The sequence below is a fragment of the Octopus bimaculoides genome, chromosome 2 (genome assembly GCF_046866305.1).
Source record: "Octopus bimaculoides isolate indiv1 chromosome 2, ASM4686630v1, whole genome shotgun sequence".
In the NCBI taxonomy this organism is placed as follows: domain Eukaryota; kingdom Metazoa; phylum Mollusca; class Cephalopoda; order Octopoda; family Octopodidae; genus Octopus; species Octopus bimaculoides.
Window position 1 is genome coordinate 139,340,818 of NC_142929.1, and position 72,089 is coordinate 139,412,906.

Genomic DNA, 72,089 nt, shown 5'->3' on the forward strand with positions numbered 1-72,089 from the left:
AACACAGAGAAAGGACCCTTCATCAATTGTCGGCTGTCTATCTATTCCTCATTGTGAGCATTCAGCGACAATATGAGTCTTCAAAGACAGTTGCTCCCATAAATTCTAAAATAAAGTTTAAGATTTTTGTCTGTTACATACATTCGTCCTTTAATGGCTAGTGGCTGTGTGGTAAGTAGCTTGCTTACCAACCACATGGTTCTGGGTTCAGTCCCACTTCGTGGCACCTTGGGCAAGTGTCTTCTACTATAGCCTCGGGCCGACCAAAGCCTTGTGAGTGGATTTGGTAGACGGAAACTGAAAGAAGCCCGTCGTATATATATATATACATATATATATATTCAGTCAAATGACTGAAACAAGTAAGAGTAAAAGAGTATATCACCATCACCATCATCATCATTGTCCTTTAATGGCTGTTTCCCATACAAAAATGTATACTTATATCATCATCACCATCACTTGTCTATGCTGGCATGGGCTGGACAGTTTGACCAACGCTGGCAATGATGATGATGATGATGACCAGCACTGGCATCAGTGGTGGTGGTGGTGGTGGTGGTGGTGATGGTGGTGGTGGTGGTGGTTGTCGTCGTCGTCGTCGTGGCAGTTCATTTTTGTCTTTGAGACTGTCAACTCAGACATTTGTCTGCCAATATTAAATAAAAAAAAGTGGAAAGGAAAGAAACAATGAAAAAAAGCACAGAGAAATAAATAAATTTCCTTTGTTAACAGAGTTTGTCATGCGACATAAAGTTGACAACTTCTCTCACCTTATCACTAACAGCTCACACACACACACACAGTGGCACACAAAAGCATGTATTCTTGTGTGCATATATGTGTGTGTGTGTGTGTGTGTGTGTGTATTCATAATATATATATTCATAATTAGTTTTCGATTTCCAATAATTTCCTCTTCAAATGTAACTTTTATGTGTGTGCATGTGTGTGTGTGTGTCTGCATGTGCACACGTGTGTCTGCGTGTGCACACGTGTGTGTGTATTTGTGTGTACACATATATATACACACCTAAACATATATATACATATATATATATATATATATATGTATATACATACATGCATACATACATATATATACATGTGTGTATATATATATATATATATATATATACGCGCACACATCGATGAATACATACATGCATCTAACCTTAAGCGTAATACATACATATATATATAACTCTTTCTGATTTACTTGAAAGCCAGCCACATATTCACAACAATGATGGTTTGCTTCAATGCCCACACTTTCCTGTTTATAGTCATCATCGTTGCCCTCCAAAAGAAATGTTCTTGTTATTTTGAAGCATTAGGTAAGTCCAAGATTCTTTTAGCTTTTTTCAACCAATTTTCTACAGATTTTCATGAAAGAATAAATGGAAGAATACATCTAGTTCTAATATGATTTCAAATTTTTGCATTAGGACAACAATTTTAATGTGATGGGTAAACTGATTGTATTGGCCATAGTAGTCATCTGGTGCTTATTTTATCAATCTTGAAATACATATATATATAAATACACACATATACATATATACACACACACACACACACACATACACACATATATATATATGTACATACATATATACAGGGTGTGAAGGGTAAATTGTCGCCAGTTTTTTTTGTTTTTTTTTTCGCACATGCGCTTTGTTTGTTTTTGATTTTGTCGATAGGCTTGGAGTTGGCCTTCCTCTATTTTCTCAAATAGATGTTTTCTATTTGATTCAAACAGTCCATTCTGTTCGAAACCTTTGCATCTTGCATCATATCTTTTTAATTTGGCCTTTAATGTTGTCACCTTTTGTGTAGTTTGTTTTCTCCTTTCTTCTAAACCTGTACTGTCCATTCAATTTTCTGATTACTACCTTATTCTTGAGCACTCATCTCATTATCCTATTCAATCGCCCCCAGTCCTCTCCATGTCGTTTCTAGCTTCATTCATATTCTCTTCCTCGAATCTGGTTCTTTCTTTTCATTCAATTTTACATCTTCAGTTTTTCACTTGTAACCTACCATTAGCTACAACATTAGCAGCAGCTATGATTAGCTGGTTGTTTCATTTGTTGTTTCACTGATGTTTCCTGTCTTAATGAAGCTTAAAACATAATTAACTTTGCCTGTGGCTCTCCTCACCTGTTTTCTGTCCATAAATCTTACATTTGGCGGAACTTCATTGTTCCTATCAGTCATTTTACCTTGCAACATTTCTAAAACCTCCTTCTCATCATTCAAGCCTTGTGCAATATTTACTGTCACTTGTCCATCTAGATCATCTTCATTAATTACTTAATCAGTATTCTCTGGTACTCTGCGGTTTCCCTCTCTCTCATGTTCCTCATCTCTTACTCCTTCATTATCGCTTTCTGCTTCTGCTGTTTCGCTCTCCTTCTGCTGTTTTATGTTTCTCTGAATTTCTTCAATCTCTACTTCCGTAATCCAATCATTCCTATTGTCAGACATAGGGTCTTCTAATAACCACCCTCTTGACCTAGGGCAGCACTACCTCCTCCAGGCACTTGATATAGGCCTCCGTATTGAGTTTGAAGCCATGTTGAGTGTGAAGCCTTGTGGGAAGATGAATGAAGGCATAATGTCGCCATCATTAGTGATCACTCCAAACACCATGATGTTGACTGAATGCTTGATTTTTATCACTCTCGGTACATGTCCTCAGATTGGACTGTCCTCAGACTGACACCTAAACACTCAGAAATGTTCATATTGGAGCTTCCGGCATAAATGCCAAGTGGAGCAGCATGTCATTTCCAAATTTCTGGCAGAGTGAATTGCATCATGGTGCTGTTTTTCTCACAGACGATGCCCAACTGACCCTACTATACTGTGTAGTGGGCAAAATCAAAAACAGTGTACACACATGAAATAAAAAATATAAAACGGCAACAATTTACCAAGGACCCTGTATATGAGTGTGTGTGTGTGTGTGTGTGTGTGTGTGTGTGTGTGTAAGTATATATATGTATATGTATATATATTCACAATCAAGGTCAATAAATTAAGTACCAGTTGGGTACTGGGGTCGATATAATCGACTTAACCCCTCCCCCAAAATTTCAGACCTTGTATCTATAGTAGGAAGGATATATGTAAGAACGACCGTGCGAACTCAAAAGGAGAAATGGTGACGAATGGAAAAACAGGACTCCTTTTATTTAAAATGCGTCACACGGTCGAACACAAAATATTATATCAAAGATGATATATAAATATGTTATACTACGATAACATAAATGGCCAGTAAAGGAAGACGATAAACACAACCGTATGAGATGAATAACAGAATTATTTATTGTGACATTAAAATGTATGTCTGTGTGTAAGTGTGAATGCGACATATAAAAACATAATAAAAGACAGGCCGTCGTATAAAGAAAAGAGTGTGTGTGAGTGATACATGTATGTGCATGCGTTATATACAGCAGATAGAAAGAGTCAGTGACACGTGTGAGCATTTATACCAGTTCTTAGAGTACACGATAGGAAGAGTCTGTATATGAAAGAAGTTGAGGCTGTGTGTGTGGCAGAGCGATCACTAGTTGTGATGTTGTGGCTTCCATGCCGGGCCGGGTTCTTGTTATACAGATGTTCGTCGCTGGCTGAACTCTTGTCTGTTTATTTATCGTGGTGAAGCTGAAACACCTAACAGAATCGAAGAGAGAGAGATGTGCCGCGATTACTGTTTGGTTAATGGTGTACGTAGAAATCATGTTGATGATATTGGCGAATCTTGTAGTTCATAGTTAAAGTCGCGTTGACTATGTTGGCGAATGCTGGTGGCGATGATGCTGGTGGCGATGATGCTGGTTAATAGTCGTAGACTTGTGTTGCTGATGGCGACGTCAGTGGTAGTCGTAGCTGGACGAAGCTGTTGATGTAGTCGCTGGAACTGCTGCTGCTGTGTGGTACACGGAACAGTCTCTAAGAGAAACTGAACCGAGACCAATTTGCCAGGTATCTAGCAGGCTATTTAAAGCAAAATAGGGGCTCCAAGAAAGGTTAGAAAAACACTATCACATGACCTTATTAAGGGCTGCGATTGGTCAGTTTGCGTTCTGGCGGGAACGGTATGAAGCAGTTGCCGCTTCAAATAATAATCAGTCACGTGATGACAGGGAAAGATGTTTTCCACTTCGCCCGCGCTTGTTTATATTTAACAGCGGGGAAGATGGCTTCTTTGTGTATAATGGCGATAGGTAGTTTCACTACATATATATATATATACATTCGCAATGCATTGGTTGACCCAGGGCTATTGTAGAAGGCACTTACCCAAGGTACCATGCAATGGAATTGAACCCAGAACCACATGATTACAATGTGTGCTTCTTAATCTCATAGCCATGCCTACACCAACCACAAGGTATTTTGCTACTCTTATACTATTGGGTTGGTGCATAATTATTGCGACTTTTTTTCAACAAGACATCTTTAAATGATGGTCTGGCAATCTGCCAAGCAAATGGGAAGCAGTAATTGAAGTAGATGGTGAATATGCTCCAGAATAATCATTAAAAGATGTCACTAAGCACAGGATGGATGTGTGGTAAGAAGCTTGCTTCCCAACTGCATGGTTCCAGGTTCAGTCCCACTGCATGGCACCTTCGGCAAGTGTCTTCTACTATAGCCTCGGGCCAACCAAAGCTTTGTGAGTGGATTTGGTAGACGGAAACTGAAAGGAGCCTGTTAGCCACTACACATTCTTTTTTTTTTTCTTTCTGTGTTCCTTTCTGTGGAAGAGCGTAGGCTTGAAACGTTAAAGACTTTTTCACTTCCTGAGCGTTAAACTAATACAGCTGTCTTCGTCTTTTGTTCTTTTATGAATTCTGTGTGTGTGTGTGTATGTTTCTGTGTCTGTGTTTGTTCCCCCACCATCGCTTGATGACAGATGTTGATGTGCTTACATCCCTGTAACTTAGTGGTTTGGCAAAAGAGACCGATAGAATAAGTACTAGGTTTATAAAGAATAAGTCCTTGGATTGATTTGCTCAACTGAAGGCAGTGCTCCAGCATGGCCGCAGCCAAATGACTGCAACAAGTAAGAGAATAAAAGCATCAAAGCATTTCACCTGTCACTCTAAGAATTCTTCTAGCTCTCTGCCTCTTTTACAAAATCTAATATCAACTTTAATTTCTCGTTGTTCTAGGTTGTCCTTCAACTGTGCCTGAGGGTCAATTTTGGCAAGAAGCAAACTGCCATTACTGCTTATGTATCTTCAACAAAAATGTGAATAAAACCACACGTTTTTGCTCAGAGTAAGAATACTTTTTGTTTAATGACCACTCTTTGACCTTTTCCTTACTGTATTTATTTTGAGATGCTCTGTCTTTCTTTCAATTGATTTTAAATATAACAAAGAATTTAGTAAAATAACTCAGTTATCATTCAGCTAGTGTTAGGAACATACATTGTGACTAAGGTTTGGTGAAAGATTTTAATTCAAAACTTTTCAAAACAAGACATTTGTACTCAGAGCCAGATCCGGTTCCAACCAAGTTAGTAACAAAAGGGTTAATGTCCACTCTTTAACCTTTCTGTTATTGCATTTATTTTGAGATGCTCTGTCTTTCTTTCAATTACTTTAAATATAACAAAGAATTTAGTAAAATAACTCAGTTATCATTCAGCTAGCGTTAGGAACATAAATTGTGACTAAGGTTTGGTGGAAGATTTTAGTTCTAAACTTATGAAAACAAGACATTTGTACTCAGAGACAGAGCCGGTTTCAGCTGGATTGGTATTGAAAGGGTTAAGATTGTTTCTCTGTTATATATTTTAACCCTTTTGTTACCATATTTCTTTTGAGATGTTCTGTGTTTCTTTCAATTAATTTTAAATATAACAAAGAATTTAGTAAAATAACTCAGTTATCATTCAGCTAGTGTTAGGAACATAAATTGTGACTAAGGTTTGGTGGAAGATTTTAATTCAAAACTTATGAAAACAAGCCATTTGAACTACAGAGCTAGAGCTGGTTTCAGCCGGGTTGGTAACGAAAGGGTTAATTATAATCTGTTCATTTCCCTATTTACCTGCTGGTAAATGTATCCATGTCTCTCTATTTATCTACCTATCCCTGTGACATTTTACTCGTCTCTTTCTCAATGTATGCCTGTCCATTACTTTGTTTACCTCTCTACCAGTTTAAATTTAGTCTCACCACTACAACCTTTTATTTACGTGGTCTTTTCTTTCTCTTTCTTCTACTTTCTTCCCTTTGTTGTTTGACAGCTGTGGTGACCTCAAAGTAAAGAGGATACGCGATTGTTATCCAGCCAGAGTAAAGCCAAAAGCTGCTTATCCAGGTTGCTGTAAATATAAATATATTTGCAAAGGAGATCCGGAGTTTGACGCAAAGAAACTTATCACGAATAAAATTGTTTTTTAAAACATTTTGATTCAGGCACCATTTGTCTAGGAGAGAGGGGGGGGAGGGGAGACAGAGGGAGATATACAGACAAAGACAGAGAAAAGGGAGAGAGAGCGAGAGGGAGAGAGAGCGAGAGGGAGAGATAGCGAGAGGGAGAGAGAGCGAGAGGGAGAGAGAGCGAGAGGGAGAGAGAGCGAGAGAAGTGAGGAAGAAAGACAGAGGTGAAGAAGAGAGAAAGAGAGAAGTGAGAAAGAGAGAGAGAGGTGAAGAAGTGAGAGAAAGGTAAGGAAGAGAGAGAGAAATAGAGAGAGAGAGAGAAAGAGAGAGAGAAAGAGAGAGAGAGAGAAAGAGAGAGAGAGAGAGAAAGAGAGAGAGAGAGAGAGAGAGTTTGCTTGGAAGTATGCCTCTTTCCTGATTTTACTTTTCTGATGAATTCTGTCACAATCTTTCAAGGGAGAGCAATCTTCAAAGAGGATTTCTTTCTTCTCTCCAAAGAAACTATAAAGTTGATTATATCATTATTATTCTGACTCCTGTCAAGCACCTTTATGAAAACAAAATAAATAATTATTAATATTATTCAGTTGTCTTATTATTATTATTATTATTATTATTATTATCATTATCATTATTATTATTATTTATTGTCTTTGCACAGCTTCTAACGCTGCAGATGTACTACGGTGCTAGCTGTTCACTACAAGTGAACTAAGGTAACACCCCTTATTTTTCGAGCACATTCCGGAGTATTCGAGCGGTTCGAAGCAGTGCTGTTTTCTGCAAGTGCTCCGCCATTATTGCAGCCCCTATTTGTTCCCCGTACTTCTCGAGATTTTTTGCTCACTGTTCCCAGGGCTCCAGCAATTATTGGTACTACTGCTACCTTTTTCATCAACCACAACTGCTTTCCTTCCCAAGCTAACCTACCATATCTCTCGACTTTTCTTTCTTCTTTATTGCATACCTTGTTGTCAACTGGGCATGCTATATAAATGATCCAGTATAGTTTGTTTTCTTTCTCAATTAAGACTATGTCTGCCTTCCTATTCTCTCTCTATATATATATATATCATTGTCATCAACATCATTTAGTGTCTGCTTTCCATGCTGGAATGGGTCAGGCAGTTTGACTGAAACTGGTAAGTTGGAGAGATGTACCGGCTTCCAATCTGAATTGGCATGGTTTCTACAACTGGATGTCCTTTCTAATGCCAACCACTCCACAATATTAAAGAGATTAGTCAGTGCTAACTTATATCATACTTCAATGTTGATGGGAAGGTTTATAGTGTGTTTAAAAAGCACAATTCACATAATATGTAAACTACTTTCTAAAAGGTTTGTGGAATTCTGTTATGGGAAATTGAGCCCTAGACATTAGCTAACTCTAACCAGATGACATCAATGTATCCCTTGTTCTTTTTATACCACTGAATGGATTGCCAAACCCTCAGTATAAGCTCAATGCTTCCTAAAAATTCAAGAACCCCAATTTTGTATACAGATGTATCAACAAACCTGTTCTTCACAATAATATCCTTCATCCTTCATTCTAATTCAAAACCTTCCCACCAATGTTGAAGTGTTGCATTAGTCGGTACTGACGAATCTCTTTAACATCCTTCTCAGGAATCCTTGTCATCATTGTCATCATCATCATCATCATCACCATTATTTAAAATTCATGTTGCATGCTGGTTCAATGGTTTGACAGGCTCTGATGGATCCAAGGACTACACTATGCTCTACTATCTACTTTAGCATGGTTTCAATGGCTAGATACCCTTCTTAACAAAAACAACTTGTATTGGGTTACATAAGGTGGTGAGCTGGCAGAAACGTTATCCCGCTGGGCGAAATGCTTAGAAGTATTTCGTCTGCCGTTACGTTCTAAATTCAAATTCCGCCGAAGTCAACTTTGCCTTTCATCCTTTCGGGGTCGATAAATTAAGTACCAGTTACATACTGGGGTCGATGTAATTGACTTAATCCCTTTGTCCGTCCTTGTTTGTCCCCTCTATGTTTAGCCCCTTGTGGGCAATAAAGAAATAAGAAACAACTTGTATTGGGTACTTTGTTTTTCCATGCCAACAGCACTAGTGAGGTTGCCAGGCAGCTTTCACCACTAAGAAACCTGTGAGTGGTAGCTTTATGCATGGATAGGAGAGAAGAGCCCAGGGTAGAAAAGCTTTCTTGCTGTGGAAGAGCTGCATGGCATGATCTGAGAAGAGATAAAAATAGTGGTGAGGCTGGTAGACTGAAACTTGTGAGTGGATTTGGTAGACGGAAACTGAAAGAAGCCCATCGTATATATGTATATATATATCATCATCATCATCATTATCATTTAACGTCCGCTTTCCATGTTAGCATGGGTTGGATGATTTGACTGGGGACTGGCAAACCAGATGGCTACACCAGGCTCCAATCTGATCTGGCAGAGTTTCTGCTGCTGGATGCCCTTCCTAATGCCAACCACTCTGAGAGTGTAGTGGGTGCTTTTTATGTGTCACTGGCACAAGGGCCAGTCCGGTGGTACTGGCAACGGCCACGCTCAGATGGTGTTTTTTACGTGCCACCTGCACAGGAGTCAGTCCAATGTTTTGTTCATATGCCACCGGCACAAGTGCCAGTAAGGTGACACTGGAAATGACCACACTCAAATGGTGCTTTTTACGTGCCACAGGCATGGAAGTGAGACTGCTGCTCTGGCAGTGATCCCGATATAATAAGTACTAGGCTTACAAAGAATAAGTCCTGGGGTCGATTTGCTCGACTAAAGGCGGTGCTCCAGCATGGCCGCAGTCAAATGACTGAAACAAGTAAAAAAAGAAGGTGTTTGGGTAGACCATTTAAAAAGAAATTAAAAAAAACAATGAAGAAGAAATATAAAAAAAATTACTTTATCGAAATAATATTTTCTGTTACAAATATTTAATTTCAACTGTATTTTTTTCACAGTAAGAGAGTTGGTTTTTCTTTTTTGTTTAAATTTTTCAAATTGGTTTTGTAGACGTAATAAAATGAAAATGCTTTCCTTTCATTTGTGATTCCTCCACCATTTTCTTACATTTCCTACAAATGGAAAAACAAAATTTCATAAATTTTAATATAACGAATATGTGTCTATGTTTGTGACTGTCAAAATAAACGAACTTAAAAGGTAAGGTGCATTTAAGACAGCAAAAACAGGTATCAAAATCACACAGTCATTAGTGAAAGGCCAAGGAATTATTATTATTATTATCAATATTCTTTTATTCTTTTATTATTATTATCAATATTCTTTTAATTCTGTATCTGTCTTGGCATTCACATCCTTTGCAAACTGACCATACATTTTCTTTTCTTTCCATGCTTTTTCTTTTTTTTATTCATTTCTTGTTTAAATTTTTCTTTTATTATTACTATTATTATTATTATTATTATTATTATTCATCGTTTAACTTCCGCTTTCCATGCTAGCATGGGTTGGACAATTTGACTGAGCACTGGTGTAGGACTGAACCCAAAGCTATGTGGTTAGCAAGTGAATTGCTTAACCACCCAGCCATACTTGTACCCCTAGTGACTCAGCCTTATTATTACAAATGGTGGTAAGTGTACTTACTTTCAAATACTCCAGGGTTTCTGAAATTTGGTCTTCTTTCTGTAACACAAAACAAAGAATCATGTTGGCTTTTTTTAACTTTCATTAGATACATATAAATCCCTGTACAAATAAACAGCACTCCTACACTTGAATATCACCCTTACACTTAAACAGCACCCCTACACTTAAATAGCACTCCTATACTTGAATAGCACCCCTACACTTGAATGGTACCCTTACACTTGAATATCATCCTTACACTTAAATAGCACTCTTACACTTAAATAGCATCCCTACACTTAAATAGCACCTCTACACTTAAATAGCACTGCTACACTTAAATAGCACTGCTACATTTAAATGGCACTCCTACTCTTAAATAGCACCCTTACACTTAAATAGCACTGCTACACTTAAATGGCACACCTACACTTAAATAGCACTCCTACACTTAAATAGAACTACTACAGTTAAAAGCATTGTTACACTTAAATGGCACTGAAAGCAAGGATTATGGCAGCATTCACCAACTTAAACAAGGACACCATCCAGAAGAGTTGCAGGATATTCCAAAATTGTCTGGAGGCCATGGTTGAAGACAATAGCAATTTTATTGAATAAATTTACTTTTTAGTATTTCCAGATATTTTTATGTAATTTTGGTAAATATATTTGTTAAAATGAGATGTCAGTGTTATTTTCATTTTTTGCACAATTTAAATGACAATTTATTCAGTGCACCCTGTATGTCTATATCTATATATATATATATATATATATATATATATATATATATATATATATATATATATATATATATATATATATATACACAGACACACACATACATAAGTGTATGAGTGTGCGTGTGTGTCTGTCAGTTGGGTGACAGTGTGACATATGAACTGCATTTAAACTTAGGAGGACATTCTATGTGTAGCAATGAAGACAAGAAGGTTATTATTTATATTTTGTCACTGAAATAAAGATAGAAAGAAAGAAGAAAGAGGAATAACTGTAGACAGGATATCCATGAATAGATATGCCCATCTAGGATTACAGACATACATATATAATCATTAGTGTTTTATTGTTTACATTCCACATTTGTTTCGGTTGGATGAAATTGAGTCAGATTTTCTACGAATGGATGGTCTTCCTGTTGCTAACCCCCACCTGTTTTGAAGAAAGATAAAATTTTCCCTACTCCTCTGAACACATCAAACTGTCTTGTTCTTCCTTGATGTAGCAGCCTGCCTGGGACCCCAAAGGGAAATTAAAATCCGTATCAAGATCCATATGTTCAAGACACTGAACCACTTTATTCTACTGTATAACAGTAAAATTTTATTGCTATAGACTGAAGATCTGTTACTTAATAACTGGCGAACAAGGTTACAGGAATATTGCATATAAATAGTGCAGTTGTGTGTGATCTCCAAGTATTGGATCATTCCATAAATAATATGGTTTTTCTCAATTGCATGAACTAAAAGTCGGATGGGCATGGGATAAAGTACCTGCGTCAACTTGCAATAAAAACAGGTATTAATTTTACCTTGTACTTATTCTTAGTGCAAGTTTTGAAGAGTACAGTTCGATTTTAACAGTTATTTTTTCAAAGCTATAATAGAAGTGACAAATGAGCATATTCGGCAAATTTTGCTTTATGAGTTCAATAAAGGCAACAATGCAATGGAAAGTGTGAGGAATATTAATTCAGTATATGGCGATTGGGTAGTAAGCATAAGTGAATGTCAACAATCACTCCAGAAATTCCAAGCTGGAAACTACAGCCTAGAAGACGAGCCTCATCCTAGAAGATCTGTAGAGCTTCGTAAGGATATCCTGCAAACCCTGGTGGAACAAAATCCCATCATAACTGCTGAAGAACTAGCAAAGAATCTTGGATTTGGTCGTTCAACAATTTGTCGATACCTGCATACCATCAGAAAAGTCAGTAAATTGGGTCAATGGGTTCCTCACAATCTTTTCGAGTCTAATCACATGCAAAGAGTGAACGTGTGCTCTTCTTTGCTGTTCCATCTAATGAATAAACCTTTTTGGGATTTAATAGTGACTGATGACAAGAAATAGGTTCTCTATAAAAATGTCAAGTGCCGAAGACAGTGGGTAGGCAAAGGAGAAACACTTGGCACCCCAGGCTAAAGAAGGTCTTCACCCACATAAGGTGTTGTTATCTGTTTGGTGGGAAATGAAAGGTTTAGTCCACTTTGAACTTTTAAACCCAAACCAAACGATAACAAAGGAGATCTACTGCAAGCAGTTTGAGGGGCTTAAGCCAAAGCTAGAAGAAAAATAACCATCTTCGGTTTTAAGACGAAAGGTGTTCTTCCATCAGGATAATGCTCGGCCACATACAGTGAGGATGACATTCCAAAGGCTGGAGCAGTTTGAATGGGAAAACATGCTCCACCCACCATGTTTGCCAGACATTGCCCCATCTGATTATCGTTTATTCTGCAGTCTTCAAAATTATTTGGACAGAAAAAATATGAATTCTATAGACAAGGTCAGAACAATACTGGAGGAGTATTTTTTGTCATGGACAAGTGAATTCTGGAAGAGGGCTCTTGCAAGTTTACCAGATAGATGGAAGAGCATTGTAGAAAATGAAGGAGAGTATATTTTAGATCTAGAAAAAAAGAACATTTTTTATCTTAATTTTGAAAAATAAAAGAAGTATAAAAAAGCTGCATTATTTATGGGATGACTGTATATATTGCTGTGTCAGAACACTTCAGTCTCCACTCAGGTTCATTAATCTTCATCAGTTTGGCTCTGTGTGTCACCTTTGTGTTCTATTATAATTCCATTCATATCTAGGATGCTTCATATGAATATTACATCAATGTAAATGCTTAACTAGTTCTTAAATTTTGCTGACTCTGGAATGAGGAAATGTGAAGCTGAACTTGGCATGATTTGAACTCAGAATGAAAAGCAGAAGGTTGGCTTGCATGACTATACAGCAATTCCAAATAACGCCAATGTCCAATGAGTGATCTGTGCATGTGTGTGCGTGCGTGTGTGTGTGTGTGTGTTTGTGTGTATGTACACGCATGTATGTGTGTGTGCGTGCAAGTATACGTACGTGTGCGTGTCTGCTGAAAATTCAACTGAATATATGTGTCTTGTATTGAAAGACCAGCTAAAGAGTGAAGAATTCGGGGTGAGAGTGAGTTACTACAAATAATGGGGACATTAAAGAAATGCTAACTGTTCAATCGGTTCAGAAATAAAATCAACTTCATTTTATGTCCATAACGCCATGTTTGTATAGGTTTGATGGGTCATCTCCATGTTTTTTTTAATGGAATATTGCATATGAACATCAATGCATATATGGCTGTAGCATTTTGTTTATGACCATCATACAGTGTCAAGACAAAAAGACATTAACACACAGAGCCATACTCACACATATACATAAAAACATGGTACCCAAAATGCCATTCAAACACTTTCTTCTACAAACATGCTAACTCCTCCAGCTTCAATCAGAAACTGGTTTATTTCTTTCAGTTACAAATAAGAGAAACACCTTTTACTTACCAACTTAGCTTTATTCAGACTGGATTACAAAATATATCTTACGCCATGTAGAATTTCACTTTTATGACCACAGCTGATATTAGTATGAACACCAACACCGATACCACTGCAATCAGTACTATAACACCTGTAAGTTATTTAAGACGACGTAAGTACTCTTCTCACTTCACTTGGTCTTTACATTTAAATCAAGATCTACTTCGGTGCTATGTAAAAAAGCCTTCAATGACCCTTCTATCAGTTAATATGAAGTAGCTAAAATGAGACTAGGACAAAGCTCAACAAAACTTAAGCTATCTGATGGCAAAACAGCTTTGGTGACAAGCATTTTGCTTGTATATATTTATACACACACACACACACACTTATATATATACATTATGCATCATTGTTTAACGTCTGCCTTCCATGCTAGCATGGGTGGGATGGTTTCACAAGAGCTGACCAAGCAGCAGCCTGCATCAGATTTCTGTGACTGTTTTGGCCTGATTTTTACAGCTGGATGCCCTTCCTAACACCAACCACTTAGTGGACTGGGTGCTTTTTACGTGGGACAAGCAGAAGCAAGGTCATTAGTGCTCTTTATATGGCATACACACACGCACACACACATTAATTGCTGCATTAATTCTTGTGGTGCTAATCAATCTTCGCAAAGCACTGAGAACTGACCAAAAATGTGCCACAGAAGAGATTGAAAATAATGTAAACAAACCATGGCTGCAATCACTAAATTCTGATATATTTCCACATCTAACTGACTCAATAGAAATTACTATGGAATATATTCAGCCTAAGAACAGTTTGAGGTAAAAAAAACTTTCTAGTTTTTCCAAGTTGTCATTTAACAACAAGCCGTTCTTTACGAGATTAAAGAAAAAGCCAACTGACCTCATGATAAAAGTTAACGATGATGTTGTTGGGGAGTTCAAGAAATTAGGTGCTGTTAATTACTGGACAATGGATACTTTCCTATACACAGCCCCTGGGTATGACTTTAAACAGCATCTGATTGTGAGGCTTTGGTCCATGAATTCCAGGGTTTTGAGGAATGTGGGACCACTTCTTGACCCCTATTATTCTCAAGTATACTTTGATCCAGAGTAGTAATACCTCCAAGCTCAGATCCTCACAGCCTTGTGAATGCCTTGGGAAAGGAAAAGACTAGGGGAACCAGCCTTGATAGTAACTCAAGGAGTGTGGTCCTTTGGGTGCCCTGTTTGACATACATCTGGCAACAGCAGGACAGATGGAGCTCTTCAGCCTTGTAAGGCAATTCATCTATGTAAAAACCAACAGCTTGCTGATCACTACATTGGTTTTAGCTCATTGTGGTCAGATTTCCAAGTCTAAAGAGTAGGATCAGAGTGTACAGATTGACTCTCACTTTAAAACTACAAAGCACAGGCAAGAAGAAAAGCTAAATGCAGTATCAAGGATCTTATTCATAATCTTCAGACATGAAGAAACTGCCATTATACACAGCTTCTACCATTCTTAAAGAATCCTGAGAAGAAGCTTGCAGAGCATGTGCAAATGAAATTACTAAACACAAGCAAACCAGGTGGTAAACAAAACTTGGAAGAAACATCAGCTATATTGGATGGCGAATGGCAATAATGAAATATAAGAGCAATAACAAGTTCACACCTCCCCAATTAAATCTTATGCAAAAAATAACAAAACTTTGCACACCAAGACTTGAGAAAAAGCTGATTACATTCAAGTGTAAACTCAAGAAGCTGATTATGCTAAAGTTTAAACTCAGGAAGCTGAATGAAAAACTTTGTTATCATAGGAAAATACCTGAACAAGCTACTATAATTCATTTCAGTTAAGAACCGTCAGTCTCAAGAAGATCCTGAATCATTCTGGTCTAAGATCTGGCATGAAATGAGAGATTTCAATCAGAAATCACTGTGGCTTGATACAGTTAGGAAAGAATATTATATTTCATGTTTACTTCCAATCCACAGGTGTTATACCAGGAGAGGAAGAAGAAAAATATTACCATTAGCACTAAAGCCCCGTGTTCTCAGCATATCAGGAACAGCCTAAATGTAATGTCAACCAGATTCTCATTAAAGCAATTATGAACAACACATGTAGAAGAAGAAGATAAATAAGTAAAAATAGACAACCAATCATATTGCAGCTTTATAGTGAAGTGTGTTTATAACTCATTGTTAATGGCATCCACCCTAGTTGTTGTTTATTTTTGTTTTTAATCAAAAAAAAAAAAAGGGAGATTTCTTTTGTAATGAAATGAGCATGTGGTGATCCCAGCACTTTGTCTGGTAAATGAGTAAAGCCTACACTCTTTATAGTTGAGGAAATCATCGATGGTATTTATTCTTGGGACAAAGTATTTATTCTTACACAAACAACAAGAGGGATTCAGACACACAAACTAGTGAAAGTGGTGAGGAAAATAGCAATTCAGGGGAACAAACATAGTTGTTGAGAGAGATAGGTCTATTATTGTTATTCCCCTGAATTTTGGGGGGATTCTGTCCATTAGTTTGCTTGCAATCATTACTCTTGAGCTGTGTATGCAACTTTTTCTTTTCTTTTTTTCTTCTTTTTTTTGGCTCAGGATCTCGGGTGGATGGTAAAGTAAGACACAGGGGCCCAGGCCTGAGAGAGAGAGAGAGAGAGAAAGAGAGAGAGAGAGAGAGAGAGAGAGAGAGAGATAGAGAGAAAGAGAGAGAGAGAGAGAGAGAGAGAGAGAGAGAGAGAGAGAGAGAGAGAGAGAGTTAAGAACACTCTGTCTCAAGAAGATCTTGAATCATTCTAGTCCAAGATCTGGTATGAAATGAGAGATTTCAATCAGAATGCAATGTGTTTTGATAAAGTTAGGAAAGAATACTGTGCCAACATTGACAGTAAAACAAACACAACTGACTCTGAAACTTTCAACATTGTTGTAGGCATACTACGAAAAGGTAACACTCCTGGAAGAGACTTGGTAGCTGGATGCTGGTAAAAGAGGCTAACTTTTTACTGAAAACCATTATAATGTGTGCAAATTCAAAAGGACTATGTTAAGGTCAGATTGACATCCCAGATCAGCTTGCTATAGCATAGACAAATCTTGTAATCATGAACGAAACCACAAAGCTGGTAGGAAACTACAGGCCTCTTGTTTGCCTAAACATTATGTACAAACTGTACACAAACTACTTCAAGCAATTCTTTCAGGATCATTGCGAATTCAATGACAGAGGCAATAATGGAAAGGGAGGGGTGTGGGGATGTATTGAATAACTTTTGATAAGCAATGCTGTGCTGTCTGAAGTATGAAAATGCCAGAGGAGCCTTGCAACAGTATGGTTTGATTATAGGAAAGCATTCAACTCTATTCCTCATAAATGGTTGCTGAAGTATTTACATTTGGCATAAGTACTTGCTACCATTGAGAGACTCACAAAGACCTGGGCAAAAATTCTCACATTTATAAAGGAGAACCCAACAATTGTCTTACATTGTATACATATTTTAAATGGAATATTCCAAGGAGATAGTCTTTCTGTAATTCCATTTATTTTGGCATTAAATTCATTATCACTTCTGTTACAAAACTGGCAACATGCTAGGGTTTTGCAACTGTGAAAGACACCAATGTATTTCATAATTTTTTTGTGGCTGACCCAAAGATCAATGCAAAAAAATGATTACAATGCCAAAAAGCAGATAAAATTGATAACATTTTCTGCTGACATAGGAATAGAATTTGGCTAAAAGAAATGTTTGCATTTGATGGTTGAATGTAGAAAATAAATTTTCCAAACCCCAAATTTGTACACCTATGCTCTCTCTATCTCTTCTGTTCCACAATACCTAAGCATTGATGAAAATATTATTATATAAAGGTGCTGTAAATAAAGATAGAGCAACCTAAGAATATGACATCAGGCTTAGAAAAATATGGAAGTTGGAACTCTCCTCTTACAAGACAACACCCCACGATGTATTTGCAATACCAGTGCTGACACTAACATTTAGGATACTTGACTACCCTGTAGAAGAAATCCATTTCAAAGACATTAAAACCTACAAGATCCTGACATCAACTGGAAACTTCCACAGAAATAGTGATATCAATTGTCTCTACAAAAGGAGAGATGAAGGAGATAGAGGCTTGAGATCAGTGCAGACAACCTTTGAATGTCATATTGTCTCTCTAAGACAGCACTTGCTAAACAACAGCAGCAAAAAGGAATACAGAAACTTAGTGCTGAAAAGAGAAGAGAACATCTTACATGTTGGCAGTTAGCTCCTCAGGAAACACTCTTTTCTTGACGACCTCCAATGCAATCCCCAAACGGCTAGACTAACATACTTCAACAAAGATGTGAAATGATCAGCATACCAAAAAAGGCTATGCATGGGTATGTTTCTTGAAAACTTATAGATGATAATATGGACTTGTAACTGTTATATTATGTCGTGTCTTGAAGTCTATGAGCTTGCAATCCAAAAACAGATTTTCACAAAATACCTGATAAGCAAAAGAACTCCAAGATACAACTGAAAATGTAGATTGTGTCATATTTCTGTAGAAGACATCACACATATGATAAGCAACTGACCAAAAATGTCATCAAAGTATTCCTCCTGTTATTGAGTTCATACATAAACATCGACTCAGAGTGCACTGGTGGAACATTCCCATGAAAAGTTCTACCAAGTGCAAACATAACAGGCCAAATATTGTTGTTTGGTAGAGACAAGAAAATGTATGTACCATTATAGAGATCCTTTGCCCAGCTGGTGTGGATATCTCTTTGAAAATCACAAAGAGAAAGAACTATGGATAACTGCTTCAGAACTTTCAGTCTCTATACTAGATTACAAATTCACATTTATGCTAATATCCCTTTATACTATAAGAACAAGGCTTGAAATTTTGGGGGAGGGAATAAGTTGATTACATCAACCTCAGTGTTTCACCAGTACTTGTTTTATCGACCCTGAAAGGATGAAAGGTAAAGTCGACCTCAGCGGAATTTGAACTCAGAACGTAAAGACAGACGAAATACCACTAAACATTTCACCCGGCGTGCTAACGTTTCTGCCAGCTTCCCAACCTCAGGATTGTGGATTCAGTCCCACTGCATGGTACCTTGAGCAAGTATATTTTACTATAGCCTCAGGCCAACCAAAGCCTTGTGAATGAATTTGGTAGACAGAAACTGAAAGAAGCCCATTGTATATATGTATATGTATACATATATATTTATATATATGTGTGTGTGTGTGTGTGTGTGTGTGTGTATATATATATATATATATATATATATATATATATATATATATATATATATATATATATATATATATATATATATATATATATATATATATATATATATATATATATATATATATATATATATATATATATATATATATATATATTTATATATATATACATACATACATATGTGGAGGTGTGTGGCTTAGTGGTTAGGGTGTCAGCTCCATGATCATAAGATTGTGGTTTCGATTCCTGGACCAAGCAATGCATTGTGTTCTTGAGCAAAACACTTCATTTCACGTTGCTCCAGTCCACTCAGCTGGCAAAAATGAGTAATGCTGCAATGGACTGGCACCCCATCCAGCTGGGGAACACATATGCCATTGAAGCCAGGAAACTGGGCCCATGCGCCTGGCTACGCTTTAAAAGGGCGCATTTATTTATTTATTATATGTATGTATATATACATATATACATATATATATATATATATATATAGAAAAAAATTAAGGTACTCAGAAATCTGGATGTTTGTACATTTACAGATTTTTATTAATGTCACATATTAAATAAAGCGCTTTTCACCTAGTCGTGTAGGATTTTCAAATTGAAAATCCTACACGACTAGGTGAAAAGCGCTTTATTTAATATGTGACATTAATAAAAATCTGTAAATGTACAAACATCCAGATTTCTGAGTACCTTAATTTTTTTCTATATAATTTCTGTACATCACCTCCAAACCTTCCAATATATATATATATATATATATATAATCATAAATATACAGGGATTAGCATTGAGTTGCTTCTCCAACATACTGAAAATTTAGAAATAGCAGTCAAAGAACTACTGATTCTAAACTACAAATTTTTCTCTAAATGGATGGCGATATTTATGGCACACATAGAACAAAAAAACCCTTATTCCTGTATATTTTATATTTGATACCTCTAAGTTAGGTGGCTAAACCGTAATCCCTTCACACGGGACTTTTTTCATACGGGACTATTTGTGACGCACATGGAATAGATTTCTTTGAGATGGGATGCCTGAACTCACTAACCGATGAATTCGTAAGTGCCTTTCTTATCGTTGATTTTTGGTGTCGCATGGCCAAAGATTACCGTGAATTTTTTTAGAGACACTTTCAAATTTATCAGAATATCGGACTGAGGATTGGAATAGGGATTTTTCATTCTCTTAACCATGAAACGATCGTATCCGATTAACTAAAGACTTGTTTTGTTTATGCTTTCCCCTCCGGTTTTTTGTTCTATGTGTGCCATAAATATCGCCATCCATTTAGAGAAAAATTTGTAGTTTAGAATCAGTAGTTCTTTGACTGCTATTTCTAAATTTTCAGTATGTTGGAGAAGCAACTCAATGCTAATCCCTGTATATTTATGATGATAAATGGTTTTACCGATAAAGGTTTTTTCATACTGAACTACTTGGCAAAATTGTTAATTATTAATTCTATTATTAATTGACGATTCCCTGCCCTTATTCCTGTGTATATATATATATATATATATATATATATATATATATATATATATATATATATATGTATGTATGTATTTATGTATTTGTGTGTTTGTGTTTGTCACCCCACCATCACTTGACATCGATGTTGGTGTGTTTACATCCCTGTAACTTAGCGCTTCGGCAAAAGAGACCGATAGAATAAGTCCTGGGGTTAATTTGTTTGACTAAAGGCAGTGCTCCAGCATGGCTGCAATCAAATGACTGAAACAATTAAAAGAATAAAAGAATAAAAGAATATATATAGAGAGAGAGATAGTATTAAGCAGAAACTTACTTGAGGTTAATCTTGATCTCCTGAAATGAAAAACAAAAAGAACAAAATTAATTATTGAAACAAAAATATTCTTAATTATTACCCAATGATTCGAGATATCTAAATATGTGAATTTAATAAAAAAATTATTTTCATCATCATTATCACCATTTTACATCTGTTTTCCTTGACCACATGGACTGGATAGTTAAACAGGAGCTGGTGAGCCTGAGGGCTGTGCCAAGTTCCGCTGTCTGCTTTGGCAACGTTTCTACAGCTGGATGCTCTCCCAATACCAACCACTTTACAGAGTGTACTGGTTGCTTTGTATGTGGCACCAGCACTAATGAGGTCACCAAATAATTTGCAAAGCAAAACCCCTCAACTGAGTTGGAAGTATAGTATTGAAGGAGGTGGTTTTGTGCCGGATGATAAGAGGTTAAAGTATGATAGATGGATTGAAACAGAGATGTTGCTGAAGGGGAGATACATGGCTACCCTTTTAACTCTAACTGTTATAGCAATTTGGGCCTTGAGTTGTTGACAAATAGAATATAACCCACGAAAGGCATTGAGCTTGCAGAATCGTTAGCGAGTTCAAATTCCACCGAGGTCGACTTTGCCTTTCATCCTTTCAGGGTTGATAAATTAAGTACCAGTTACGCACTGGGGTCGATATAATCGACTTAATCCTTTTGTCTGTCTTTGTTTGTCTCCTCTATGTTTAGCCCCTTGTAGGCAATAAAGAAATAAGAAACGTTAGCACGCCGGGCAAAATGCTTAGCAGTATTTCATCTGTCTTTACGTTCTAAGTTCAAATTCCACCGAGGTCGACTTTGCCTTTCATCCTTTCGAGGTTGATAAATTAAGTACCAGTTACGCACTGGGGTCGATCTAATCGACTGGCCAACACCCCCAAAATTTCAGGCCATCTGTCTAAAATAGAAAAGAATATGACCCACGAGGTTACAGCAAAGGAGAAAAGAACTTGTGTTTTGTTTTTACTTGGATAAGAGTTATGTTATAATAATCAGCAAAAACAAAACTCCATTTTAGACAAAAACACTTGAGCAAAAACACATCCATGGAAGAGAGACTGACTTCCTTGGATGCAACAAGTTGAAGGCCATGTTTATGCCTCTTGGTCATTAAATCCCTTACATCTATGCCATTTGGAAAGGGAGAAGGATGGTAGAGATGAGATGTTAGGGTATACTCTCAAGGTACTAAAAGGTGGATGAAAAGGGAATTAGGACAGACAAGTGAGGACAGTTAAGTGGGTAGGTTCACAAGAGTGTGAAAGGAAAGTGACTGATGGGAATAGAGGTGGAAACATTGACCGATGAACATGGATGGAAGTGTGGTCAATGGTGAATCCGAATTTGGTGGGGAAAATAAAGGAAAGCGGGAGTAGATCAAGGAGGAGGAGGTGATATATATAAAAGATGGGGGTGGGCAGTGGAGATATGTATAATCATGGGATGGTGATGGTTGCAGGTGAGCTGCTAGATGCAGGAGGAAAGAGGGAGAGAAAGTCAGCAGAAGTTCGCTCTTACCTTCTTCAGGAGCTGCATAGAGCTTAGGTGTTTCGCTCATAAACACACAAATCGCCCGCTCTAACCACTAGGCCATGTGCCTCCACAATGAAAATGAATGTGCCAAAACTAATTCATGTGACAATAAAACAACAACACCAACATTAAGAACAAGAATTAATTAATAACTTACAATGTTATTGCTCTTACAATACTCTTCATTAAAGGGTATTTTCCTTTACCACACATATTTTTGAAGTCATCTAATGGTAAGGCCCAAACAGAAACACCGCCAAAATGGTTTTCTTTCATCCATTTTACCTAAATTAGGAAGATAAAGAAGATAAATGGCTTAACATGAATAAGTTTAACTTCTCTATCAGTCTCTTTTGCCAAACCACTAGGCCACGGGGACGCAAACACACCACCATTGGTTGTCAAGCGATGTTGGGGGCACAAACACAGACACACAAACATATACACACACACAAACATATACACACACACATCCATATGTATCATTTCTAATTTTGTAATCAGTGAATGTGTTTCACTAGAATTATTATGTTTACAAGAGCTTGAGAGGCATCTCCAACTAGCAGGTATTGCTACTCCAGACTGATGACGAGCAAAGACTCAGAAACATGTCCCTGGATGCAGGCTTGACTGGATGGAGGTGCTTGTCTCCCCCTCGTAAACATAAGGACACAGGAAATGTATCAAGGCCAACAGGAAGCGGTGCAGCTTCCTAGGGCTAAATAGCAGTAGTATGATTCCCTTCTTGGGACTGTCACGTTAAGTTGACAGCATACAACTACTTTGTCGCATCACTACTGCTTAAGTCTCTCTGAGAGATTTAGAAATGTATCATTTCTAATGTATCTAAAGAAATAAATGAATAAAAAAACACCCAACCTTCAACGTCAGACTCCTCTCATTATCATAGCCAATCCATTCATCGTTGACTACCATATATGGAACTTCGCTACCAGCAATCCATCTTTCCACTGCTCCAGCCTTTTGCTCAAGACAAACCTGTAAAGATTATTAAAAAGAAAATCAATGTAACAAAATTTATCTCAGATGTCCCACAGGAAATGATTTTTTTTGTCGCCCCCTTCAAAGCCTAGCCAGGCTCATGGGCCCGGTTTCCCAGTTTCTATGGCATATGTGTTCCACCGCCCCAGCTGGACGGGACGCCAGTCCATCGCAACATTACTCAAGAAACAGGAAGAAAGAGTGAGAGAAAGTTGGGGCAAAAAAGTACAACAGGGGTCGCCACCATCCCCTGCTGGACCCTTGTGGAGCTTTAGGTGTTTATGCTCAATAAACACTCACAATGCCCGATCTGGGAATCGAAACCACGATACTCCAACCGCGAGTCTACTGCCCTAACCACTGGGCCATTGCGCCTCCTACAGGAAATGATAATAACAACATTTTCACAATGAGTTCATTGAGGGGAAAAAACTATTATATACAATAATCCCTTGATTATCCCGGTGTTATGTTCCAAAACATCCCGCAGAAATAATTAAAATCTAAAAAAATATAAATACCTATTGGCTGTAGAAAGCCACAATATACTGAGGTGTCTGGGATATAAATTTACATACATCAACCAGAAAAATCCGGGATGTGATGAGTGCGCGAAAGGTGAACCGTGATGTACTGAGTACACAATAGGTGAGCTGAGATGTGCTGAGTGGTGACAATGATGATGATGATGATGATGTTGATGGCAATGATCATGATGATCATGATGATGATCATGATGATGATGATAGCAACAACTACAACAAAAATGATGATGGTCATGATGATGATGATGATGATGATGGTGGTGGTGGTGGTAGTGGTGGGGGGAGTAGGGGGGGGGGGGGGGGGTTGATGATGATAATGTTGATGTTGATGAAGATGAGTGATTACCTCATAGTAAGATATAAAACCGTTTTCAGTGCTAAACCTTCTCGCAGTACTCGGACCATCTGCCATTGCACCAGCTCTTGAATCCAGTGGATTCTTTAATCGGTAACCTCTTCCATACAGTGCAAGTCCAATATTAAGTTTGTGACTTGGACAGCCAAGCTTCACCCAATATTTAGATGCCCAAGCCTGATAACAAAACAAAAACAAAAAAGTAAGAATAATGTACATTATTTACATTTGATGGATATTTGTCCTCATCTTGTTTGTTGTTAACACAACGTTTCGGCTGATATACCCTCCAGCCTTCATCAGGTGTCTTGGGGAAGTTTCCAACCTGGGTTCTCATTCTTAAGGTATTTTTCGATGTTATTATTATTGTTCAGGTCACTATCCGGAATCAAACATGGAATCTTGGGGTTAGTAACCCGCACTCTTAACCCTAAGATTCCAAGTTCGATTCCAAATAGTGACCTGAATAATAATAATAATAATAATAATAATAATAATAATAATAATAACAACAACATCAAAAAATGCCTTAGAAATGAGAACTCATTCAGTATAACCGAACCCCAAACTATGTGAATATAAAACAAATTACTTAATCACAGAGTTGACTTGCAGTTGATGTGCCCCCTCCTCTAATATTGCTGGCCTTGTGCCCAAATTTGAAGCTGAATGCAGGAAGTGGATGGAATCATTAGTAATTCAGACAAAATGCTGCAGAGCATTTCTGCCAGCTCTTTGTGTTCTAGATTCAAATTCCAAGGAGATTGTCTTTCCCTTTCATATTTTGGGGGTCGATAAAATAAGTATTAGTTAAACACTAGGATGAATGTAAAAGATTTAACCAGTTCCTTAAAATTGCAGGCCTTGCGCCAAAATTTGAAACTTTAATTATTCAAATATTAGGCACAGGAGTGGCTGTGTGGTAAGACGCTTGCTTCCCAAACCACATGGTTCCGGGTTCAGTCCCATTGGATGCCACCTTGGGTAAGTGTCTTCTACTTTAGCCATGGGCCAACCAAAAACCTTGTGAGTGGATTTGGTAGATGAAAACTGAAAGAAGCCCATCATATATGTATGTATTTGTGTATCTGTGTTTGTCTCCCCACCATCGCTTGACAACCGATGCTGGCGTATAAGTACTAGGCTTACAAAAAAATAAGTCCTGTGGTCGATTTGTTTGACTAACGGTGGTGCTCCAGCATGGCCATAGTCAAATGAATAAAAAAATAAAAGAATCTCTACTAAAGACTATCATAAAACTGTTATTGCAGGAGATCGTTTGAAAGTAAAATGGCTGCAGCTGAATCATAATTCACCTTTTTCTTTTTTATGAAGATGGTTGTCGCTGAGAATTAAGATGTCTTACCATGTTTGATTTCCGTTCATCACCTTCTTCATCTGGGCGTGCATATAAAGGTGAGTGGTGGCTAGTTTTGTTTTGCCAGGCTCCATGGAAGTCATATGTCATGATGTTGATGAAATCCACAATTCTGGAAAGATTTTTTGTTGGAAAAACTCATACTGGATTAATATGAAAACATGTTGACCATAGCAACAGATTTTGGTGCTAATAACATGGTACTACACTCTTAATATATATATATACATGTACATGTATCTATCTATCTATCTATCTATCTATCTATCCTATATATATATATATATATATATATATATGGGAGAATATACAAATAATAACAACAGACGAGGACAGGTGGTGTAAATAACAAAAATATATATTAGTATGACGCTCGGGAATACGGAAAGTCTTTGATGTTTTGAGCTACGCTCTTCAACAGAAAGAATACGGAGACAAGGAGAAAAACACGGAGAAAAAAAATTGAATAGTGTTCAGTCAACGGTCAAATATATATATATATATATATATATATATATATATATATATATATATATATATATGCCAACCTCTCCTTCATTAGACACTAAACTTGGCTTGCGAAGACCTGGTGGGGCAAGTGAAACTGAAATCATGTTGGCACCTGTACCAGTGGAGTGCTAAGAGCACCATCCGAGCGTCATCATTGCCAGAGCAGCTGTCTGACTTCCATGCCAGTGGCACATAAATAGCACCATTTGAGCGTGACTGTTACCAGCGTTGCTTTACTGGCACTTGTGCTGGTGGCACATGAAAAAACATTCGAGCAAGGTCGTTGCCAGTGCTGCTGGACTGGCTCCTGTGCAGATGGCACGTAAAAAACACCATTTTGAGCATGGCCATTGCCAGTACTTCATGACTGGCCCTCATGCCGGTAGCACGTAAAAGCACCCACTACACTCTTGGAGTGGTTGGTGTTAGGAAGGGCATCCAGCTGTAGAAACTCTGCCAAATCAGATGGGAGCCTGGTGTAGCCATCTGGTTTCACCAGTTCTCAGTCAAATTGTCCAACCCATGCTAGCATGGAAAGCGGACATTAAATGATGATGATGATGATGACATGTACATGTATCTATCTATCTATTCTATATATATATATATATATTATCCGAAATGTATAGCATTAAATATCCATCATGGCTGGTCTTACCAACTGGTTTCGCATAAAGAATACAATGGAGTGTTAGGTAACAGACCGATTATATAATTTTATGTTCATCAGAGTTAACCAATATCGAAGGGAATATGGTGACTGCTCTCTATTGTCTAAAGTAAAGTTATATAATTGGTTTGTAACCTATCACTCCATTGTATTCTTTATGCAAAACTGATTGGTAAGACCAGCCATGATGGATATTTGATACCATACATTTCGGATAATATACCCACTCTACTGACAGAAATACGAATGCGTCTTTTCCTTGACTTATGGTCTCTGAGACAATTCCTGTATTTCTTTGCATTCCTCAAAAGCAGTCAACATTTTCCCAAATAACAATGCAATATTTACTTAGCTATCTTGGCCACTTCATATCCATTGGTTATATGTTTCTGTCCAGCTGCCACTGTTATGGTCAAAAGTAATTGATCGTGCCCAGTTTTCTTTGAATCGTCAACAAAAGCTTCATTTAATTCCTAACGAATCAATAAATAACAAATGTTAATAATACATTACAAACACATTTGGGTGTAAATTTATAAAATAATGAATAGAATATATATGAATAACAAAATACAAAGTTGCATAAAATACAATGTTAATCATCATCATCATTCTCATTGTGTTATCGTTCTCTTTTCTATGCTCACATGAGTCAGACAGAGTTTATTGAGGCAGATTTTTTTTTAATGGCTGGATGTTCTTCCTGTCACCAACCCTTACCTGTTTTCAAACAAAGGTAACGTTTCCCCATGACCAGACATATTTTCACAGAAGCTTGAAAAGGAACGACACTGCTTGTATGACAGTGACACCTACTTACAACAAGCATATGCTGTCAAGACAAGGACACAAATATGTACACACTTAGATATACATACAAATACACACACACACACACATGCATACACATGCACACACACACACATACACATGCACACACACACACACACACACACGCACACACACACATACATAAACTAGTAATAACAATAATCCTTGGATGGAATTTATAAACATTTAACGATTGCTACGCACATTTCTACAAATCACATGTCTCATAAGATCATAGTCCATATTCCTGGATTGATTACAGTGTAGTCCATAGTACTGTTGGGCCTCAGGTTGATCATCTTAATGGATTCATTTCTTCAGATGATACAACATTAATGGATGTTTAACTGATGGTGGTTTATCCTTTTTGACCTTCTTACTAGTCAAAAGGAATAAACATCTGTTAAACAGCCATTAATGTTATATCTATTTCTTTATTGCTCACAGGGGGTTAAACAAAGAGGGGACAAACAAGGACAGACAAAGAGATTAAGTCAATTACATCGACCCCAGTACATAATTAGTACTTATTTAATCGACCCTGAAAGGATGAAAGGCAAAGTCAACCTCAGCGGAATTTGAACTCAGAACATAACGGACGACAAAATACCGCTAAGCATTCTGCCCGGCATGCTAACGTTTCTGCCAGCTCACCACCTTAATGTTATATCATCTGAAGAAATGAATCCTTAAAGATGATCAACACGATGCCAATCAATAATATGGACTATATTGTAATCAACCCAGGAATACGGACTATGATCCTAAGAGACATGTGATTTGTGGAAACGTGCGTAGCAATGGCTTAAATATTTATAAATTCCATCCAAGGATTATTGGTATTATTCCTTTATTTATCCTACATTATATCGGTACAGCCCGATGCAATCCCGAGAAACTGGTTCACCAGTCAGCATCATTAGGCTGTGGCTGGCGTAATGGAATAGCAACTTTATTAGCATCTTCAAAACGTTTACCATAAACAAATTTAAAAGGTATATCATCATCATCATCATCATCATCATCGTTTAACGTCCGTTTTCCATGCTGGCATGGATTGGATGGTTTGACTGGGGTCTGAGAACCCAGAAGGCTGCACCAGGCTCCAATCTGATCTTGCAATGTTTCTATAGCTGGATGCCCTTCCTAATGCCAACCACTCCGAGAGTGTAGTGGGTGCTTTTTACATGCCACCAGCACAGGGGCCAGAGGAGCTGGCATCAACCACGGTTGGATGGTGATTTTTATGTGCCACCGGCACAAAAGCTAGTCAAAGCGGCACTGGCATTGGCCACTTTTGGATGGTGCTTTTTACATGCTATCAGCACAGGGCTCACAACTACAATTTCCATTTGATTTGATTTTGATATTGCTGTTGAAGTACTTGACTCAATAGGTCTCCTCAAGCATGGCATGTCACCCTACGATCCAAGGTACTTTTGTGTGGGCTGGTTATGCAACACTGGTGTAGGTTACAGCTGTAGACTCACTTTATTTGCCAGGTCTTCTCAGTCACAGCATACCTCCAGAGTTCTACTCTTATCACTCCATTTCAGCCAATATTACCATTCAGTTTCACATTAGGCATTTGATAACTGTATATTAGATACCAGCATCATTGATTAACATCTCATGGAGGCAAAGGAAGCTGAGTTCCTTTTAAGCACTGGGCCTGATGGAGGCAAAGTGGCTGAGTTCCTTTCGAGTGTTAGGCCTCATGGAGGCAATGACCAATACCTTTGGCATTATGTTGTGCTTGAGAAGAAGACCTATCAAGCTGAGCAAAATCACAGTTGTGGCAGATACCGGTGTCACTCAAATTGGCACCCATGCCAATGGCACATAAATGCACCCCAGTGTCAAACAAACGGCACCCATGCTGGTGGCACGTAAAAGCACCCATTACTCTCTGGGAGTGGTTGGCATTAGGAAGGGCATCCAGCCATAGAAAACCACGCCAAATAAGACTGGAGTCTAGTGCTGCCTTCCAGTGTGCCAGCCCAGTCAAACCATCCAACCCATGCCAGCATGGACAACGGATGTTAAATGATGATGATGATGGTGATGGTGATGATGATGATGATGATGATGATGATGATGATGATGATGATGATGATGGTAGTGGTGATGATGATGTTCTTCAGAAATGGCAAGTATGGACATATATGGAGACTTCTACCTGACTGCTTTACTAGAAACAGTAGTTAAATATCCCTCAAATCACACCAAACTATCCTGAGAAAAGAATGGCACATTAGATTATGAAAGTCCTACATGTACAAGATGTTTGAGAGAAAGATGGATTGGTCATGGGTGGCATGTCTTCGATCATAAATCTTCTTGATTAGACTTGACTTGCACTAATTAACAATAACAACAACAAGTGATAATTGAAGATGAAGTGGTGGGGGGGGATGAAGTGGTGATGGTGGTGGGGATGAGGTGGTTATGGTGGGGGTGAAGTGGTGGGGGTGAAGTGGTGGTGGTGGTGGTGGTGGTGATGCCTCACTGGGAATGAAGGGATCAGATCTCAGCTCATTTGAACTGGTACATTGTAGAAGCCCTTTGTGGAGGGGGCAGAAGAGGAGGGGAGAGAGGAACGGGCAGGAAGGGAAGGAAGGAAGAGGATGAGGAGATGGAGAGGGGAAGGTTGGGAGGGATGGAAGAAACAGAGGATGGAGCTGGTGAGTGGGGAGAGAGAGGGAGAGGAAGGAGAGATATCAAGGGAGGAGGAGGAGGGAGAGATATCAAGGGAGAGATATCAAGGGAGAGATATCAAGGGAGAGATATCAAGGGAGAGATATCAAGGGAGGAGGAGGGAGAGATATTAAGGGAGGAGGAGGGAGAGATATCAAGGGAGGAGGAGGAGGGAGAGATATCAAGGGAGGAGGAGGAGGGAGAGATATCAAGGGAGGAGGAGGGGAGATATCAAGGGAGGAGGAGGAGGGAGAGATATCAAGGGAGGAGGAGGGAGAGATATCAAGGGAGGAGGAGGGAGAGATATCAAGGGAAGAGGAGGAGGGAGAGATATCAAGGGAGGAGGAGGAAGCAGAGGGGTGGAAGGGCGGAAGAAGAAGAGGAGGAGTGACTTCTCACTGAACTATAAACATGGAAACACTGAGCATTTGTTTTATGATTATAAAGACACAGAAAACAAACCCTTAGCTCTATAGATGAGCTTTTGTCATTGTTGTTGTTGTTGTTGTTGTTGTTGCTATTAACCTTCAACCCCAGGTCAACCATGATTGAGTAGAACCTCGATTATTACCATGGGTATTCCACTTGTGAGCCTCCCATCTTTTTCTTGAACAGAGCCCAGAAAACTCAGGACCACAATATCTAATATGTATTTAACCTTCTCTACAACCATAATATGGAATTTGAGGGTGATTTAACTGTTCTTTCAAGCATGTAAAAGTTGTATCACTGACTGTAAATGGCATGGATATAGGATACTGCAAGGTCTATATCCTTTTCATTGTTATTAGCAAAATTAAATGGAACAATTATGATCTGACTGTCACAGCAATGTGAGTAGCTGTCACGTCACGGTCAGTGATTCCTGTTGTCTGTTAAGATTCTGCGAAGTGGATAAACACGACACAAACACACAAACAAATACACAGTTAATGACTTCAATGACCTCACATCCTTGAATGGCCAGGTCATATTAAAGTTCTAATTTCCTTATATAAGAATAACCAGGCTTATGTGATAAGTCTGTGAGTATCAAAAAGCTGTTTCTAAATTAGGCACAAGGCCAGAAATTTAAAACACCAAGCAGCTGATTGTATCAACCTCAGTATATGACTGGTATTTTGTTTTATCTGGTCAATACCAGGTCTGTCTGACTGGCTCCCATGGAGGTGGCACGCAAAAAGCACCAACCAAACGTGGCCAACGCCAGTACCCCCAGACTGGGTCCCGTGTTAGTGACATGTAAAAAGCACCATCTGAATATGGTTGATGCCAGGTCCACTGACTGGCTCCCGTGCTGGTGGCACATAAAAAGCATCAACCTATCATGGCCGATGCCATTACCCACTGACTGGCTCTTGTGCCGGTAGCACGTAAAAATCACCATCCGAACAAGGCTACTGTACCGATAGTACATAAAAAGCACCCACTACAGTCTCAGAGTGGTTAGCATTAGGAAGGGCATCCAGCTGTAGATCAGTTTGGAGCCTGGCACTGTGGTAGTGGTGGTGGTGGTGGTGGTGGTGGTGGTGGTGGTGGCAGTGGTGGCGGCGGCGGCGGCGGCAGCAGCAGCAGCAGCAGTGGTGGAAGTGGGGGGTGATTTATATAAAGTGCGGATGAAGAGAAGAATATTAATGGATGAAAAATGGATAACAAATGAAATGATTCCCAGTTGTAAGGAGTACCAAGGGATAAAATTTCAAGGGAAAGTTTTAATTAGAAAATTACTATTTGTAAATCTCACAACGAGAGATATTCAGCCACAGTACTTTGGAGTAAAGATTGTTTGCCAACATAACATGGCAGTTTAGGACGAATGTTGCTGTAATTTAGCCCCCGGAGAAATCGTCTCTAGCTGGCTATACAACACGATCAGTGTCCTTATATTTGCAAACAAGGGAATCTAGCACCCCCTCTCAGCACAAAACAAATCACAATATACAGATATTGTTATGAGCTGAGTGGGGCTGCTAGATTCCCTTGTTCAAAAATATAAGGACACAGATCATGTCGTATAACCAGCTGGAGACGATGTCCCCTAGGGCTAAATTACAGCAACATTTGTCCTAAACCAGGACTGCCATGTTATGTTGGCAAACAATCTCCAAGTTTTAATTAATTTTAAAAAATTATTAAACTAAGTATTTTATTTAATCATAGAATTGGACAGTCTCAGACAGGCAGAATCAAAAGTGTTTTTGAAAATAATAAATTACTTACCTTTAGAAGCAAGGTAAACTTAAATTTATCTTCACTTCTGCCTCCTCTAAATCCTGGATATTCCCAATCCAGGTCTAATCCATCAAATCCATGTAGCTTTAAGAAACTGATTGTACTCTGTATAAACTCTTTCCGATTGATTCTTGTGGAGACCATATCAGAAAACGGAAGACTCTCCAGGCTCCATCCACCAACAGAAAGTAAAATTTTCAGTTGGCTGTTTTGAAGTTTTAACTGCACAGTTTCCTTGTAGCTAGAGAGAATAAATAATACATAATATATAGTGTATACATATATATATATCATCATCATCATCATCATGGCTATGTGGTAAGTAGCTTGCTTATGAACCACATGGTTCCGGTTTCAGTCCCACTGCGTGGCACCTTAGACAAGTGTCTTCTACTATAGCCTCGGGCCGACCAAAGCCTTGTGAGTGGATTTGGTAGACGGAAACTGAAAGAAGCCCGTTGTATATATGTATATGTATATATATATGTGTGTGTGTGTGTCTGTGTCTGTGTTTGTCCCCCCCAACATTGCTTGATAATCGATGCTGGTGTGTTTACGTCCCCGTAACTAAGTGGTTCGACAAAAGGAACTGATAGAATAAGTACTAGGCTTACAAAGAATAAGTCCTGGGGTCAATTTGCTCGACTAAAAAAGGCGGTGCTCCAGCATGGCCACTGTCAAATGACTGATACAAGTAAGAGTAAAAGAGTAAAGAGAGTATACACACACACACACACACACACACACACACACACACACACACACACACACACACTTACAAAAGGTGATAAAACCTCCAAGAGAAGTACAGATAGAATTGTATGAGGGAAAAACATGGAATAAATCTGTGCATGTAAAATGGCGACTAAAAGGTTGAAAACGATAAAAATTAAATGATATCAAAATATGACGCAAACCAGGAAAAAGTCCATTCAGAGTCCATTTCTATGGCCATTTCAAAGGACATTGCCAAATTTCAATAATGCAGCAAACATTAAGGAACCAAAGAGATAATGACCCTTTCATCAGGAAAATTATCTGCAAGGATGTTTCATATGCTGGTTGCCTGTCAGTTTTTGGTTCATTATATCCTTTTGAATTTATATATATTTATATCTCTCCTCTCTCTCTCTCTCTCTCTCTCTCTCTCTCTCTCTCTATATATATATATATATATATATATATATATATATATATATATATAGTGTGATCATTGCCAGAGGAGCTGTCTGGCTTCCGTGCTAGTGGCACGTAAATAGCACCATTTGAGCGTGATCGTTACTAGCGTCACCTTACTGGCACTTGTGCCGGTGGCACATTAGAAAATCATTCGAGCGAGGTCGTTGCCAGTGCCGCTGGACTAACTCCTGTGCAGGTGGCACATAAAAAACACCATTTTGAGCATGACCGTCGCCAGTACCGCCTGACTGGCCCTTGTGCCGGTGGCACGTAAAAGCACCCACTACACTCTCAGAGTGGTTGGCATTAGGAAGGGCATCCAGCTGTAGAAACTCTGCCAGATCAGATTGGAGCCTCCTGCAGCCATCTGGTTCACCAGTCCTCAGTCAAATTGTCCAACCCATGCCAGCATGGAAAGCAGACATTAAACGATGATGATAATAATGATGATATACATGCACACACACACACACACATATATACATTCTTTAATTCTTTTATTTGTTTCAGTCATTTGACTGCGGCCATGCTGGAGCACCACATTTAGTCGACCCCAGGATTTATTCTTTGTAAGCCTACTACTTATCCTACCAGTCACTTTCGCTGAACTGCTAAGTTACGGGGATGTAAACACACCAATATCAGTTGTCAAGCAATGGTGAGGGGACAAACACAGACACACAAACACACACACATACATACGCACACACACACACACACACATTCGACAGGCTTCTTTCAGTTTCCATCAACCAAATCCACTCTCAAGGCTTTGGTCGGCCCAAGGCTATAGTAAAAGTGGGACTGAACCCGGTACCATGTGGTTGGTAAGCAAGCTACTTACCACACAGCCCTGCCTGCACCTATACATTTTATATACATATTTTTATATATATCATCATCATCATTGTCGTTTAACGTCTGCTTTCCATGCTGTCATGGGTTGGACAGTTTGACTGAGGACTGGCGAGCCAGAAGGCTGCATCAGGCTCCAATCTAATCTGGCAAAGTTTTTACAGCTGGATGCCCTTCCTAATGCCAACAACTCAGAGAGTGTAGTGGGTGCTTTTACATACCACCGGCACGAGGGTCAGTCTAGTGGTACTGGAATCGACCATGCTCAAATGGTGCTTTTTACGTGCCACTTGCACGGAAACACATTCATATATAAACATATGTATACATAAAAATATGTATATACACATGCACATGTGTACATAGACACACATACACACATGCACATACACACACACATGCACAGACACATGCACACACACACGCACTCACACACATATGCAAGCAAAATACGTAGGTGTTTCTGTGTGTTAAACACCCCTCAGAGCAAGATAGTAGCTGCCCTCGAAGAGAGACATTAATACATCTTTAATTCTCACCTAAAACACTGAAAACGCCATAAGGAAAGGCACAAGCATCCATCAAAACTCCCTCTTACCCTTCTCTAGAAAGCTTTTAACAAAAAATCAGTGAGAAAAAATGATACATACCGTCCTATGCTATGGTCTCTAGGTACATCATTCCAGTCAGCAAAATGAATTTGGTTCCCTGAGATTTTAGCAAATGCATAGTTGATGTGTGTACAAAGCGTGGCATCTACATTTTCTGGCATAAACTTCCCTGCCCCAGTTACATACTGAGACCAGCTTGTTATAAAGCACACTCGACGGTAGTTACCTAAAGGGTAGACAAGAGGGATACAAAAAGAAAAATAGCAAGTAAGCAGGAGATAAGTCTTTTATCTTTTATACTTCGTCTTTTGCTGGTGGCATGTTAGAAAATCATTCGAGCGAGGTCGTTGCCAGTGCCACTGGACTGGCTCCCATGCAGGTGGCACGTAAAAAACACCTTTTTGAGCATGGCCATTGCCAGTACTGTGTGACTGGCCCTCATGCCGGTGGCACATAAAACCACCCACTACACTCTTGGAGTGGTTGGCATTAGGAAGGGCATCCAGCTGTAGAAACTCTGTCAGATCAGATTGGAGCCTGGTGCAGCCTTCTGGCTTGCCAGTCCTCAGTCAAATTGTCCAACCCATGCTAGCATATAAATATATACGACAGGCTTTTTTCAGTTTCCATCTACCAAATCCACTCACAAGGTTTTGGTTGGCCTGAAGCTATAGTAGAAGACACTTGCCCAAGGTGCCACGCAGTGGAACTGAACCCAGAACCATGTGGTTGGTAAGCAAGCGACTTACCACACAGCCACTCCTGCACCTCAACGAAAACTTTGGAAAAAATAAATAAGTAAATGAGTGGAAATAAAACTGGTGAGTGTACTGAATAATAAGGCACTGAAAAAGAATGACTCTCCCCAGACACAATAAAATATGCTTCAACACACGAATTCAGATAAAGAATCTTGCAACCAAATACAAAAACAAAACAAAATATTTAAACATTTTTTTACACAATCATCATCATCATCATCATCATCGTTTAATGTCCGTTTTCCATGCTGGCATGGGCTGGACGATTTGACTGGGGACTGGCAAGCCAGGAGGCCACACTAGGCTCCAATCTTATCTAGCAATGTTTCTACAGCTGGTTGCTCTTCCTAATGTCAACTACTCCGAGAGTGTAGTGGGTACTTTTTACATGCCACCGGCACAGGAGCCAGTCAGGTGGCACTGGCATCGGTCATGTTCAGATGGTGCTTTTTATGTGCTACCGGCACGAGATCCAGTTAGGTGGCACTGGCATTAGCCACAATTACAATTTCCATTTTTGATAATGATTTGATTTTTGATTTTTGATTTTTGATAATAATATTTAATCACAAAAATATAATAAGGGTTTTTAGACATCAAATGGTTATGAGGGTCTTCCCTCCTGAGTAAATAATTCCATTGGCAAAACATGGTTAAAACCCACTGATATAAATAGTCATCACTTTGGCAGATGTAACTGTGGAGATGCTGCCAACACAAGAATTTCTACTGACATTATATTTCACTGCTCCCAAGTCTCCCTGTATGGGTCTTAGAATGTTCTCTGCTTATAAGCTTCGTCACAAATCTGATTGGACAGATTTGTGGTGTTGTCATCACCCAATTAATAATGTCTGGAGTCTATGAGTGAGATGTGATCTCCTGCCCATCTAGGAGGAGACTAACTCCAAATATGAACTTTGATGATCCATCTAACCCTACCAGCATTGAAAAGCTGATGCAAAATGCGGCTGATGATGATGATGATGATGATGATGATGATGATGATGATGATGATGATGATGATGACAATGATGATGAAGATTATGATGGTGATCACAATGATGATAACAACAAAGACAATGATGACCATAATGATGATGATGATGATGATGATGGTGGTGTTGGTGGTGAAATTTATAACTTACTTATTTTAGCATTGGTCTCAAAATAAGCTGCAGCCAAAAGAAAAATAAATAAGAACATCTGCATTCTAGAAAAATAAAATTAAAAAATTTATTTAGAATATTTAGAATATTGAAAATCTTGTTTTCTTCTGTTTTTTTAATCAGTTCACTTATGGAAAATTGTATTTCAATGCAAAAAAATGCCAAGTTAATGATAATAATAATCTTTTCTTATTCTTTCACTCTCTCCTTGGGGTGTATATGCATGTATGTATATGTATGTGCATGTGTGCAAATGTATGTATAAAAGGCAGCGAGCTGGCAGAAACGTTAGCATGCTGGGCAAAATGCTTAGCAGTATAACATCTGCCGTTACGTTCTGAGTTCAAATTCCACCGAGGTTGTCTTTGCCTTTCATCCTTTCGGAGGTCGATAAATAAAGTACCAGTTATGCATTGGGGTCGATGCAATCGACTTAATCCCTTTGTCCTTGTTTGTCCCCTCTATGTTTAGCCCCTTGTGGGCAATAAAGAAATAAAAAATGTATGTATATATATATATATATATATATATATATATATATATATATATAATAACATACATATGTGCATGTTCGTGTGTGTGTGTGTGTGTGTGTGAGTATGTGTTTGAGTGTGTGTGAGTGTGTGTGTGTGTGTGTGTACGTATATATATATATATATATATATATATATATATATATATATGTGTGTTGTCGTGAAAAAAAACGACACAATGGATAATGTAATCATAGATAAACATGTTGGAATGGTTAAGGTTGGAACGGTTTTGATCATAAATCTGCTGCTGTCAGTGTTGACCTGGGGTTAAAAATCCTCCTCCTCCTCCTCATCATCATCATCATCGTCGTTGTCGTCACAGCAGCAACAGCAACAGCAGCAACATTAATCACAAGGCCACCAATTCTGAGGGAAGGAGATTAGTTGATTCCATGAAGGACAACACTGGACTGGTGCATTACTTTATCAACCAAAAAAAAGGAATGAAAGCAAAGTTGATTTCAGTAAGATTTGAACTCAGGCAGTAAAGAACCAGGACAATTACTGACTAATGTCATTCTGGAATCTTGAGTCCATTGCTCTTATTCTTGCCTTGGATGGTCTCCCTTACTTTTATTTCTTACTTTCATGTTTAATCTTTCTAGTTCTACAGGACAAAAAACTCTAAGGTGGTTCAAACCTTGACCAAATGTAGCAGCTAGGTGTATTGCCAAGTACTGTCAAGCTTATGTCCTTTCTCTTAGTGCTTTCAACTGACAGCAGTTCTGGTATGGTTTTGTGACCTTCAGATGTCATTAAGACTTGCAGATTCATTTTGATACCCTCTGATCACATAGGCCTCTCACCAGCCTTTCTTTAACTACCTGCCTATACAGAAATGTTGTTAGCCATAGCTCCACATCATCTCCAGTGCCTTCTTTTGTCACCCTTGTGTTTCTTTGCCCAATATGTTAGATCACAAGTGCTTGTGTGCAAGTATATCTAACAACTGAAACCCATATTTTGATTGAGTTCTTCATTTTAAAAGTGCAGCAGATAGTGCCATAGCTTTTCTCTTTTTCAGTGGAGAGCTTTTCTCTTGAGATGTCCTGGTGTTCATGTACTTATTGCTTTAGAGATAAATTCAATTGAGTTCCATCTTTACCATAGCACAGTTATGCAATTGTTTTTCTTCGCTCTTTCTGCAGCAGGGTCTGATTTTTAAAAAATTTTTAAACAACATTTTTTTTTACATGGAACTGTATTAAGTTCTGTTCTGTATTAGAATTGAGGGAAGGTTAGCTTTAACACAACCCTGGTATAAACGATCTAAAGTGCCAGATACTGTATGAGTGTCTCTATAGTGGTTAATGTTGCTAGCTTCAAAATTATTTGTTGGACAGCTTGGATTATATTTTTCTTTTAATTGTTTATCAAAATGTTTATTGTGTATTTTGTGTATTTTTTAGTTGCATTGTTTCTTTTATTCTCGTTTCATATTACAATGTTTATTGTGTATCATAATTATGTCTGATGGTCAGTTTGAAAGTAAAAATATCATGTATGTAAATAAGATAAAGTCTATAAAAGCAAACTATTTTTTCTACTCCCAGATGTTGAGGACAAGCTTTCAACAGATAATTATAATCCTTTTTTAGCAAATACTCCAAAGAAAATTTCATTTAATAATGCTATAAATATGATCAAGTTTCAGAGCAAAATAAATACATGTGCAGACATTTTAAGCTCCAATAATAATAATAATGGCACAAGAAGGGCTGGTTGATGCTTTTACTGAAACAATAAAAGGTAAAGTTGACTCTCAAAGTCATTTGAAACCACAATATATAGAAATGGGACAAATATTTCATGGCACTTTTTTGCTTTTCCAATACACTAACGACTCTGCTACCCCAGGAAGATGATAATCAAAGTTGACTTTGGTAGAATTTGAACTCAGAACATTGAGAAATACAACTAAATATTGCAAGGTATTTTGTCTGATGCTTTAACAATTCTGCCATTCCACCACCCTCGAAACAACAGCAACAACAACAAAAACATTAACATTTATATATCAATGGAAATCCCACATTCATATACAATACAGATAACAGTGTAAGAAATGTGTTCACTTACTTGTCTTGTACTTTTGTAGAAAGAAGAGCATCTGCCATGATTTAAAGTAAACGGTGGGATCACTATACAACCAATGAGTGTTCTGTTATTTTGCAGTTCTGTTTCAGGTGAAATGCTGCTGCAGCATTTGAATAAATCAATGAGGGAAATGATTTTATTTACAATATAGATGAAAAACTGACGGATTCTATAATTAAAATTGTTTGAAGGAGAAGAAAAATAACTTGGCCTCTCAACCGAAATTTATTCACCAAAAAAAGAAATATATATTTAGTAAATAAAATGGCCTGCAGTGAAACACATCATTGATAATTATTAAAGAAAACATACGTGAGAAGCCGTCAATAAGTCATGAAAATATAACTGTGTGTTGCTTCTTAATGTTCAAAACGCAATGAGATGAAATTATTGTCTGACTAGACAACAAAAGAAAGTGATAAAATAATTTTTTTTTTTTTTAATTGAACCCCACCACCACCACTACCACCCACGAAAAAAAAAAGTATGAAATAAAATAAAACAGAATAAAAAATAAGGTGATATGAGTCTTTAGGAAGTAATTTTTATGAATCAATCACTCTTTTATTTCAGAGACTGACTCAAACATTCTTCTCTCTCTCTCTCTCTACACACACACACAAACATACACAGACACACGTACACACACACAAACATACACAAACACACGTACACACACACAAACACATATATTGTAAACATAATGACATACAATGCACACCAACATACCAATAGCATCACTCATTCACACACACAAACAATAAAACTCTTACTCATACACACACACACACACACACACACACATACTTCCTCATGATCAATCTGTTTATGTAACATATTTGATGGCATATAACATCCACTTTTTCCCAAAATATATTATTATTATTATTATTATTATTATTATTATTATTTCATTTATTGGCCACTAGGGCCAACATATAGGGAACAATACAGTAGACGGAGATAGTGGGGTGGGTTGCACAAAACAACAAGTAAACAATTTGGAAAATAATAACAATAAACAAGAAAAAAAGTGCTGCCTCCCAGTACATTTGCTAAAAAGAGGGTGAATGTTGCGAAAATGGCCCGTGTGAGTGGACCCATTCTAATAATGCACCTGTAGGCTGGTGAATTTGATGAGAAGTGTACCCTTCCTGAGTACCCTCAAAGTGTTGAGTGGATTACCATAAAAATTAAATCTGGCTGCCCTGAGACATTCAGTAGCCAGTTCTTTGAAGTCAAAGAGTAGCTGTTTCTGAGCTTGTATATGTGTTGCTGTCTATTCATGTCTATAGTTGTATTATATTGTATTATATTTATGTGGAAATATTTTTAGTTATTATAGAAAGACACTTGAAATTATGATGGTGATTGTGTATGATGCCTATATTCCTTGCTGTTGTTCCATGGTTGAACACCACATCATTAATCTATTGTGTAAGTAAAACATTTAGTTATACTGATGGTACTTTGTGACTTTGTGTATTTAGTGTTTATTATAGAATGTCCATGAGAGTACAATTTATATTAGAGCGAAACTGAACCAAATTCGATGACTGGCACCCATGCCAGTGGAGTACTAACAGCACCATCCAAGCGGGATCACTGCCAGAGCAGTGTGATCGTTTCCAGCTTCACCTTACTGGCACTCGTGACGGTGGCATGTGAATAAAACATTGGACTGACTCCTGTGCAGGTGGCACATAAAAAAAACACCATTTGAGCGTGGCCATTGCCAGTACTGCCGGACTGGTCCTCGTGCCGGTGGCACATAAAACGCACTCACTACATTATCTGAGTGGTTGGCGTTAAGAAGGGCATCCAGCTGTAGAAACTCTGTCAGATCAGATTGGAGCCTGGTGTAGCCATCTAGTTCACCAATCCTCAGTCAAATCGTCCAACCCATGCTAGCATGGAAAGCGGACGTTAAATGATGATGATTACAGCAAGCACAGATACACAAACACAGGGTCCAGCCCTTGTTGTGTTGTTGTGGATTATGTGCCTCAGTGATCCTGAGAGCTATGTCAGTGAAACGCAAGCTTCTGCTAAGGCATCCCATGCTGGATAGGTCGAAGGATAAAGGCCAGGCTAATATGGCCCACCACTTCCCAGCATAAGCTTAAGAAAAGGGGGTGCAGGGGGTGCACTTGAAGCCCCTTGGTGGGGCATTGAAAATGCTTTGAACATCTTGGGTTGGACCTGGGTTTGCACCTCCTAAGCAAATTTCTTTCCTGCACTTATGCTTCCCAGATGTAAAAATGGATTTGTGTAGGGCCAACATCCCTTTCAAGAAAAAAGGCAAAGTTACAGAGGCATTGATGACAGTTCAAGGAAATTAAGGCCTTCTTTCAGGGAAGCCTATGACATGGCACAGCAAAATCCAAAAGGAAGAGCTGAAAAAGCAGGGATCCAAAGAAAGATAGCCCAGTGTTGTGATAGTGGAGGAAAGTTGTCAGTGACTTATGCTCTTTATGGAAATTCAGGGAGGAAGCAGTAGAGAATCTTATCCTCAAAATTATGGGTATATGATGAAAGTATCTATGGGTACATGGTGAAAGTATCTAAGGTTGGCCTACAATCTAAAAGCAGAAAACTAAATTAAGGAAGAGAGTTCTTTTCCTTTTCCTTCTTCTCAAGCCAACTCATAAGGCCACTATCTGGTTTCCATGGTGTACAAGGGATTATGATCACAACATTGCCCCTGAATGGGGCACTGGTCCCTTGAAGAGTCCAAGACCTTTGAAGAGTCCAATAAACGAAGAGTCCAATAAACGAAGAGTCCAATAAACGAAGAGTCCAGTAAATGAAGAGTCCAAGGCATTTGAAGAGTCCAATAAATGAAGAGTCCAAGGCATTTGAAGAGTCCAATAAATGCATAAAAACAAAGTTGTTTTGTAGTTGGCCAAAAAGAGAATATAGATGAAGTCCCAATGATATTTCACGTATCTTTTTGTAAAGTGGCAAAATCGGTCATTATGAAAATCTTTGGTGATGAAAAGACATCATACAATAGTTCAGGTTTGTTGTGCTAATGGCACAACATTGTCACTGCATCACTGTTTTTAATGCTTTAAGAGATAAAACTGGATAAAATACTCAACAGCATTTCGCCTGTCTTTATATTCTGAACTCAAATTCTGCTGAGGAAGACTTTGCCTTTCAGCCTTTAAGGGTTGATGAAATAAATACCAGTTAAGCATTGGAAACAATGTAATCGACTAACCCCTTCCCCCAGAATTTCAGGCCTTGTGCCTTTAGTGGAAAGGATAATTATCATCATTGTCGTCATCGTCGTCATCATCATCATTATTACCATTGCCTTTGCACAGCTTCTAGCGCTGGGGATGTACTACGGTGTCAGCTGTTCACTACCAGTGAGCTAAAGTAACACCTCTTATTTTTTGAGCACATTCCGGAGTATTATTATTATTATTATTATTATTGCCTTTGTACTGCTTTTAACACTGAAGATGTACTACAGTGTCAGCTGTTCACTACCAGTGAACTAAGGTAACACCTCTTACTTTTCGAGCACCTTCTGGTGTATTCGAGTAGTTCCAAGCAGTGCTGTTTTCTGCAAGTGCCCCACCCTTAATTGCACCCCCTATTTGTTCCACGTACTTCTCGAGAATTTTGCTCACTATTATTATTATTATTATTATTATTATTATTAATATAGAAAGGATTGAGATAATTCCTCCTGAAGATATAGAGTCAAAATTAAAAGAAGAGTGCCATTGTTATCTAGTGAACGATATTTCGACATCTTGTGTGTCTTCAACTGGTTCGAAAATATAAATGTAGATTGACAAAAGAAGAAGGGCTCTTGCCCTGTTGTTCAGGCACCTGTGGCTTTCATGAGTTTTTCCACAAAGTCCTTAAAGCATCTCTCCTATAGGAAGTTTTAAGTTCTTTAATTTCTAATTGTTATTATATTGTTTACACGTTGTAAAACCCATTGTATCATCTTGTTTTTGTCTTTCATGTTGTTGTATGTGTTTTAATGTAATTTTATGTAAGCCCTTGTGGTCAATAAACGAAGTAATAATTATTGTCATCATCATCGTCGTCATCTTTGTCATCACCATCATTGTCATTATCATCATCATTATCATGGTGGCAAACTGACAAAATCATTAGCATACCAAACAGAATGCCTAGTGGCATTTCATCCATATTTACATTCTGAATCGACCATCACACCACCACCACCACCACCACCACCACCACCACTAATACCGTCACCAATGTCATAATCATTATCATCGTTTAAAACATATATATGTAAGTCACATACGACAATGACATTGTTAACAAACACATCATGACTTCAGTTGAAGTGATGAATTTGTCCCATAAACAGTTACAGATGGATGCTCTGAGGAACTTTCTCCAAAGTCTTCAGATGTTGCTCACCAATGTGTAATCTTCCATCTCTGATGTTCGTGAGATTTTGGCGTTCCTGAGTTACTTGATCAGATTCTATCAGAATGTATTAATCACAGACTCACTCTCCTTATCTCTCTCTTACACACACACTCCCTCTCTCTTTCTCTTGATACACATATATATATATATGTATGTATCTATGTATGCATGTATATGTATATATATGTTATATATATGTGTATGTATATATGTATAGATATGTGTGTATGTATGTATGCATGTATGTATGTATGTATGTGTGTATAATATGTATGTATATAGGAATGGTTCTGGTGCTGGTGTGATTACATCCCTGTAACTTAGCAGTTCAGCAAAATAAATTGATAAAATAAGTACCAGGCTTTAAGAAAATAAGTTTTGGGGTTAACCCACTCAACTACAATTCTTCAAGACGGTGCCCCAGCATGGCCACAGACATGATTGAAACAAGTAAAAGATAAAAAACATATACAAACATACAAGCACATACACACACTCGCACAGACCTATCTATCTGTTTCTTTGTCTTTCCATCGGTCTGTGTATCTATCTATCTATTTATCTATTGATAGATGGATAGATAAATAAATAATAGATAGATAGATAGATAGATAGATAGATAATCAGACAGACAGATAGATAGATAGACAGACAGACAGACAGACGAATGGGCGGACAGACAGACAGATAGACAGACAGATAAATAGATAGATAGACAGACAGACAGACAGATAGACAGACAGACAGGCAGACAGACAGACAGACAGGCAGACAGACAGACAGACAGACAGATAGATAGATAGATAGATAGATAGATAGTCAGACAGACTGACATTCAGATTGATAGATAGACACAGACAGACGGATGGACGGACAATCAGACGGATAGACAGATAGACAGATAAATAGCTAGATAGACAGACAGACAAATAGATAGATAGAGAAATAGACAGACAGACAGATGGACGGAGAGACAGAAAGACATTTTACAAATAGAGAAAGAATTATGTATATTGTAGGGACATTAACAATTTGCATAACTAGAAATGAAAGATGCTGAGAGAAATAACAGAAAGAGTTTTATTTTACTGATACTCAAAGGATGAAAGGCAAAAGTTGCCTAGACAGGCTTTAAACTCAAAATATGGAGAAATGAATACAATTGGACACTGTTACAGTATTGTTTAATTTGAATGTGTGCTTCTGTTTTCATGAAGGTAAACTGTGGCTTAAGAGAGATTTCACTGTTAGTTCTAGCATCTCAAGTAATTTCAGGATTGTATGCCTTGGATAAGGGAGAAACTCAATTGACTGTACGCTTTACTTTTTTTTTTTTTTTTTTTTAAATGTGTGTCCAAGGTCTATTGAAGAGATCATTCATTCAGAGTTGTTGCTTATTCCTAAATAACCTCTGATCTGACAATTTTTTGATTTCAGACTTTTCAACCATGACCATCGTGTCATTTAAGAAAAATTTTTTAAAGTATGATGGTATTTTTGTTAGATTAAGAGTCAGAAATTTAACTGCTATTGTTAGCAGTCAGCAACTATGTAGAACAGTGATTCCCAACCTTTTCTGGGCCCTATATCCACCCCATCGAAATTAATATTACATTTGAAATAGAGGAAAGCTATTTTCTAGTAATTAATTTTTTTAACCAACATACGTCCCCCTAACCTAAAGGTTCAGCGAAAGGTACAGATAAAATAAGTACCAGGGTTTTAAAAAAAGGACTGGGGCTGATTCGTTCAACTAGAATTCTTCAAGGCGGTGCCCCAGCATGACCGCAGTCTATTGATTGAAACAAGGAACAGACAAAAGACACACAGTACTATAGAATAATAACGCTCGCAGACTATTTAATTGAAGAAATTTTGTTTTATAAGATCAAATTTAATAATTTTATTCGGAAAAAGTGATTTTAATAACATACAGTAGTACCTCGGTTTTTGAACAACTCTGATCACGAATAAATCGTGCTTTATATATATATATATATATATATATATATATATAAACAAATAATAAATGAGTATATGCATATATACGTACAGGTATGTGCATGTATATGCATATATATATATATATATGTATATATATTGATTTTAATAATATAGGGTAAAATCAGTAATAATTTTACCAGGTAGCTAGTACGTAAATAAAATTCTTTTAGGTAAATATTACAAATTATTCTATAATTATATACATAATTATAATTACCACAATAATAGGATAAACTCTTATATAAGAATTTATCAAGTAGTTATCGTGAAAAGAATTCATAGGGAAGAATCTATCGTTTTTCCCTAAATCATATTTATCTATTTATATATACATATATATATATATATATATATATATATATATATATATATATATATATATATATATAAGGGCATAACTATACAAGAATGCCTCAGTTAAGATGAGGCATTCTTGTATAGTTATGCCCTTATTTATATATAATTATAATTACCTATATAATTACAGAATAATTTGTAAAATTTATATATAGATATAGATACATATAAAGCACGATTTATTTGTGATCAGAGGCATTCGTAATCCGAGGTACCACTGTATATGTATTCTCTTTCGATTGCACACGAGCTAGTTGCAGGTACCCTAGTGTGAAAAGCCGGTTGTCTCTTATTCGCTGTTGGGTCTAAAAGGCACTCAGAGTTATTCCCCTTCTGAGAGTTACACCGTCATAAGGTGCTTGTCCCGCCTTGGACAAATTGTTATAAATTCCACTGGCTTGGATGAAAAGTTTTCATTCTTTTGTGTATTTATGTCTGAACGAGGTTATCGGATATGGCCACGTCTAGCAGAGAAACAGCATTAATCAAGAATTCGTTGATAATTCTACTGCAGGCCATTGTCGGTAAACAAACAACGGTGGATTTGAGGAATGAAAACAGTGTGGAAGGATTACTTCTTCATGTCGATGCCTTCATGAATTTAACTCTGGAAGACGTCCGTTACATCAGTGCCAACGATAAAGTTGGTGATAAATATTTCGATAAATTGTTTATACAGGGTCGTGAGGTGAGGTTTGTACATATCCCTGACGATGTTGATATCATTTCATCCATCAGTCAACAGTTAAACCTTAAAAAAGATTACCAAATGAAACGAGCCAAAGAGATGAACAGAATTGTGAAAAGTAAGATGAAGCGAAAAGAGAGAGAATTTCGTCGTCAAGAGAAGAAAGGCTTGACGTAGTTTTTTCCCCCCATTATTCCTCATAAACACCAGTAAATAGATTGTATTAAGTGAGATGCTTTACATACAGGTAACTCTGAAGTTTTGTCTACAAACCCTAACACCAGTTTGGTATCATGCTTAAGACTACGGCTTGTTAACTGGACCATTTAAATATTTATGGCAATTCATTATCTTCTACAATCTTTAATTTAATTCTGAATAATGTTTTCAATTATTAGAGTTTGAAAAAAAGAAATGCCAAAAGTATCCTAAATTTACATCTTTCTAAGCCGCAGGGGTATATGAATAAATGTCCTGGATGTTTACACTGTATATGAATATAAATAATCGACCCCAGAGCAATTCATGTTCACAATTTTTGGTAAATATGTCGAATATGTACACCAACAACCACATGTCATACAAAACAGAAGGGGCCACAAAAAGAAAATGACACGCTACATTTACCTTAATGTATAAATCATTATTTTACATAACTGACTACTAATATTAATTAAATTGAGTCAATCACTGTTTTATTTTAAAAGGTGGGGGGGGACCTGTGAGTACTAAGACTAATTAAACTGTCTTAATTACCGTTTTATAGTTTATATTATAAACAATTAAACGTCATCCTTTAGAATTTTCAAAGACATTCGGTGAGTCCAGCATGTCGTTTCTTTGTGGTCCCATCTGTTTTGTATCAATGGTCGTTGTTCACTTGTATTTTCGGCAACTTTAACTTTCATTTTAGAAATATTATTTATCAAAAGTACAGAATACTCCGATTATGTTTGTGCTTAGAAGTGTTAACGGATAGACAATTCAGTTTAAATTATCTTTCTTCGGGGGGGGGGGGGGTCTCTATTTCTGGCGCCTTTTTTTCTGTTCACAATTCTATTTCTAAATTTTATTCCTTCATGCGCCCACATCTGATTTTAAAGATGTTCCTCTAATGTTTGTATAGTCACATATTAACCCTGATTAAACTGATCAGCGCTGCTCCCCCCTCCACCTTTTTTTTTCATACCAGTCTATAAGGGGATCACATAATCTTATGTTGTCTTTCCTTAAGACTGGAGTTATTTGAGGGACGTTTTGGCAAAGCAGTGATGGACTGTGAGAGAAATATTGAAAATTAAAGCGATAATGACCGCGTTCCTTTAAATGTTTTGTTTAAACTAACTTAAGAATGGTATTTTCAAAACTGTTTGCCATATCTATGAAATGGTCCCTGCCACTTTGTCTAAATATACTTGTATGTATTTATTCCATTCACCACTATAAATCACCAAATTGGTAGAAGCATCTGAGCAACTGATAGAATACTTGGCGGTATTCGTGCTGACTCCACTTCGGGTTGAAATCTTGATGAGGTCGACTTTGTCTTTCATTTCTTCGATTCTTCTTTCTCTTTGGATCGTGTCTGAGAATCAAACTTCAGGACTTGACCCACTGTGCCACGCCGATATCGCCTGAGAATTGCATGTAAGGTAAATCTGTATGTAGAATAATACTCAGTCCCACGTTGATTTAGCGGGTAGGAAGAAATTCGTAACTGGCGAAAATTCCACCGTAAATAAACCGTGGGTTATAAAACATCTTACAACTTAACAGTTGTTCTTCCCTGCAAACATCATTGCTTTACACGTTTGTGTATATGGAATTGTATATTAACAGCTATCAATGAACTTGAACTCACGACTACGAAACGCATCAAAAATTTCAATTAATATTTTTATTAAAATGTCTATTTCTTTTTTAGTGTTTGTGATTATTCTGTACTTATTTGTTCAACTTCATATCAGTCCATATCCGGCAGATCTATGATAAAGGACAGTCCTATTTTTCCTTTCAAGCAACCATAGTGTCTTCTTATCCTTCCATTTTTAAGACGGCACCGCCGGGCAAAAGGCTTCGAGGTATTTCTTCCCTCTCTTTTACGTTTTGAGTTCAAATTCCACCAAGGTCGACTTTACCTTTCATCCTTTTGGGATCGATAAAACGAGTCCTAGTTCCATGTTGGGGTTGATGTAATCGGCTTCTCACCTTAAAATTGCTAACCTTGCGCCAAAATTGGAAAGATTGCATTTGGTAACTTTTGGAAAAGTTTCGCTGTTATTTCCAGTATGTCGTGCTGGGTGTTGTGATGGCGAAATTTCAATGGTTCCTGCTTTTAAGCAAATAAACTTTATTTACAACACTTACGTCCTTGAAATGTCTCAACCTCTCATTTAATGTGTATACCAGGGGTTGGCAAAGTGGTCAGTATTGGCCGCTCGGGGTCTCTCTGGCTATTCAAGGGGGTCGATATTCCAACTATATCAATTTGATTCAACTTCTGTTGTTCATAATCAATTTCATTAGATTTCTTTAAATATTTATTCATTTAAAAGTCGAAATGATACAAAAGAACAATGGGAAAATTGTTTTTAAATCAAAAAGTTTTGTATTAGCTATACTTTTTATTTTTATTTTAGAAATTTACCTGATTGGAGTCGATAACTTACAAATGATACCATGGAAGGGTCAATGATATAAAAAGTTTACCAACCCCAGGAGTAAACACTATCAAGAACAAAAATTAAATATCTAAAACCAAGACTCATAAGTATAATGGTTGAAGTGGTCATGTGGTACATTTTTATCCCTTATTGACTTAATCAAAATCAACAGTGAACTTTTACTAAAAGTCAAGGTTTGTGGTGATGGTGTTAAACCTGACAACAGATGAAGTCAGTAGCACTCCCTAGGGGGCGCTAGGGGTTTAGAGGAGGGAGATTTTTGTTTCCCAATACTCTTTTGCTTGTTTCAGTCATTTCACTGCGGCCATGCTGGAGCACCGCCTTTAGTCGAGCAAATCTACCCCAGGACTTATTCTTTGTAAGCCTAGTACTTATTCTATCGATCACTTTTGCCGAACTGCTAAGTTACAGGATCGTAAACACGCCAGCATCGGTTGTCAAGCGATGTTGTGGGGACAAACACATATATACATATATACGACGGGCTTCTTTCAGTTTCCCTCTACCAAATCCACTCAGAAGGCTTTGGTCGGCCCAAGGATATAGTAGAAGACACTTGCCCAAGGTGCCACGCAGTGGAACTGAACCCGTAACCATGTGGTTGGTAAGCAAGCTACTTACCACACAGACATTTAACCCTGAAGCATTCAGATTACTCTGTCAAATGTAATGTCCATTTATTCTCATTCTTTTCAATTAATCTTGCATTATCTCATAGCTTCAATAGTTCACTAATGAGATCGTTTATTTTTAGAATAACGATATGGGATATGTGTGAGTTTGATCATAAAACAGGTAGAATATTTGGGTCAGATATGACCTATTTAAATGCTAAAGAGTTAAACCAGATACACCACTTACAGTTTGAATAGGTTTTCAAAAAATCTCTTTGTTAGCATTTGAATAGGGCATTGTGTAACCAGTGAGCAGAAATTTAACTGATATACCATGGGCCAATAAAATTAATTTAATATGCTCTTGCCTTATTTAATACTTTCCATAAAAATTTATTATCAAAACCAACACAAATGTCTTGACAGAGACACTCTGGATGGGAGAGTATAAGAGAATTTGTACAATAAACCTCTGCACAACGAAATTATCTGTTGTGTGATTTAAACAACATTTATGATTCTTATTCTTCTTATTATTATTAAGGTGGCGAGCTAGTAGAGTTGTTAGCACACCAGGCAAACTGCTTAACAACATTTTGGTCGTCACTATATTCCGAGTTCAAATTCTGCCAGGGTTGACTTTGCCTTTCATCCTTTCGGGAGCCAATAGATTAAGTACCTGTGAAACACTGGGGTTCGATGTAATCAACTAGTCCCTCCTCCCTGGCTTTGTGCCTTTGGTGAGAGAGGATTATTATTATTATCAGTGATCCGGTAGAATTGTTAGCAAGCCGGACAAAAGTACCTTGTAACATTTCATCTATCTTTATGTTCTGAGTTCAATTACTGCTGAGATTGACTTTGCCTTTCATTCTTTCAGGGTCAAGGTGATGTTAATGACTCGGCCCTTGTCCCTAAATTTACTGCCAAAATTTGGAATTATTATTATTAGCAAGCTAGCAAAAATCATTATCATGCTGGGAAAAACGCTTAGCAGTATTTCTTCTGACTTTACATTCTGAGTTCAAATGTCACTGGGGTTAACTATGCCTTTCTTCCTTTCAGGTTTGATAAATTAAGTACCAGTGTAACACTGGGGTCATTGTAATCATCCAGTACCCAACCACCACCAAATTTCATCATCATCATCATCATTTAACATCTGCTTTCCATGCTGGCATACCAGAAGGCTGCACCAGGCTCCAATGCAATCTGGCAAAATTTCTACAGCTGGATGCCCTTCCTAACGCCAACCACTCCGAGAGTGTGGTGGGTGCTTTTACGTGCCACTGGCACGGAGGGCCAGTCAGGCGGTACTGGCAATAACCACGCTCAAAATGGTGTTTTTTACGTGCCACCTGCACAAGAGCCAGTCCAGCAGCACTATATATATATATATATATATCTTCTACATTTAGATTTTTCCTCACCACCCTTCACCAACCCATCTAAATAGCTTAGATGTAGCTTACTTGACTATCCAGACTCTCTTATTACTTCTTAGATTACCCGCCCCACCGATTTGACTCCCTTTATTTTTTATTTTATTTTAAGTTTTATTTTTATTTTTTTACATGAATATCTGTGTATTTCTTTTTCTTTTCTTTTCTACTCAGGATTTTATATTCCCATTTTATTTTATATTGTTGTTTCGTTTTGTCATTTTATTGTATTGTTCTTAACCACCAACTTAACACTACACACTGAATCGTGGCAAGGTATGGACGGTTTTCAGAGGACCGAAGAAATTATGTGTAAATGGAGAATTATACGAGGTATAGTACTATACAAAATACCGAAAGGATCTTCACCTCTTATATCACACCTTTCTTCCTCCTTTAACGCCGATGTGATATAATTTCCTGGGAGAGAAATACTTTTGCGGCTGAAGATAGCTTTGTATTGTAAATTATACACTGATATAAAGCTTGAAACACGTGTACCGCAGAACCCTTTGTATTTTTGTTGTTATTTTTGGGATTTACAATTTATATATATATATATATATATATATATATATAGGCTTCTTTCAGTTTTTTCTGTCAACCAAATCCACTCAAGGCTTTGGTTGACCCAAAGCTATAATAGAAGACACTTGACCAAGATGCCACACTTTGGATTGAACATGAAACCATGTGGTTGGGAAGCAAACTTCTTACCACACAGCCATGCAAAATTGAAATAATCTAAGACAGTTATAACTGCTAAAAAAAGTTTCAAATTGGCTGAAATGCATCTTGTCATAATTTTGTTCTATCTCTGTGTTTGAGTTAATTTCGCTAATAACCCTTCAGCCGTTCACTAATACAGTTGATTAAATCTGTTTCATTTGCATACTAATTCATCTTGGGGCGGGGAAAGTGCAGGGAATGATAGCTGAGTGTTTACCTTCGTTAATGCTAACAAGAAAGCATAGAAATGTTACTATGAATGGTTGCCAAATGAGTAGAAAGCATGGTGAGGAGAGACAGGGAGGCCCTACTCCAAGTAGACCTAACAGAAAGACTGGTTGTAGAAGTTGACCCCTATATGGTTGAAAGTGCAATTATGCATAATGAAGGTTGGGAAAACAGCTGAACTGTCTAAGATAGAAATAATACATTTCTAAATCTCTTGGAATGATTTATGCAGTAGTGATACGATAAAGTAGTTGTATGCTGTCAACTTAATGTGACAGTCCCATGAAAGGAATAATACTACTGTTGGTTAGACCTAGGAAGCTGCACTGCTTCCTGTCGGTCTTGACACATTTCCTGTGTCCTTATGTTTACAAGGGGGAGACAAGCACTGTCACATTAAGTTGACAGAATACAACTACTTTATCACATCACTACTGCATAAATCTCTCTGAGAGATTTAGAAATGTATTATTTCTATTTTTGAAATCAGTGAATGTGTTTCACTAGAATTATATGTTTACAAGAGCTTGACTGGCATCTCCAACTAGAAGGCCATTGCTACTCCAGACTGATGACGAACAAAGACTCAGAAACTAGTCCCTGGATGGAGGTGCTTGTCTCCCCTTTGTAAACATAAGGACACAGGAATTGTGACAAGGCTGACAGGAAGCGGTGCTGCTTCCTAGGGCTAAATAGCAGTAGTATTATTCCCTTCATGGGACTGTCACATTAAGTTGACGGCAAACAACTACTTTGTCTAAGATAGTTGCTAAGATACTGAAAATGTCTGGCAATGTAGGGCATGTACCATTCACTCACCAAGTCAGTCAAGTATTATGGAGAAGAGTCATCTTCAGTGCCTGAAGCAACAGAATTCCCATTACCACAAAGGTGAAGCAGATGCTCTGGACTGAAGCAACTACAGAATTATGAAATTGATGGATCAAGTTATGAAAGTAAGAGAGTTACAGCATAACTAATTAGAAAGAAAATTAGCAGAGATAATAAGTACTGATATGGTTGCGTAGTTAAAAAAGCTTTCATTCTAATCATGTAGTCTTGGGTTCAGTTCCACTTCATAACACCTTGGGTAAGTGGATTTGACAGACAGAAACTGAAAGATGCTTGTCTTATATGTATGTGTATCTTTGCATGTAGTGGAGGTGTGAGACTTTGCTGTTAGGGTGTTGGATTCATGATTGTAAGATTGTGGTTTCAATTCCTGGACTGGGTGACACATTGTGTTCTTGAGCAACACACTTTATTTCACGTTGCTCCAGTCCACTCATCTGGCAAAAATGACTAATACTGCAACAGATCAGCATCTCATCCAGGTGGGGGGACCGGGTTGTCTCAGAGTTAAGAACCTCAACCAGCCCCAACTGACAGTAACAGGATACACATCAACTGCTTTGCTCTTAGTTCAGCACTGAAACTTTTCATTTATGTCAATAAATTTTCCATAAAACCCATTTCAGTCTTACTGATTTCTTGGCATTGTCAGTTTTATTATACATCACCATCTTCTGACATAATTGATCCTATGACAAACCGATACATTTTATTGACTATTTTATGACCAATTAGTGTTCTGTGTATCTCATTTCAATATTTTTTTACTTCTTTATGACATACATTGTTGGTTCTGTGATCCATCTCAGTCTTATTGATATTGTCTTTATATTATAACCCCTCCCTCCAAACCTACACTGTTGCTATATACGTAAACATCTTGACCACATCCAAATAAAACCCCCCTGACTGATTGGTATAAAGTTATGTGCCAGCTCCTTGTTGTGCTGTCTTCTCTCTTTCTCTCTCTCTCTCTTCCCATTCCTCTAGCAATCTCTTTTCCTCAGCACTGGCTGGTCTTCTGCAACCCCTATATGGACTCTTATAATTTACTCATCTCTTCTAATTATTCTTGTGCATCCCCCACTCTTCAACTTCTAGACTCCACACTAAGAGGGAGAGTTTATAGACTTTCTTCTTTACCAAAATTACTTTTACCAAATTTGTGGAATTACTCTCTTCTGCCGGTGGCACGTTAGAAAACATTCTAACGAGGTCGTTGCCAGTGCTACTGGACTGGCTCCTGTGTAGGTGGCATGTAAAAAACACTATTTTGAGCGTGGCCGTTACCAGTACCACGTAAAAAGCACCCACTACACTCTCGGAGTGTTTGGCGTTAGGAAGAGCATCCAGCTGTAGAAACTCTGTCAGATTAGATTGGAGCCTGGTGCAGCCATCCGGTTCACCAGTCCTCAGTCAAATCGTCCAACCCATGCTAGCATGGAAAGCGAATGTTATACGATGATGATGATGTTTGCTGTCCTCTCATAAAAAAAAAAAACAATTTGCTGTTTGCATTACATCCAACTCCACATTATCAATACTAGGTAATTCTCCCTAAAAAATGTTTACCATTCCACCAGGTTCCCCATAGACATACATGTCAAGTGTTGAAGTACATTTTGCTGGTTCAAACTAACAAAACCACCAAATTTGATAATGTCCCTTCTGTTACCCTTCAAGTAATATGCCCCTATCCTCTCCAACCTTTTTAGTCCTTCCACAGATATTTTCTGATTGGTGGAAACGTGCTACAGTGTGTTCCATTTCCAGAAAGAGTAACCACTCTGACCATGCCAACTTCTACATCATTTCACTCACTTTCAACATCTCAGAGATAGGGAACAATTATTAACAACCTTATGTAAAAACATGTATCCATCTCCATCCTTAATGACCACCAGTAAGGGTTTTTGTAATGCCTGGTCTACTGTTTTGTCTCCAACACAAATCTCTAAGAAAATTTATCGTTATGGGATCTGTCAGCAAAACAGTAGGTGGTATGTATTCTATTATTAGCTGTGCCTGGTTCAGGCATTTAACTCTGAGATGACCAAGTCAAACTGAACGTAAAGAATAAAAAATCTTGGATTATTAATAAGCAGCCAGTTACTAGCTAGTGTTGATTTTAAATTCTCCCATGAGCATGTATTTGTACATCATCATCATCTTCATTTAACGTCCGCTTTCCATGCTAGCATGGGTTGGACGATTTGCCTGGGGAATGACGAATCAGATGGCTGCACCAGGCTCGAATCTGATTTGGCAGAGTTTCTACAGCTGGATGCCCTTCCTAACGCCAACCATTCCGAGAGTGTAGTGGGTGCTTTTTATGTGCCACCGACACGAGAGCTCGTCAGGCAGTATTGGCAACGACCATGCTCGAATGGTGCTTTTTACGTACCTCTGGCATAGGACCAGTCAGGTGGCACTGACAGCAACCACGCTCGAATGGTGCTTTTTACATGCCACCGGCACATATATACATACATACAGATGGGTGACTCCCTGTTAGGTCATTCCATCTCAGCACATGTGATGGAGTAGTGGATCTTAAGATTCAGTTTTTCTCTCATAATCTTCCTGCTCTACACAACCAACTTGCTTACCACCCCTACTAACAGCAGATGTTTATGTTCATCCCTAACTTTCTACACCCCAAAGTCCTTCACATGCAATCTTGATACCTTATGCCAAACATACATTGATTCCATAAACAGGTACCTTTCATAACATCCCCTAAAGAAGTCCTGCTAATCTTGTCACTTTCAACAATAACCATTCCTATGTAGATGGTATGATCTTTTAATCCTCGTTAACTTTCCTCACATAAACACTACCCACAGTCAACAGAGGCAGTTCAGGTTCAAAACTACATTGCTTTCATGAACAGAAACCTTTCAAAATATTTTCCAACGAAGTTAAGCCAATCTAGTTGCCTTCAGCGACACAAAGACACAATCACTACATTTGAAGAAAATACTTCTGTACTATCACCTCTCTTTCTTATGAACAACATGTAACTGATACCCACAATATAGTGAGGACTGCTTTCCTCTTCAAAGCAACAAAATGCTTCAGACATTTGCTACCAGTCATCAACAAAACTCTGGTTAGACTCACAAAGAAGTAGTTCTTCCATAGCTTGAATCGTACTGCTGCTACATGCATCTTCACCACATCCAAAGAAAAGCCACTTGAGTGACTGAAGTTCATAAATGTGCTATCTTCTATTTCTCTTTCTCTTCTCTCTCTCTCTCTCTCTCTCTCTCTCTCTCTACCTTATCTGTCATTTTGGGGAGTATTTAAGGCATTGGTATTTGATTTGAAGAAGGTTTAATTGCTATTCCTAGCAGGTTGAACAATCACATATCAGCTTCCTGATACACCTGTGGTTTCTGTTAAAGGTAAACTAGATGGACTTAGTTACCACATGACAGTTGCTGGTCTCTGCCCCTTTGATCTGGCTGGTCTCATGCAACCCTATGCAAGTAATCCTCACTGCCCTCATCTCTTCTCTTTTAATTTCTCATATTGTGTCAACTTCTGGGCTCTTTACTAAGCACTAGATCCAATCTGTCCTCCACAGAACATTCTCCTCTGGAATTCTCTCTCTGCTCTGGCCTTGATTCTCATGCAGCCATCAATTTGTAACTGCTAAAGAAAGTTTGTGAGGGTCAAGGTCACAATGTCTCCCTCAAGATAAAATCAATAAAACATATTTTAAAATTTAGTGCTCATTCATTGAGATATGCATTAGCAGCAGTGATGTCGCAACTAAGTCCACCTTGTTTGCCTTCTCTGTCACCACCAACAAAACTTAGGTGTATCAGGAAGTTGATATGTGGTTGCTCAACCTGCTAGAAACATTTAAACTTTACTCAAGTCATACACCAATGTCTTAACCCTTTTGATACCAACACGCCTGAAACCGCCTCTGGTTTTGTAATACAAATGTCTTGTTTTGAGTTCTGAATTAAAATCTTCCACCAAACCTTAGTCCCAGTTTATGTTCCTAACACTAGCTTAATGATAACCAAGTTATTTTACTAAATTCTTTGTTATATTTAAAATTAATTGAAAGAAACACAGAGCATCTCAACAGAAATATGGTAATGAAAGGGTTAAATCAAAGAAAAGGGAAACAAGTTTTAGCTGTTCGCCAAAAGGACAGGAAAGTCATGGCTGGAATACATTTAACCATATATCTAATCCATAAGAATTGATCATAGGCTACACATCAACAACAGATTGGACCATAGAGACAAGTAACATGGAAAGACTTCCACACTACACCATGCAGTAAACAGTGTGTGGTTCTCAACTAGTTTTGTATAAGATTTTGTCATTAGAATTTATCTGCAATAAATTGGTTATACATCTACAATACACAAAATATTTTAACAATATTTTTATACAGTTCCTAATAATAATTTAATTATAAAAATATAAGATTTTTTTTAAACATCGAATGACTGGAAGGATCCATTCGAGTAAAATTGGAATCAAAGGGGTCCATAGGTTTTTTAAAAAATGGTTGAGAAACACTGATGTAGAGGCTTGGTATCTCTGGAGTGCAGGATTTGTTCTCTTACATCTTCAATAGACCATCTTTGTGACATAGGTCTATACCCAGGGCTGGCCAACATGAGGCCTCCAGCCTGCAGACTTCTATCTTGCAGCCTGCTTGATATTTTCTTGAAACATTGTGTTTAACCCTTTAGCATTTAAACCGGCCATATCCAGCCCAAATATTCTACCTGTTTTATGTTCAAACTGGCCAGATCTGGCTTTGCATACTTATCCTACAATGTCATTCTAAGAATAAGCAACTACATCCTCAAAATTTCAATACTACGATGTCTTTGCATGATTAATTCAAAACAATTTGATTATATAAGCATTACATTTGACGGAATAATCTGAATACTAAAGGGTTAATCTCAAAATAAAATTGTTTGTGTAAAACATTTATTTCAAAATAAATTTAAAATTTATAAGTGGCAATAGCCTACAATTCTATTTTAAACAAATGAAAAGTAAATAAAATTGTTGATTCTGTAATTTGACTATTAGTGCATAAAGTATACAAGAGGCCTTCAAAAAACTTTCTGTGATTAAAGTGGTCCACAATGTAATATTAATTTTACAAGTGATAGATTTAATCTGTTACTAACACCAACTCCTTGTTAGATATCTTTTGTAGAGTATATCCTGTTAAAAATCATTTATGATAGTTCTTTGGTTTGAAGCTAACTTTTTCCTTTCCACTCACCAATTTTGGAAGTTACAAAAGATCGTACCATGCTGCTCTTATTTCACTAAAATAGTAGAAAAACAACAACAAAAAGAAAAGAACTTGTAAGCATCTAGTGGTAAAATAGAATTGGTTATTGAATGAATATATCAATATATTCCTTCTTGTGCTGCCAACACTTGATGGAATCATAGCATGTCTTGGTTAGCTTAAACCCGGTGAAGCCCATTACCCCTAGAGATCTGAATACAACCAATTTCTCTCTTGAGACAGCTTGGTATATCTGGAGTACAGGATCCATTGTTCTTTTACATCTTCAATAGACATCTATGTGACATAGGTCTATGCCCACAAGGATAACCTGGGGTTATACTAATTTTAGAAGTGATACACTGAATCTGTTATTAACACCAACACAGAGATGGAGGATCAATCCCAATATTCATCAGGTACCTTTTTTTTCATTTTTTACCAAAAGTTTAAAAAAGGCAACTCTGGCAAGAATTGAACTCAGAATGCAGAGAACAAGAACATATACTACTTCATTTACTTGATACTCTAAGAATTCTGCCAATTTGCCTCTTTCCAGCATGGAAAATGGATGTTAAATGATGATGTATGTGTGTGCAGGAAGGGCATCCTGCTGTAGAAACCATGCCAAATCAGACTGGAACTTGGTGCAGCTGTCTGGCTTACCAATTCTAGTCAAACCATCCAACCCATGCCAGCATGGAAAATGGACATTAAATGATGATGATATATATTTGCGGGGAGGGTATGAAGTTGTTTAAAATGATTGAAATAAAGCACTGGACTATTAGTTATTGGTGAAGAACTTATTCTTCTGCTCTTAATTCTTTGTTAAATTGACCTTGAGCTTTCTGCAAACAGATTTGACATATTCTCAATGCTAGAACTAAGACAAAAAGATTAATGGCATTTCATCCGTTTTAATGTTCTGAGTTGAAATTCCTCAGAGGTTACCTTTGCTTTTTACCCTTTCAGGGGTTATATAATCAACTAGCTCTTTCCAAAAATTTCAGACCTTGTCCCTTTAGTAGAAAGGAGTGTTGCTCTTCATGGGGTGCCTGCAGTGGTGTAGCTAAAGTGTGTGTGACCCTTCAGTTTGCTACCCTTAGGCTCCCACTAAAGCAATATGTTGCACAGTTACTATACTGTTTGCTGCATTGGACAGGGAGTAGTGTCCGTGTGCCGACATGAAAACTGCTATTATTTGATTTCAGTACAGGCTTATAGCTTACAGCAGACCACACCCCTCTCTAGCTATACCAGTGGGTGTCTGACACAATAGTGAGAGCTGTGAGATATCTGGGTCATGTTGGTAACAAATTCATTTCTTTTCATTTTTATTGTACATTTTCTATGAGATTATCTCATTGCTGCTTCAATAAGTATTTGGAGGTTTATGCATAGCTTTACTGAAGAGGTCTAATAAGATCAAAATATGTCCAGAGTTGTCTCCCGTATTTGCCAGAATGAGTGAAATATTGAAGATGGATGCCATGTTGTTTTCCATGCCGCATTGATATTTCTAAATAGATTCTTTAATTGCTTACTGCATTAAACATACCAACACTAAGTTTGGTTTTATGAGCTGATATTCAACTGCAAGCATTGATTTTTATCTATCCCACTTCGATCAAGTGGGGAGGGCATTACACCATATTGATACTATAAAACCAGAAGCATTGCTAAGAGACTTGATTTAATGATTTTTCCCCCCGTCCGGAACGTAGTAAGCTCGCCTCTCACTTAAACTGCCACCAGCTATTGTTAAAAAGACATTTGGTATCTCCCAATGGCAGGTGTGAAGAGTTGAACAGTAGAAATATATTTTATTTCTCAGATATAAAATAACAATAAACATACAGGTAAGAAAATTTCATGGAAAATAAAATAAAATAATATAAATACAAATAGTGTATCGCGATAGTTTGTTGGAAGTTTTTATTTTTCGGAATTATATTAAACATTGGATTTCCAGATAAATTTGGTGCCGCAGTGGTTGCCCACGTGACATGGTGAAGGGAGACAACTCCACAAGGCTAACTGACAACCCTCATCCTGAAGTGACCGGCAGAAAACATGATGAGGTATGTCAGTGCGTTGGGTCGGCTCTGGAAAAGTTATTCAATTCCTCTACGCAGTCCTGTCACCTTTTCTTTTGTCACAAGCAGAAGTGGGTTCTCATCAAGGTCACAGACGGTCCTGGTGCATAACATCACTAAACATTTCAGGTTCGTTCTTGCCACACGCATATATTTCCTTTTTCTTCTTCTGTCTACCCTTTATAAAGCGATCTCTGTCAATGAATGATCGTTTCTTTCTATATAAATATAAACACATAATAATAATAATAATATCAGGCAGACTATGCTTTAGATTAGAGTAGAGATCTTGTTTTCTATCGCCGGTTTGTTTACTATGCTAATATTGTTTTCATTGCTTAGTGTGTGTATATATATATATCTCTATATTTATTTGCACTTGATCGATTTTTGACCTTAGCGGCTTATATGACATTCTACAAAACTAATAAATAAACACTGCGCGTGTATGTGCATTATATACATACATACATACATATTCATATATATATAATGTGCCGTGAAACAAGTTTATTTAATTTTTCCATTAAACAAGGCTTTTTCGCATGTTATGATAGATTTCAGTTACACACAATCTATAATATCTATATATATACATATATATATATAGGTAGATAGATAGATAGATATGGAGCTGGATGTGTGTGTAATTATATATATATATATATATATATATATATATATATCTCGCGGAAAATTTATCAAAATTGTGAGACATATGCGTTAGAAAGAATAACGAAATAAAATGAATACATACATTTAGTTACATAAATATACACGCAAATATAGATTATACATACATATATTTATATACATACGCACATTTACGTAACCCCATACACACCTACACACTCACAGGTGTGTGTAGGTGTGTATACATTCGAAGTTGATTTTATTTCATCAGTTTCTCCCTATATATATATATATATATATATATATACCGTTTCGCGCTTGATAAAAAATTATCTATATACATCTCTTGCTGCTTACATACCCCCCCCCCAAATACATATATATATTTTCTCTCACACTCTTTACAATCATTCATTTATTTATTGAACGAGAATTCTCTTGAAAAAATTGATCATTTACGCCAGTTTTAAAAATTCAATTGCTTTTACGATCTTCGTTTTCTTTATCTCTTTGGTCAAAGCATGAATAACTCCACTTCTCATTATCTCTTTCTCTCTCTCTCTTATACTAAAGCCGAGGCTTTTGTGTTTAATTGATTGATCGCAAATTACAGTGTTAATCGACTGATGCATTGGAGTTGATCTTGAAATAAATCACACGCATTTATATATATATATACATATATACATATATATATATATGTGTGTGTAGGGACCGACTTCGATTAAACCCTTCGAGATGTTGCCCCGACATGGCCGCAGTCCAATGACTTGAACGAGTAAAGGATAAAAGAAATATATATATATATGCACAAACACACCTAATTCCCATCGACAATCTCCTTTTATCCTTTCTCTCTCTCTCTCTCTCTTCGAATGACTGATAATTTAAGCAACGAAATAGTGAGTTTGCTAAGTTGCGACATACCTGCATCTCTCCCCCTCGATGTTGCTATATATACATATATAGTACATATTTATGCATATTACCCCCAGAAACACCGGCCTTGACTTCCCCTCCCGGGTACCTTATCGTATTTAACCATAACTTATTCAATAATCACCATGCACTCACACACTTACACAGTCTGTCTCTATTTATCTCTACCTCGCGTATCGATAATGATTTACGCAATATATTGTAAATTATGCAATATCATAACAGTTCACTGTGTATGTGTGCAGGTGGTATTGATGGTTATGGTGGTGGTGATGGTGATCTATTTGACGGTGCCAAATTGTCTACGCTTGAATTCAAAGTTGGAGGTCACCTCGTTTTACCTCAATCGGTTTAAGCTTTTAATAACAGCCAGTCTCTCGTTCGCCTGTTGTCCTTTCCAATATCTATTAGCTGTAAAGATCGTTTTCATTTTTACTTTCAGTGTGTATACCTTCAAAATAAAATAAAATGAAGTTATGTATATTAGCGGAAACCACTTGTGTTTACATAATAATAAATTGCCCGATTTATATTTGTGTATGTGTGTGCATTTGCGTATATGTACGGGTACAAGATCTGCTTGCATGTATATATGTACATGTGCATGCTTGCTTGTAAATATGCATCCATGTGCTTGCATATTTCTACGTATGAGCTTGCTTGTGTATATATATATATATATATATATATATATATATATATACACGCACACACGCGAGTGTGTTTGTGTGCATATATGTACCTGCATATATTTTTATATGTGTGTGTGTCTATATATATATATATATATATATATATATATATATATATATATATACATGTATGTATGTATGTATGAATATATTACGTCGGGAAGAAATTCTTGTCGTTTTTCTGGATGTGAAAGAAACGAAATGTTTCATTGATTTTAATTAATATATTTAATGAAGATGATATTTCTCATTGTTATTTATTACATAGTCCCACACACTTGGCAGACTTTTTTTTATCTCTTGCATGTAAAATTCTTCATTTTTAACCTTGCAATTAATAAACTGTATTCATTCTAAATAATGTTACTATTGAAAAAAGATGATAAATGGAGCAAGGTCAGGTGAGTAAAGGAAATTGAGCAAAGCTTCCATGTTTAGACCCATGATCTTTTCCTAAGTGATTCTGACAATATGCAGTCTTGCATTATTATGTAGGAGCAACACCCCTTTACAATTGACCAATGATGATGCATTTCCTGCAGATTTTTGTGCAGTGCTTCCAACTGACTGCAATACTTCTCCGCATTACCTGTTCCATTTTGGTTTAATCCTTCATAATAGATAACAGCCCTCCGTAACCCACCGAGCACAGAACATAATACTTTTCAGGCGTAGTCCTGGTTTTGGGATGGATTTTCTTTTCATTAAGTGCTAACCATTGTTGTTTCTGTTGGATATAACTAAGGAGAAGCTACTTTTGCAGTGATTTTAGCCAAGAAAGGCTCAGTAGTTTCAATGACAAACAGAGGACAACTCTTTGATTAAGCTGAGTCAGTCGATGAGGGACCTATTGATGAAGTTTAGACACTTCACCGGGTTTGTGAGGGTCTTTTATAATTGAAATGTGGCTTAAATTGAATAGTTTTGCTAATCCTTGTGCAGTTTGTTTTGGATCTTCCTCAACTCTGGCTTTTGGAAGCTCAATATTGACAGAATTTGGTCGTTTAGATTGAGGGGAATCTGTAAGAGAAAAATTGAAAGCTGGCCTAAACATCCTTGCCATGTTCACTCAATTAAAGTTTCATTTCCACTGACAGAGCAAATATTTCTTGCTGCTTCCATTGATGAAGAGCCCCCTTTTTGGATTCAAACAGCATGCAAGGTCTGATATAACTAGGTATAAAATCTCAAGAGGAGACAGAGTAGTAACGTATGCACTAAAGTGAGTAGCCACATCTAAGTGGCAGATGAATGTTACTACTAGTTTAACCCCAGGCGGATTCTCCACCAGCTGGTTTTCGGTGCAAGCTCTGCACTCTTTATATACAATACATCACTAGCCACTTAGATGTGGTGACTTGCTTCACTGCTTAGTATACGTTACTACTCTATCTCTGGTAAGGTGAGGAGCTGCACCAGGTTCCAATCTGATTTGGCAAAATTTCTTTGACTGGATGCCCTTCCTAATGCCAACCACTCCAAGAGTGTAGTGGGTGCTTTTTATGTGCTACCAGCAAAGGTGCCAGTTATGAAACACTGGCATTGATCACAACTGTGGTCTCACTCGACTTGACAGGTCTTCTCAAGCATAGTATATTTATTTCTTCATTGCCCACAGGGGGCTAAACATAGAGGGGACAAACAAGGACAGACAAAGGGATTAAGCCGATAACATCCACCCCAGTGCATAACTGATACTTCTTTAATCGACCCCGAAAGGATGAAAGGTAAAGTCGACCTCGGTGGAATTTGAACTCAGAACGTAAAGACAGATGAAACACCACTACGCATTTTGCCCGGCGTGCAAACGTTTCTTATTTCTTTATTCCCCACAGGGGGCTAAACATAGAGGGGACAAACAAAGGGATTAAGTTGATTACATCGATCCTAGTACGTAACTGGTACTTATTTAATCGACCCTGAAAGGATGAAAGGCAAAGTCGACCTCGGCAGAATTTGAACTGAGAACGTAGCGGCAGACGAAATACCGCTAAGTATTTCGCTCGGCGTGCTAACATTTCTGCCAGCTCGACACATGGTATAATTGTCAAAGGTTTTGTTCACTTGTCACTGCTTCCATGAGGCCCAAAGTTCAAAGGGTACTTTTTACATGCCACTGGCATGGGTACCAGTTACATCACACTGACATCGGCTGCGACTATGATTTCACTTGACTTGATGGGTCTTCTCAAGCACAGCATGTTCAGCTGTAAAAACCCCACCAAAGCAGACAGTGGAGCTGAGCACAGTCTTCTGGCTTGCCAGTTCCTGTTAAACTGTCCAAACCCTTCCAGCATGGTTAAGTGATGATGATGTGGCAGGAGAAAAAGATTTACAGAATCACATTCATTAACTTCCAGCTGTTTCAGTTACAAGGAATTGTGCACACTGACTTGGGTACCAGTGCAACATTATATAGCTTCATCAGTGCCTTAATTCATACTTCCTTGCTAGAGCTTAGAAATACTATGCATTATCAGTGTATTAAATGTTAACGTCTGGTTATCGGTACTGCTATGGCAAAGCAAAGTTCCATATTTTAATGAGTATAAGGAACCCTTTTTTGTCAAAAATTAGGTTAAATATATATGCGTGTTTCTTATACATGGTTAGTATTATAATCCCTTACAAAACCTTTTCCAAATTTTAAGCCCCAAAAATGAAGTGTTCCGTATAATTGTTAAAATACGGGTGTCTTAATTATATAAAGTCTCTCTCAGTTACCCTGTACTTTTTTTGTTGAATACACCAACATTATACATGTGTGTGTATGTGTACCTCTCAGTAGATGTGTGTGTATGTACTTCCCTACATGAATCACCTCATATATTTAAGCCAGTTGTGGCTCAACTCACAGTTGATAACACCAATTAATATGTATGCAAGAGATGAAAAGAAGTAAAAAAAAAAAAAAGATGCTGTTAAAATATGTTTACATTGAAGGTAATTTTTTTTATTTTATTTCCATAAATTCAGTAATTCATTCCATTAAATATTGATTTTTTCTTTTGGTGGAGGAAAATGTCTGTTCAATCAATGCCAGTAGTTACTAGTGAGAATAAAAGGCTAAGTCTGTCTTGGTTATGTGTATTTTTAGTGCTTTTCAAGTAAAGCTTATTTTGGGATTATTTCATTCCCCTTCCCCTATAAATTTGAGGCTTTAGATCAAGCCAAAAATAAGTTGTTATTATTATTATTGAGTGAGAGAGCAGTGCATACCATCAAAGTGACATTGGGGTAAAATATACAAAGCCCATTATACCCATCATGACTACCCGTCTGATAAGGGTATACCAGGCAAATGCATCACAACCATATGTGCGCGAAATGGTGATCTCATATCAAGATAAACAGCGCATGACCTCAAAGGTGGGGCCCAGTTTAGAATTTTCTTCAGGTCGAGTAGCCCATCCTGCTCAAAAGGACCCTGAATGAGGTTTATTTAAGGATGTTGAGCAAAACCCCCGTGTTTCCAAAGGTAAATCATTCAAACCTCAAAGAATTCCTCTCAACACACGGCTATGATGCTTCCCCACTACTTCTGCTCATGATCAGAGATGCACATATCGTCAGCCACCAAGGGACATGCTCAACTGGTTATGATCAAACAACTGACAAGCAAATCTGTGGTATTAAGCAGAATATTTGCTGTAGCTCATCTTTTATACCAAGACAAAACAATGTACATGATAACACTTCCAATCAATTAAGATGAGAAGCCATGAGAGCCACTGCCTGGTACTGCATCCAGGCATTTATTATTATTATTATTAGCATTAATTTCACAGGTGCAAAGCATTGCTGTGTGGTAAGAAGCTTGCTTCCTATCCATAATGGTTCTGGGTTCTGTCCTGCTGCATAGAACCTTGGGTATGTCTTCTACTCTAGCCTCAGGCTGACCACAGCCTTGTTGAGCAGATTTGGTAGACGGAAACTGAAAGAAACCCATTTGTGTGTGTGTGTTTTTCTCCCTCATTATGCCTGCAGTCAAAGGATGCAGTCCTTCCTTTCTTCCCACCAGCCTTGGAAGTACTATAAAGGACCTTAGATACTGCCCTTCCTTCAAAACTGCTGCCCTTAAGGCGAAATTTGAAACCATTATTATTATTATTATTATTATTATTATTATTATTAAGGCAGCGAGCTAGCAGAATCGTTAGCACACTGGTTGAAATGCTTAACAGTATTCCGCTCATCACTATGTTCTGAGTTCAAACTCCACTGAGGTCGACTTTACCTTTCATCCTTTCAGGGTCGATAAATTAAGTACCAGTCAAGTACTGGAGTCAATGTAATTGACTATCCCCCTCCCCCAAATTTCAGGCCTTGTTCCTTTTATAGAAAGAATTATTATTATTATTATTATTATTATTATAATTAAGGCTGGCCTAATAGTTAGTACGCCTGGCGAAATGCTTAGCAGTATTTCGTTTGCCATTACGTTCTGAGTTCAAATTCTACCGAGGTCGACTTTGCCTTTCATCCTTTCGGGGTCGATAAATTAAGTACCAGTTACATACTGGGGTCGATGTAATCGGCTTAAACCCTTTGTCTGTCCTTGTTTGTCCCCTTTATATTTAGCCCCTTATGGGCAATAAATAAATAAGAAAGAATTATTATTATTAAGGTGGCAAGCTAGCCAAATCATTAGCATGCCAGGCAAAATGCTAAGCAGCATTTCATCTGCCTTTATGTTCTAAGTTCAAATGCCACCTGCCTTTAATCCTTTCGAGCTCAATAAAATAAGTACCAGTTGATCACTGGGGATTGATGTCATTGACTTACCCTGTGTCTTTAATAAAAAGGACTATTATTATTTTTTATTCTTCTTTCTTCGAATTCTCTTCCATTTCTCACCGAGTGTTTTCCGTACACCTAGGGCAGAGAAGCTCATTGAATGCATTCTCAGTTTACACATGCAAATTCACAGGTAAAACATGTATTTAAGAAAAAAAAAAAAAAATCATGAATGGATATTGTTTTCACAGCGATAATGCTCTTTTCAGTACATGAGTCGTTCCAGTTAGCACGATTTTTTGCACTTCCTGTAGGGATGGTAGGCCTGCTATCATTTTCAAATAGGTTTCAGTACCTATTTTTATCATTCCTAGAGATCCTACAATCACTGGTACGGTAGTCGCCTTGAGGTGCCACATTTTTTCAATTTCTATTAGCAAGTCTTTATATTTACTGATCTTGTCAAATTCTTTCACTGCTATATTGTGATCGTAAGGAATACTCATGTCAATTAATAAACACTTCTTCTTTGTCTGATCTTTTATAATAATATCCGGTTTATTAGCTTTTATAGTTTTGTCATTATTATTATTATCATCACAGTTTCTCTACTTTTTACACTCTTCTTTCTGTAGCCCCATACTGTATTGTCCATTACCATCCTCAATGTGTTTTGTAAAGCCTTTTTGGTAATAAAAAAATAGCATTATTATTATCTGATAGTACCAGGGTAGATAAAGCAATTAAGAGTATGAAGACCGGGAAAGCCCCCGGCCCATCAGGAATCACTGCAGAGATGCTCAAAATATCTGGCAGTGTTGGCTATAGCCTAGTCACCCGTATTACGAACCAGGTGATACACGAAGGAGTCATACCCAATGACTGGTGTAGCAGCATCATAGTCAACTGCTACAAAGGTAAAGGTGACGCTTTAGATACAAATAATTACAGAGGCATCAAGCTGTTAGATCAGGTTATGAAAGTTACAGAGAGGGTCATAGCCCAACTAATTAGGGAGCGAATCAATTTAGATGAGATGCAGTTTGGGTTCGTGCCAGGTAAAAGCACTACTGATGCCTTATTTCTAGTGAGACAGTTGCAGGAGAAATACCTAGCTAAGGATAAACCTCTGTACCTGGCTTTCGTTGACATGGAGAAAGCCTTTGACAGGGTCCCCCGATCCCTTATCTGGTGGTCAATGAGGAAACTTGGGATAGAAGAATGGTTAGTGAGAGCTGTGCGAGCCATGTACAGAGATGCTGCCAGTAAGGTGAGGGTTGGAAATGAGTACAGCAATGAATTCCGGGTAGAGGTAGGGGTCCACCAAGGTTCCGTCTTCAGCCCCCTCTTATTTACCATAGTCCTCCAGGCAATCACAGAGGAGTTCAAGACAGGTTGCCCCTGGGAGCTCCTCTATGCTGATGACCTTGCCCTAATTGCGGAGTCACTATCAGAACTAGAGGAGAAGTTTCAGGTGTGGAAGCAAGGTCTAGAATTGAAGGGCCTTAGAGTCAACCTAGCTAAAACCAAAATCCTAATAAGTAGGAAGGTAGATAAAACACAAACCCCTTCAGGTAGATGGCCCTGCTCAGTATGTAGAAAAGGAGTAGGTAGTAACTCTATAAGATGTACCCGGTGCAAGCTATGGACACATAAGAGGTGCAGCAACATCAAAGGCAGGTTAACTAGCAAGTTAGTTTTTGTTTGTGGCAGATGTTCAGGTGCAATAAAGACTGTAAACAAACAGGAAACAACTTCTATCTCATTCCAGGGTGAAAAACTAGAGGTAGTCGATAGCTTCCGCTATCTGGGCGACCAAGTTAGTAGTGGGGGTGGGTGCGCTGAAAGTGTAGCTGCTAGAATAAGAATAGCCTGGGCAAAGTTTAGAGAGCTCTTACCCCTGCTGGCGACAAAGGGACTCTCACTCAGAGTAAAAGGCAGACTGTATGACGCATGTGTACGAACAGCCATGCTACATGGCAGTGAAACATGGGCTGTAACTGCTGAGGACATACGTAAGCTCGCAAGGAATGAAGCCAGTATGCTCCGTTGGATGTGTAATGTCAATGTGAATACCCGTCAGAGTGTAAGTATCTTGAGAGAAAAGCTGAACATTAGAAGCATCAGTTGTGGCGTGCAAGAGAGACGATTGCGCTGGTATGGACATGTGGTGAGAATGGAGGAGGATAGCTGCGTGAAAAAGTGCCACACCCTAACAGTTGAGGGAACCCGTGGAAGAGGTAGGCCCAGGAAGACCTGGGCTGAGGTGGTGAGGCAAGACCTTCGTACATTGGGCCTCACCGAGGCGATGACTACTGACCGAGACCTTTGGAAATGTGCTGTGCGTGAGAAGACCCGGCAAGCCAAGTAAGATCGTTGCCAGTGCCCCTGGACTGGTTCTTGTGCGGGTGGCACATGAGATGCACCATTTTGAGCGTGGTCGTTGCCAGTACCGCCTGACTGGCTCCTGTAGGATTTTCGAGCGAGATCGTTGCCAGTGCCCCTGGACTGGCTTGTGCGGGTGGCACATAAAAGACACCATTTCGAGCGTGGCCGTTTTTGTGCGGGTGACACGTAAAAGCACCCACTACACTCTCTGAGTGGTTGGCGTTAGGAAGGGCATCCAGCTGTAGAAACTCTGCCAAATCAGACTGGAGCCTGGTGTTGCCATCCGGTTTCACCAGTCCTCAGTCAAATCGTCCAACCCATGCTAGCATGGAAAGCGGACGTTAAACGATGATGATGATGATGATGATTAGGGTTGCAAGCTGGCAGAATTGTTAGCATGCAGAGGAAAATGCTTAGCAGTATTTCATTTGCCACTACGTTCTGTGTTCAGATTCCGCCATGGTCACCTTTACCTTTCATCTTTTCAGGGTCGATAAATTAACTACCAGTTGAGTACTGGGGTCAATGTAATCGACTATCCCCACCCCAAAAAATTTCAGGCCTTGTGCCTGTAATAGGAAGGATTATTATTTTTATTGTTTTTAGCTCATGGGGCGAAATGCTTAGCGGTATTTCGTCTGTCTTATGTTCTGAGTTCAAATTCTTCCAAAGTCGACTTTGCCTTTCATCCTTTCGGGGTCGTTGAAATAAGTATGTTATACACAGGGGCCGATGTAATCAACTGGCCTCCTTACCCAACAATTTTCAAGGCCTTGTGCCTAGAGTAGAAATAATTATTATTATATAAAATCACACCCTACCCCCTGTATGGGGACTGGCATGTCTATGAATAACACCAACGTTTCCTCTGCATGTCGTAAAAGGCAACTAAAAGGAGGTTGAGGCAGGGTTTGTCCTCCAACCTCACCAGCAGCAACTATTCAAACAGACCCCTGGGCTTGGAAGGTTGTCACCTGAGTGGTGCAACGGTGTCATCCACCTGGTGTTGGGAATCACCAACAAAATGGTGGATGCAGCAACATACTGTTGCAGCACTTTCCTTCCATACTACTACTACCCTCTAAAAATAGGACTTAGTCGTTGGATATAATCCTAAATATGAAAAAGTGAAATGAATTATTTGGAATACCTAGTTCGAGATTTTATTATGAACATAAATAAAACGGTATGGTCACGTCTGGAATGCCTTCGATCATAAGATCTGCTCGATCGGGTCTGATTCTAGGCTAATCTCCAACTAGCTGCTTCAAGGTTCATTTTGCAGCGAAACTAAGATGAGTTGAGTTATGTCCCTTGTCGAGATGCACGTCAAATTGTTAGCAGTAATGGTTGTAAGATTTAAACAAAGCGTAATGGTAAGGTTTAAACTCAGTGTGACCTATTTAGTGTTAGTAGTAAGAGTTAAACTAGTGTGTATATGTGCGACTACATCAATGTCAACCTCTAATTTAACTTTGTAATAGTTTTCAAAAAGGTAAAATGTCAAGTTTATGATTGGCTATGTCACCAATGGATGCTGTATTCTATCTTGATTAACGCACAGAACATTACATTACCTGGTCGTCTTCTCTGCAGAATTGGTATACTCTTTTACTTGTTTCAGTCATTTGACTGCAG

General features: G+C 37.9%; 3 protein-coding genes and 1 long non-coding RNA gene across 5 annotated transcripts in view; 2 read left to right on the plus strand and 2 right to left on the minus strand.

Moving 5' to 3' along the window:
* Nucleotides 1–9,303: 9,303 nt before the first annotated feature.
* Nucleotides 9,304–40,025, minus strand: LOC106879249 (acidic mammalian chitinase). Of its 2 annotated transcripts, XR_008263543.2 has the most exons (13): nt 39,630–39,803; nt 36,994–37,058; nt 35,124–35,310; nt 32,428–32,680; nt 27,028–27,152; nt 25,488–25,611; nt 24,113–24,298; nt 23,099–23,218; nt 22,377–22,504; nt 20,670–20,689; nt 13,585–13,711; nt 10,027–10,065; nt 9,304–9,491 (listed from the first exon to the last, which is right to left on the minus strand). XR_008263543.2 is itself a non-coding variant. In XM_052965941.2 (12 exons), exons 1-12 carry the CDS (start codon nt 39,665–39,667, stop codon nt 9,457–9,459), a joined length of 1,320 nt encoding a protein of 439 aa, XP_052821901.1. In that variant the 5' UTR covers nt 39,668–40,025; the 3' UTR covers nt 9,304–9,456. The 2 variants fall into 2 exon arrangements, 1 of the variants encoding a protein (XP_052821901.1); XM_052965941.2 differs by lacking the exon at nt 13,585–13,711 and having other exon boundaries at nt 39,630–40,025.
* A 6,660-nt stretch (nt 40,026–46,685) lies between these two features.
* LOC106879248 (U7 snRNA-associated Sm-like protein LSm10) lies at nt 46,686–52,375 on the plus strand. Its single transcript, XM_089347781.1, has 2 exons — nt 46,686–47,374; nt 49,767–52,375. Exon 1 carries the CDS (start codon nt 46,894–46,896, stop codon nt 47,302–47,304), a length of 411 nt encoding a protein of 136 aa, XP_089203907.1. The 5' UTR covers nt 46,686–46,893; the 3' UTR covers nt 47,305–47,374; nt 49,767–52,375.
* Nucleotides 52,376–60,777: 8,402 nt separating this feature from the next.
* On the minus strand, nt 60,778–62,890 carry LOC149137242 (uncharacterized). Its single transcript, XR_016240767.1, has 2 exons — nt 62,623–62,890; nt 60,778–61,280 (listed from the first exon to the last, which is right to left on the minus strand). It is a non-coding gene; the product is annotated as an uncharacterized LOC149137242 (long non-coding RNA).
* The window catches only part of LOC106879250 (tetratricopeptide repeat protein 19, mitochondrial), a 16,673-nt gene continuing 5,522 nt past the window's right edge, over nt 60,939–72,089 (plus strand). Inside the window, exon 1 of the mRNA XM_014928741.3 lies at nt 60,939–61,191. Within this exon, the coding sequence (XP_014784227.1) occupies nt 61,040–61,191 (152 nt within the window). The 5' untranslated portion in view covers nt 60,939–61,039. The remainder of the gene's footprint in view (nt 61,192–72,089) is intronic.

Coding starts and splice junctions, on each gene's coding strand:
- LOC106879249 (XM_052965941.2), bottom strand. CDS start 39,667: ATGGCAGATGCTCTTCTTTCTACAAAAGTACAAGACAA. Junction 25,612..27,027: donor GAAGTGGCCAAGATAGCTAA/GTAAATATTGCA, acceptor AAATCTTTCCAG/AATTGTGGATTTCATCAACA. Junction 20,690..22,376: donor ATTGTAAGAGCAATAACATT/GTAAGTTATTAA, acceptor TTTTCATTTCAG/GAGATCAAGATTAACCTCAA.
- LOC106879248 (XM_089347781.1), top strand. CDS start 46,894: ATGGCCACGTCTAGCAGAGAAACAGCATTAATCAAGAATTCGTTGATA.